The 71,007-nt window shown below is 45.4% G+C and overlaps 1 protein-coding gene, 2 non-coding genes and 1 pseudogene across 3 annotated transcripts; 2 read left to right on the forward strand and 2 right to left on the reverse strand.

Moving 5' to 3' along the window:
* Window positions 1-1,227: 1,227 nt before the first annotated feature.
* On the reverse strand, window positions 1,228-1,325 carry LOC120367435 (U6 spliceosomal RNA; annotated as a pseudogene).
* Window positions 1,326-10,126: 8,801 nt separating this feature from the next.
* Window positions 10,127-41,721, forward strand: HAPSTR1 (HUWE1 associated protein modifying stress responses). The gene is made up of 4 exons (XM_039478039.2): window positions 10,127-10,794; window positions 11,449-11,529; window positions 24,331-24,606; window positions 38,680-41,721. The coding sequence occupies exons 1-4, from the start codon at window positions 10,569-10,571 to the stop codon at window positions 38,922-38,924; spliced, it is 828 nt and encodes a 275-aa protein (XP_039333973.2). The 5' UTR covers window positions 10,127-10,568; the 3' UTR covers window positions 38,925-41,721.
* LOC120367517 (U4 spliceosomal RNA) lies at window positions 23,314-23,454 on the forward strand. The gene has a single exon (XR_005581887.1). It is a non-coding gene; the product is annotated as a U4 spliceosomal RNA (small nuclear RNA).
* Window positions 41,722-62,814: 21,093 nt separating the features above from the next.
* LOC120367495 (U1 spliceosomal RNA) lies at window positions 62,815-62,978 on the reverse strand. Its single transcript, XR_005581872.1, has one exon. It is a non-coding gene; the product is annotated as a U1 spliceosomal RNA (small nuclear RNA).
* Window positions 62,979-71,007: the final 8,029 nt, after the last annotated feature.

Below are 71,007 nucleotides of genomic sequence, written 5' to 3' on the forward strand. Positions count from 1 at the left end.
TTCTGCAGCCACTTCTAGATCACTTTGGAGCCCATTCTTTTGACTTTGGAAGAGATCCCTAGAGGAAGGCATTCTGCTTAGCCTCAGGTTCACGTCATATTCATGGCTTGCTGAGAGATCCAACTGCCAACTAGGAATATGAGACTTCTCCGTGACAATGGCTGGATTTGTTCCTCTCCAAGTGGCCTTCTCCCAAAGTCATCCCCTTCCTGCTTTCCTTGCCTTCTGGGGATGGACTGCCTAAGCTTTTTTTTTTTTTTTTTTTTTTTGAGACGGAGTTTCGCTCTTGTTACCCAGGCTTGAGTGCAATGGCGTGATCTCGGCTCACCACAACCTCTGCCTCCTGGGTTCAGGCAATTCTCCTGCCTCAGCCTCCTGAGTAGCTGGGATTACAGGCACGCGCCACCATGCCCAGCTAATTTTTTTTGTATTTTTAGTAGAGATGGGGTTTCACCATGTTGACCAGGATGGTCTCGATCTCTTGACCTCGTGATCCACCCGCCTCGGCCTCCCAAAGTGCTGGGATTACAGGCTTGAGCCACCGTGCCCGGCCTTGCCTGAGCTTTAATTCTGCTCCTCCTTTCCACAAGCTGTGGGTTTTCTGTTTTTGTTTTTTGAGACAGAGTTTCACCCTTGTCACCCATGCTGGAGTGCAGTGGCCTGATTTCAGTTCACTGCAACCTCCGCCTCCCAGGTTCAAGTGATTCTCCTGCCTCAGCCTCCCGAGTAGCTGGAATTACAGGTACAAGTCCCATCACACCTGGCTAATTTTTGTATTTTTAGTAGAGACAGGTTTTCACCATGTTGGCCAGGCTGGTCTCGAACTCCTGACCTCTGGTGATCCACCTGCCTTGGCCTCCCAAAGTGCTGGGATTACAGGTGTAAGCCACCATGCCAGGCCTGGCTGTGGGGTTTTGCTTGAGTATTTACCCCCTCTAAGCCTCAGTCTCTTCATCTGTAATGGTGACAATTGACAGTAACTGTGGTACTAGTCAGGTGTGAAGAAAAACGAGATAATGTGGCTAGATCATGGTTTCTCACGCTCAGCACTGCCGACATGTTGGACCAGATCATTCTTTGTTGTCAGGGGCTGTTCTGTACACTGTTGGATGTTTAGCATGTTTAGCAGCCTCCCTCCCTGGCTTCCATCCACTAGATGTGGTAGCGACCCCCAATCCCCAAGTTATGGCAACCAAAATGTCTTCAGAGATTTTTTGTTTTTTAATTAAAAAAGAATATTTGCGTGGTCGTTCTTGCGCAGGGGCCATGCTAAACTTCTCTGTATCATTCCAATTTTTTAGTATATGTGCTGCTGAAGCGAGCACTTTTTTTTTTTTTTTTTTTTTTTGAGACAGATTTTGCAGTCTTGGCTCACTGGAGTGCAATGGTGCCATCTTGGCTCACCGAAACCTCCACCTCTCAGGTTCAAGCAATTCTCCTGCCTCAGCCTCTAGAGTAGCTGGAATTACAGGCATGCACCATCACACCCAGCTAATTTTGTATTTTTAGTAGAGACAGGGTTTCTCCATGTTGGTCAGGCTGCTCTTGAACTCACGTCTGACCACCTCGGACTCTCAAAGTGCTGGGATTACAGGCGTGAGCCACTGTGCCCAGACTTCCGGATATTTTTGTTTTTGGTAGAGACCAATTTCACCACATTTGCCACGCTGGTCTTGAACTCCTGGCCTCAAATGGTCTGTCTGCCTCAGTCTCCCAGAGTGCTGGAATTACAGGTATGAGGCACTGCACCCAGCTCATACATTTTTTAAAAGGTACGTGAAATAGTTAATTTCATGTTATGTGCATTTTACCTCAATTTTAAAACTATGTGATGATAAGCAGCAGAAGACAAAATAGATAAATTATACTGCATGAAAATTAAAAACTTTTTTTTTTAATAGAGATGGGGTGTCACCATGTTGGCCAGGCTGGTCTCGAACTCCTGACCTCAGATGATCCACCCATCTCGGCCTCCCAAAGTGCTGGGATTACAGGCATGAGCCACCGAACCCAGCCCAAAAACCTTTTGTGCTTCAACAGACAGCATCAATACATTGAAAAGACAATTTGCAGAATAGGGGAACATATTTGCAAATTATATATCTGATAAAAGTCTATTATGTAGAATAGTAACTCAATAAAAAGACCACCCAATTAAAAATGAGTACAAGACATGAATAGAAATTCCTTTTTTCTTTTTTTTTTCCCCATTTATTTATTTATTTATTTATTTATTTTAAGATGAGGTTTCACCATGATGGCCAGGCTGGTCTTGAACTCCTAACCTCAGGTGATCCACCCACCTTGGCCTCCCAAAGTGCTAGGATTACAGGCATGAGCCACCACGCCCGGCCTTTATTTATTATTTTTTTAAGACAGGCTTTCACCATGTCGGTCAGGCTGGTCTTGAACTCCTGACCTCAGGTGATCCACCCACCTTGACCTCCAAAGTGCTTGGATTACAGGAATGAGCCACCACGTCTGCGGCCTTTTTTTCTGAGACAGAGTCTTGCTCTGTGTCCCAGGTTAGAATGCAGTGGCAGAATCTCCACTCACTGCACCCTCCACATCCCAGGTTCAAGTGATTCTCCTGCCTCAACCTCCTGAGTAGCTGGGTTTACAGGCACATGCTATACCCCCTGGCTATTTTTTGTAGTTTTAGTAGAGATGGAGTTTCAACATGTTGGCCAGGCTGGTCTCAACCTCCTGACCTCAAGTGATCCTCTCACCTTGGCCTCCCAAATTGCTGGGATTACAGGTCTGAGCCACCACACCTGGCCTGAATAGACAGTTTTTCAAAGAAGATAAATAAATTGCCAATAATTATATGAAGAAATGCTCAGCATGATTAGTCAACAGGGAATTGCAAATTAAAACCACAGTGAGATACTACATCACACGCACTGGGATAGCTATAATAAAAAGGACAGGCGCTGGCTGTGGTGGTGTGTGTCTGTGGTCCCACTTACTCAGGAGGCTGAGGCAGGAGGATGGCCTGTGCCTAAAGATGGGGGTGCCAGGTCAGAAACAAAGCGGGTCAAAAAGCCCATGCTGATCAATAGTGGGATTGCTCCTGTGAATAGCCACTGCACTCCAGCCTTCGAAATACAGCAAGACCTTGTCTCAAAAAAAGAAAAAAAAAGAAGCCAGGCATGGTGGCTCATGCCTGTAATGCCAGCACTTTGTGAGGCAGAGGAAGGCAGATCTCAAGGTCCTGAGTTCACACCAGCCTGTCCAACATGGTGAAACCCTGTCTCTACTAAATAAATACAAAAATTAGCCTAGCATGGTGCTGTGATCCTATAATCTCATCTACTTGGGAGGCTGAGGCAGGATAATTGCTTGGATCTGGGAGGTGGAGGTTGCGGTGAGCCGAGATAATACCACAGCACTCCAGCCTGGGCCACAGAGCTAGACTCAAGGATGTGGAGAAATTGGAACCCCTGTGCACTGCTAGTGGAAATGTAAAATAGTACAGCTATTTTGCATAACAGTTTGGCAGTTTTTCAATGAGTTAAATATAGAGTTACGCTATGACCCAGCAATTTTGCTTCTAGGTGTATAGACAGGAGAGATGGAAACATATATTCACACAAAACTTGTGTGTGAATAGCATAACCACATTATTCATAATAGTTAAAAATTGGAAATAATCTAAGCGTTCATCCACTGATGATTGGATAAACACATTGTGGTGTGTGTATGTGTATGTATATATGTAATGAAAAATGAGATATTTTAATACTCTTTGGCCATAAAAAGAAATAAAGTACTGATATATGCTATGACAAAGACGAACCTTGGAAAAACTATGTCAGGTGAAAGAAGCCAGACACAAAAGTCCAAATATTTTATAATCTAATTCATACTAAATGTCCAATATAGGCAAATCCAAAGAGAGAGAAAGTAATTAGTGCTTGCCAAGGGCTTAAGGGAGGGTAATGGGGAGTGACTGCTAACAAGGAGAGGCTTCTTATAAGGGTGATGAGAGTGTTCTGTAATTAGATATTGGGATGGCTGCATAACTCTGTGAATATACTGAAAACCACTGAATCATATACTTTAATGGGTGAACTGTAGGCTACCTGAATTACAAATCAATAAATGTATGTGAAGAGAATCTGTTTCAAAGTAGGCAGATACGAGTTCCCTTCATTCTTATAATCTTTATTTTTATTTATTTATTTGAGATGGGGTCTTGCTATGTTGTCCAGGTTGGCTTTGAACTCCTGGGCTCAAATTATTCTCCTGCGTCAGGCTCTCAAGTAGCTGGGAGTAGAGGTGAGCACCACCACACTCAGCTAATTTTTTATTTTTGTGTAGTATCTAGGTCTCCCTATGTTTCCCAGGCTTGTCTCAAACTTCTGAATGTAAGTGATCATCCTGCCTCAACCTCCCAAAGTGCTAGAATTACAGGCCTGAGTAACTATGCCTGGCCTATTTTTAATTTTTTTTTTTTTTTTTTTTTTTTTAAGACGGAGTTTCGCTCTTGTTGCCCAGGCTGGAGTGCAATGGTGCAATCTGGTCTCATAGCAACCTCCGCCTCCTGGGTTCAAGCAATTCTTCTGCCTCAGCCTCCCAAGTAGCTGGGATGACAGGTACCCGCCACCATGCCCTGCTAATTTTGTATTTTTAGTAGAGACTGGGTTTCTTCGTGTTTGTCAGGCTAATATCATTAAGGGCAGAGAGATCATTTGATTCAGAATGTCATAAGGTTTTATTTTTAAATTTTTTTATTTTATTTATTTATTTATTTATTTATTTATTTTTTTATTTTATTTTTATTTTTTATTTTTTTTTGAGACAGAGTTTCACTCTTGTTACCCAGGCTGGAGTGCAATGGCGCGATCTCGGCTCACCGCAACCTCCACCTCCTGAGTTCAGGCAATTCTCCTGCCTCAGCCTCCTGAGTAGCTGGGATTACAGGCACGCGCCACCATGCCCAGCTAATTTTTTGTATTTTTAGTAGAGACGGGGTTTCACCATGTTGACCAGGATGGTCTCGATCTCTCGACCTCATGATCCACCCGCCTCGGCCTCCCAAAGTGCTGGGATTACAGGCTTGAGCCACCGCGCCCCGCCCAAATTTTTTTAATTTTTATTTATTTTTGTTTTTTTAAGAGATGGAGTTTCACCTTGTTGGTCAGGCTGGTCTTGAACTCCTGACCTCAGGTGATTCACCCACCTCAGCCTCCCAAAGTGCTGGGATTACAGGCTTCAGCCACCACGCCTGGCCTTAATTTTTAATTTTTAATGAGATGGAGTCTCATTCTGTTGCCCAGGCTAGAGTGCAGTGGCATGATTTTGGGTCACTGCAACCTCTGCTCCTGGGTTCAATCAGTTCTGCCTCAGCCTCCTGAGTAGCTGGAATTACAGGTGTGCACCACCATGCCAGGCTAATGTTTGTATTTTCAGTAGAAACGGGGTTTTACCATGTTGGCCAGACTGGTCTTGAACTCCTGACCTCAGGTGATCCGCCTGCCGCAGCCTACCAAAGTGCTGGGGTTACAGGCGTGAGCCACAGCATCCGGGTTATGAGGTTTGATCTTTTTTTTTTTTTAAGTTCTCCCCACCATAAGCATCTCTTAGAGATTTGATCTTTAAACTGAGGAGTAGGTGGCATTGGAGAGTATCTCCACATTCACAAGATCTTTCATTTGCTGACTGCTGGTCATATGTATCGTGCATTGTCATTTGACATTCTTCCATTCCAAGTGGCACTGATTACAAGGTACACATGAATAAGAACATAATAAGATATCAAATAATAGCTTAAGGGCTCTAAGACTATCAATTCAGAATTCAGAAACTCTTCGAGGTTGGTTGGGCATGGTGGTTCACACCTGTAATCCCAGCACTTCGGGAGGCTGAGGCAGGAGGATTGCTTAAGTCCAGGACTTGTAAATCAGCCTGGGCAACCCTGCAAAAACCTGTCTTTACAAAAAAGTACAACAATTATAGCCGGGCCCGGTGGCTCACGCCTGTAACCTCAGCACTTTGGGAGGCCCGGGTGGATGATGAGGTCAGGAGATCCAAACCATGGTGAAACCCTGTCTCAATAAATAAATAAATAGGAAAAAAAAAATACAAGAATTAACCAGGCATGGTAGCATATGCCCGTAGTCCCAGTTACCTGGGAGGCTGAGGTGGGAGAATTGCTTGACCCAGGAATTGGAGATCAACCTGGGGAACATTGAAAAACTGTCTCTACAGAAAATACAAAAATTATCTGGGTATGGTGGTGCACACCTCTGGTCCCAGCTACTCCGGAGGCTGAGGCCGAATGGCTTGAACACAGGAGGTGGAGGTTGCAGTGAGCTGAGATCTTGCCATGGCACTCCAGCCTGCCCGACAGAGTGATACTTTGTCTCAAAACAACAGTAAAAAAGAAACTCTTAGAGGTTAAAATAAAGCTCAGGGTCATGGAAATGAACAAGATAGATGATACTTTTCAATATTCATTCCTTTTTCTTTAGATGGTCTTTGCTAACAAATATTTATTATAGATCCAGCATTTATGCAATTCAGTATCATTCCTTTTTGTATCTATGGCTGAAATATTATGTTCTCACAAGAAAAGGTCAGAAGCTTCTGGAACAGTGTCTGTATTACATGAAGGAGAACGAGAGCAGCCTTAATTTTTTAAAAACTTGAAACCCAGGCTGGACTGTCCAAAGCGGTGTGTGGCTTTTGAAACAGGGCCTGGAGGCAGCAAAATGATCCAGTTGTGTTCTTTCCTTTGTCATACCTGCATGTACAGGCCTGGACTTCTGACGTGCTACCGCAGAATGCAGAAATGTAGAAGGTGACATATCAACAGCCATTAGTCTTACACTTCAGCAGATAGTTTTATTGACTGATTGATCAAGATGGGGTCTCACTCTGTCACTCAGGCTGGAGTGCAGTGGCACGATCTCAGCTCACTGCAACCTATGCCTTCTGGGCTCAAGTGATCCTCCCACCTCAGCCTACTGAGTAGCTAGAACTACAGGTGCATACCACCATGTCTGGCTAAGTTTTGTATTTTTTTGTAGATACAGGGTTTCACCACGTTGCCCAGGCTAGTCTTGAACTCTTGAGTTCAAACAATCCCCCTGCCTTGGTCTCCTAAATTATTGAGATTATAGGTGTCAGCCACTACGCCCAGCCTCATAAAATATTTAATTCATATACTTTGTGACTCTAAAATACTATTTCTGAGGATATATGTTTGCATACACATATATATACATGCAAGCCTGTTCACTGCAGTATGTATGTACAAGATGTTCATTACGGCATTGTTTATAATAGCCAAAGATTGATCACAACTTAAATTTGTATTAATAGGGGCCCTGTTAAATACTTTATAGTGAATCCATACAGTGAAATTCTTTGCAATATTAAAAATAATAAGCCTTTAGGTCCCCATGGGGAGACATCCAAATTATGTTAAGGGAAAAAGTTTGTAGGACTGTATACATAAAATCACCTTTTTTTTTACATACATGTATATAGGTACACACATACATATACATATGACGTACACAAAACTCCATTTTGAAAGGTTACAAGTTATTTCTTGGGAATAGGATTGGGAGGATGTAGAATGAGGGACTAGAATGACTTTTGTTTGCTCTTCACTTTATATTCTTCCCTACAATTGGAACTATGTTTTTTAGCCACCGCGCCCGGCCTGCCTAATATAGCATTTTAGATAGTGACTGATGCTATGAAAAAAAATATTACCAGACAATAGGAAAGACTGTCGTGGGTGCTACTTTAGGCTTGTCCTAGTAGGCTTCCTAAATGGGAGCTGAAGAAAGGAGGAGGCAAAGCTTCCAGAGAGAGCAGATTGGGGCAGGAAAGAGCCTGGTGTCCCAGAGAAATAAGGCAAGCCTGTGTGTGTGTGTGTGTGTGTGTGAAGAGCCTGTTTTCCCAGAGAAATAAGGCAAGCGTGTGTGTGTGTGTGTGTGTGTAAGCCAAGTAGGGTTGTGGGTGTGTGTCTGTGTGAGAGAGAGATGGGTTGGGGGCGTGTGTGTGTGTGTGTGTAAAGAGCCTGCTGTCCCAGAGAAATAAGGCAAGCGTGTGTGTGTGTGTGTGTAAGCCAAGTAGGGTTGTGGGTGTGTGTCTGTGTGAGAGAGATGGGTTGGGGGCGTGTGTGTGTGTGTGTGTGTAAAGAGCCTGCTGTCCCAGAGAAATAAGACAAGCCTGTGTGTGTGTGTGTGTGTGTAAGCCAAGTAGGGTTTTGTGTGTGTGTGTGTGAGATGGGTTGGGTGTGTGTGTGTGTGTAAAGAGCCTGCTGTCCCAGAGAAATAAGGCAAGCCTGTGTGTGTGGGTGTGTAAGCCAAGGAGGGGTGTGTGTGTGTGTGTGTGTGTGTGTGTGTGAGAGAGAGAGAGAGAGAGAGAGAGAGATGGGTTGGGGGCGTGTGTGTGTGTGTGTGTGTGTGTGTAAAGAGCCTGCTGTCCCAGAGAAATAAGACAAGCCTGTGTGTGTGTGTGTGTGTAAGCCAAGTAGGGTTTTGTGTGTGTGTGTGTGAGATGGGTTGGGTGTGTGTGTGTGTGTAAAGAGCCTGCTGTCCCAGAGAAATAAGGCAAGCCTGTGTGTGTGGGTGTGTAAGCCAAGGAGGGGTGTGTGTGTGTGTGTGTGTGTGTGTGTGTGTGTGAGAGAGAGAGAGAGAGATGGGTTGGGGGCAGGGCATGAGCCAAGTAGGGGTGTGTGTGTCACGGGTTGCGGGGCAGGGCATGAGCCAAGTAGGGTTTTGTGCGCGAGGCGCCAGAGCCAGACCCTACAGGGGTTCGCAGGCCACGGTGACGGGGGCCGATTTTCCTGTGAAGCCGCGTTGCTCTGCACAGGCGCACTCGCAGGCCGAGGACGCCGCCGCCCCTAGCCGGCCCCTCCGCGGGTCCAGGCCGGCTGGTGCCAGCCGTGGGCCTGTAGGTCGGGATGGTGGGTTTTGCCCCTGTGCGGTCACTACCTGCCTGAGTGGCTGCCTTCTCCCGGGCGCCGGATCCCGGGGAAGCTCCGGCAGGGGAGGGGGGTGCGCAGCCGCAGGGGCGCCCGGAGATCGCGGCCTGCGGCGGAGTCGCCGCCACGCGGGTCCCGGCAGGGGGAGGCAGGGGCCGGCGCGTGACGCCGGGCGCGCACGCAGCCCAGGACTCTGCCTTTCCGGACAGGTGCGGGGCCGCCGCGCGCGCGAAGGCGAAGATGCGTGCGAGCGCTCTGCAGCCTCGCCCGTCGGGTTATCCTCGGCTCTGCGGGCTGCAAGGTGGTCGTCGAGGTCGTGTCCGCCCAGAAAGCGCGATGTCCTGGGGGGCGTCAGGGCGCAGGGACCGCGGAGCCGACTTCCCAATTCGTAAGCTTTTCTTTGGCTTTGACACTCGATTTGCCCGTCTAAGAAATGGGACTCTGGGCCGGCCGCGATGGCTCAAGCCTCTAAATCCCAGCGCATTGGGAGGCCGAGGTGGGAGGACCGCTTGAGGCCAGAAGTCCAGACCAGCCTGGGCAACGCAGCGAGATCCCCGTCTCAAAAAAAAGAGGAGGGGGTCTCAAATGAAAGAATAGAAAAGCTCTTTACAAACTTGGACTCGAGTTGGGCGTTTCATTCACTTTCTCTACTTCCCTCCTCCCTCTGGGAGCCCCAGGTGCTGGAGTAAGCGCGCAGCCACCCACCACACCTCCCCGAGTCCACGGCACAGATGCCGCAATTGATTTTGCAATCCCCCGGGGCCTGGAAACGCCGGAAAAGCTCCCGTGGGGTGCGGTCGCTGGGTCTCGTCACGTGACCCTCACTCTCCCCGGAGCGGGGGGGGCAGACAGCAAGTGCGCATGCGCATGCTTTCTATTCCACAACCCGCCCTCCCCCGCCCCCAATTTGGCTCGCATGCCACCACTGCTAGCTCTTCCCCCTCTCTCTTCATCCTTCCTGACATTTACGCCCTCCTCCCAGCCCATTGGTTACTTCAGGCAGACAGTACGAGAAACCAACCAATCACGACGCTGTTTTCAGAAGCCGGCACGCGGAACCAGTCGCATCCGACCAATAGGGGCCCTTGGAACAGCCGCGCCCCAACCAGGCTGGGGAGCTCTGGCCCAGTGGGCGGCGCTTCTCAAGTCAGCATGTGGGCGGGGGAGGGCTGGGACCAGCAGCCGCAGAGGCGTCGTTGGCGGCGGCGGCGACGACGACGTTGCTCAGTCTTTGGGGTGGGCTCGGCGGCGCAGGCTGGGCTGCGCGCAGGGCTCGGCGGGCAGCCGCGGCGGCAGTGGGGCGGCCGCTGCGCCATGGGGGGGCGTTAGAGCGGCTCCGGAGGGCGAGGCGAGGGGCGGCAGCGGTCATCTGGTCCGGGGCGACCTTCGGTCGGGCCCGGGGGTGGGAAGGCCTGGGGCGGGGGTCGTCCCTGGTTGCGCGGGGCAGCGGGGCGGGGCTCGCCGGCCGTCGGGGTGCAGGAGGCCTGGGTCGCTGCGAGGAGAAGGCGCCGTCGGCCGCCGGGCCCTGTCGCTGGGCCGTTCGACGACGACGCTCCCGCGGGGGCCCCGCCTGAGGAGGACGCGGCGGCGGCGGCGGCGAGGCCGCGGGAGGCCGCGGAGGATGGAGGAGCGGAAGGAGGAGGGCGAGGCGGAGATCCAGGAGCACGGGCCCGAGCACTGGTTCTCCAAGTGGGAGCGGCAGTGCCTGGCCGAGGCCGAGCAGGACGAGCAGCTGCCCCCCGAGCTGCAGGAGGAGGCGGCGGCCGCCGCGCAGCCCGAGCACAAGCAGCAGAAGCTGTGGCACCTCTTCCAGAACTCGGCCACCGCCGTCGCTCAGCTCTACAAAGGTGAGGCCGCCGCCGCCATCTTGGCGCCGCCTGGCCGCCCCCGCCCGGGCCCGGCCTTGTGGGCTCGGCGGCGGCCTCGGGGGGCGGCGACGGCGGCGGCCTCGGGGGTTCCGGCCGGGGGCGCCGCGGCCCGCTCTCCCCCTCCCCGGAAGCTGGCGCCGCGGGACGGAGGCCCGGGGGCGGGGGGCGGGCGGCGGCCGGGGCGGGCCGGGGCCGGCGTGGCGGGGAGTCCCGCTTCGGCGCCGTCCGGGGACCCGGCTCTCCGGGTCCGGCCGTCCGGCGCCCCCCTCGGCCCGTGGCGGGGAGGGAAGGGGCCCCGGTCACAAAATGGCGAAGGGAGGTGGCGGGGCGGCCTCCTTGTGCCCCGAGCCGGCCTCGGGGCGGGGACTCCGCGGGGGCGCCCCCCTGCGCCGCCGGCCGCCCGGGTCTGCGCCGCCGAGGCCCGCGGCTTCCCGTTCCCTCCGCCTCGACCCCCTCCCCCTGCTCCCCGTTTTTCCACTGGGTCTGGGATCCCGAAACCCTTGAACAAAATGGCGAAACCTAATATGGCCGTTTCGGAGTGATTGACGCCCAAATAACGTTCTTCTTCTGTTTTTTTCTCTATGTGTGTGTTTTTTTCTTTTCTTTGTTTTGTTTTTTGGGTTTGCTTTTCAGACCGAGTGTGTCAGCAGCCAGGACTTTCTCTGTGGGTCCCCTTCCAAAACGCAGCCACCGCCGTCACCAACCTCTACAAAGGTAAGGAGAACCTTGCTGCATTGCCGCTTCGGGCAGGGCCGCCTGCGCCAGGGCGTCTGCCCCGCGTTCCGAGTGTGCCTTCTGCGCCCCAGCCCAGCTGCCCATCTGGAGTACCTGCAACTTGAGAATCCCGGCGGTGCTCTAGTTAGATCCGGAGGCGATTCTGACACCTCCCTCCGCCCCCCTCCCCACAGATGGCGACGCCTGGGGACACTTTCGGTTGTCTTCTCCGAGAGGGGGCTGCTGTTGGCACCCAGCGTATAGTGGCTGCTGAAGGCCCTGCACTGCCCAAGCCCCCCTGCCGCCTCTCAGCGAAGAATTATCCTGCCCCTAAAGTCAGTAGTGCCCAGGTTGAGAGGCCTTGAGCTTGAAGCCTTGCTTCCCTCTGGAAAAGACTGAGGGAAGAAGAGAGTTGACGTCTTTTGGACCACAGTGGGAGATGGGGCGAACTTTATAGAGAAGATTCTGGAGTTAGGCCTTTGAGAGTGTGGCAGTCTGATAGCGTTGAAGTGCTTGAAAGCTTGCTGATTGGACGTGCATGAGTGCTTGTCTCGCAATTCCATCAAGTGTTGTCTGTCAAAACGATCCTGTATCTGCTTATAAGTTGCCAGCAGGAGCTCTGATGAGTTTTTAGTCCATAGGTTTGTGTCTTATGAGGGTGCCTTTCTGGAGTTAATTCCCCCCTTTATGATGACATGAAGATGTGTTAGTAAACGTTCTTGTCCTTTCTGCTCTCTTGGTAACGGTGGGTTTACATTTTGTGCCTTACTGATTAAAGATTGGGAAATTTGGGGTTGATTTTTTTTTTTTTTTGGCAAGGTTTTTTTGTTTGTTTGTTTGTTTTCTTAAAGACGGGGTTTCACCATGTTGGTCAGGCTGGTCTTGAACTCCCGACCTCAGGTGATCCCCAAGTAATGGCAAGGTTTTTAAAGAAAAAGGATTTGACTGTTAATCTTAAGAAAAATGTAATTAAATTAAAATACTTTCAGACTTTTTAAGAGCTGCTCAGAACAGTAATGGAATTTTGTGCATTTTAAAAATACCAATGTAGGTTGGAACAGGCTACTTTTTAAGAGCTGCTCAGAACAGTAATGGACTTCTGTGCATTTAAAACTATCAATACAGGTTGGAACAGGCTATGAAGTTGCTTCTTAACTCTCAAGTTACTGTTTTTGCATAAGAATGTGCAAATGGCCACAGCATTCTGTAAGAAAAATAGCTTTTACGGTGAGATTTTTTTGAGGAGACTACAGTTTTTTGGGACAGTAATTTGAGAACTGGTAACAAAGTGGTGAAAAGGAACGCTAACTTTAGGGAATGAGGAACTATTAAAGTACTAGTCCAGCCGTACTGAAAAAAGGGCAACATGGTTAAATAGTGCCCCAGTGGTTAAGTTTGATTTTTCTATAGCTGTTTCTTAAATTGTGACTGAGTAAACTATTTCCGCATCCGTCAGTGCTTGACGGTATTGAACATTCTCTTTGGAATGGCTCTTAGTTTTGTCTGAAAAGGGAATTTTGAAGTAATTAAAAATACAAGGTTTCTTGGAGTGTAGTTTACATACAGTAGAATCACTTTTAGGATGTATACTTTGATTTTTTTTAAAACTAACAAGTAGAATAAATCTATCACCTCCACTCCAGCCCTGAAAGTCACTGATTGGATTATTGTTTTTTTTTCTCCATTATTTCCTAAATAGAACCATCTAGCCCTTGTTGCCTTTTGTGTCTGGCTTCTTCCAGTTACTATGATAAAATTTACCCATGGAGTTCGCATTGCAGATGTGCGTAGTTAGTGCCTTTTGATTGGTGAATATTACTGTGATGTGGGGATACCATTGTTTATTGTTTTGCTCTTGTTAGTATTGCTTTTTGCTTGAAGGGGAAGGCAACACATTTTTAGTGTTTTTATATTCCAGGCTTTTAGCCTCAGCCACGTACGAATGTGAGCGTCCTCTGGCTTTGGTGCTGTTGTGTGCTTGTAGAATGTGTCCCTTTAGGACGAAGCTAGCTGGGGTTTCACCACATTGGTCAGGATAGTCTCATCTCTTGACCTAGTGATCCACCTGCCCCAGCCTCCCAAAGTGCTGGGATTACAGGCCTGAACCACCGCACCCGGCCCACTAGCAGTTTCTTCAGTGCTAACTTTTCTTGTAAGAAGGTGGGTTCAGCAGTTGAACCCTGAAATAATCCTTAATTTGATTACTTTATTTAAAAATGGTTACAGTTTCTAGTTTTCCTGCTCGGAAAATTTGAGGAACATTAATTTTATTTTAAATGTCACATGATTCTTGGATTATTGTAAATGCTAGATTGTTAGTCTGAGTTTTATTTTGTACCTTGTTTCTGTACTATGAAAACACATCCCTTCTTGCCTAAAAGAAATGGAAAGTTGTGTCTTGTGGAATTCAATAGTGTAGTATCATTTTATTTGATTCAAGGAGTGTGTGGATAATACTCTGGATAGCCTCACACTTTTACTCCTTTTCAGGGTGTGGTCTTTAGAGAACAGACAATACAGCTGTAGGAATAATTGGTTACCTTAAATAGAACCAATAAAATTAGCAAGGTAGTGTCACAAGTGCAGTCAGCAGTAAGTAGTACTAAATTTAAATGAGAATAGTTCTGATTAAATATTTCAATATAAATTTAAGGGGGGAAATTTGGCAGATACTTCTAAGTGGGTAGCAGGCAGCATTCCTGCTTTTTGTCTAATTAAACACTTAATCTTGCAAGGTAAAAGTGGCTTATTTTGCAGCTTGGGGAGTTTGGCACTCCTACTAGCTTCTTTTTTTTTTTTTTTTTGAGACGGAGTTTCTCTCTTGTTACCCAGGCTGGAGTGCAATGGCGCGATCTCGGCTCACCGCAACCTCCGCCTCCTGGGTTCAGGCAATTCTCCTGCCTCAGCCTCCTGAGTAGCTGGGGTTACAGGCATGCGCCAACATGCCCAGCTAATTTTTGTCTTTTTAGTAGAGACGGGGTTTCACCATGTTGACCAGGATGGTCTCAAATCTCTTGACCTCGTGATCCACCCGCCTCGGCCTCCCAAAGTGCTGGGATTACAGGCTTGAGCCACCGCGCCCGGCCCTACTAGCTTCTTAGTAACTACCAAGAAGTTCATTAGGTGTTTATCTCAATCCTGACCTTCATTAGGAAGGTCAGTATTGACAAGGTCGGGACTGAGATTAAAACCCAGCAGAGGGTCCCTTTTTGTTGTCAGTGGGCATTTGAAAAGTTGAGCATTCAGTTAATTGGTTTGGTTGGAATGTGGCTAGAAGGATTTGGAAGACAATGTAAATGTAAGTTGAATTTGTCCTTTCAGCAAGGATAGAATTCAATAAAATGGAGTGCATGATTCCTTGTACTATAGGTAATAGGGGTAAGACTTTTCTTCCCCTTTCGGAAAAAGGAAGGAAGCCAAAATCCTGATTGCTGCTTTTTGATTTGATAAATGCAAAGAGGATGGTGTTTCTTCAATATTCAGTAGTATCCTTAGATCAGAGTATTTTTTGATACTCACAACTACAGAAGGGAGTAAAAAAAAATTCTTCTAATTTAGCTAGGGTTGATGTTTACCTCGGAAGTCTTGGCCAAGCCTGCCTGTGTTTGCTCCCTACATCGGAGATCCCACTTTCCAGGAGCCTGTGTGAGCCCATGCTTGATTGTGCCCATAGAGCCACTTCTCTAATTGTTCTTCAGCTTTTTCTTCTTTGATGCTTGTTTTCTTTGCCTCTGCATTTTGAAACTGTATGTGAGCATTAGTTGCATGCAGTCCTGGATATATTGCTAAACGTTGATTCTGGTTATCTTCTTGAACGGCATTTCCCTGAGCATGGTCTGTACTCTAGCAGTGCTTGCAGAGGGCTAGTGTCATTGTGAGTTGAAGTCTACTGCCACATTGCCAGAGTTCAGATCTTGGCTCTGTTACTTTTTTTTTTTTTTCTCTTTTTTTTTTTTGAGACGGAGTTTCGCTGTTGTTACCCAGACTGAAGTGCAATGGCACGATCTCAGCTCACCACAACCTCCGCCTCCTAGGTTCAAGCAATTCTCCTGCCTCAGCCTCCCGAGTAGCTGGGACTACAGGCGCGCGCCACCATGCCCAGCTAATTTTTATATTTTTAGTAGAGACGGGGTTTCAGCTTGTTGACCAGGATGGTCTCCATCTCTTGACCTCGTGATCCACCCGCCTCAGCCTCTGTGAGCCGCCTCAGCCTCCGTGAGCCACCGCACCTGGCCACTTCTTTTTTTTATGGTCCTGGAGACCTACAGTAAGCCAGGTGTTTATTTCACCATCGTGTTCCTTGTTTGAATTAACTGTAAATAGAGATAACTACCACAGACTATAGCACAGGCTGTTAGCTTTGTGCCTGGCATAGTGAGTGCCGTGGCATTCATTGTGTTGGTGGTCAAGTTTAAACTATTTTTTGGATTTTTGGCACCATGGGCAGTGCATAAAATGAAGTAAAGTAATAATAGTTTATTTTTCTTTTCTGTCTTCATTTTTTTTTTTTTCTTGTGTTGGAATAAACTCTTGTGTGTACTTTCCTTCATCTTCTTTCCCTAAATGGAGTATGGAAAAAATAGTCTGATGCCCTTTAAGTTCTCCTTTTTGTGATACATCTTGATGCCAAGCCCTCTTTATATGTCTTACTTCAGTAAGCTAAAGGAGAACTGAGCATAAGTGTAAATGTGAGGACCAAATGTCAGGTGACTTATTAACAAATGGCTGGAAATCATATTCTACCTGGAGACTGATGGAGCTGGCTTGTGACTCACTTTGCTGTAAAAAATTATTACTGAATTTGAGACTTTGTTCAAAATACCTTAGTATGGATTACAGTGAGAGACCCTAAGTATTAAATTCTATTTAACTTTTCCCATCTGTAATCCCAGCACTTTGGCAGGCTAAGGAAGGAGGATTGCTTGGGGCAGTATAGTGAGATCCTATGTCTTAAATTTTTTTTTTAATTTAAAAAAAAAATTTTAGCTTTGTCAGGAGTAGCGTCAGTTATTCATGATATTGTTTGTAGATTATAGATTTTTTTATAGAAAACTGCTTTTTTTGTGTGTCGCTCTGATTTTTTTCCTTTTTTTTTTTGAGATAGGGTCTCATTCTGTCACCCAGGTAGGAGTGCAGTGCTGCAGTCTCTGCTCACTGCAACCTCTACTTTCCAGGCTCAAGTGATCCTTTCACCTCAGCCACCCAAGTAGCTGGCATGCCACCACGCCCAGCTAATCTTCTGTATTTTTGGTAGAGATGAGGTTTTGTTATGTTGCTGGGGCTGGTCTCAAACTCCTGAGCTCAGGCGATCTACCTGCCTCAGCCTCTCAAAGTGCTGGGATTACAGGTGAGAGCCACTGCACCCGACCTGTGCATAATTTTTCTGTGAAAGGATAAGTTGGTTGCAAGTATCAGAAAACAGAAGTCAGGCTGGCTTTAGCTGTATAGACATGCATTGGCCCCCTCTGACTTAAAAGGCCACAGTAGGATTGATTTCATCGCGTGGCCCAGGCTCTCCCCTGCTCTGCTCTCCCCTCTGTGTAGTCACTCTTGTCTTCAGACTGGCTTCATTAGGTTGGCGAATGGCTTGTGGCTCACATCCTAGGGCCACTCTAAAAATGACTTCTGTCATCTCTTGGCCATAATGGGATCACTTGCTTACTCACAACCAGTCATACGGGTATATGGGGTTATGCAGATGAATTGACGGCTAAACCTTTATTTCCACCCCTTGAGCAAATGTGCAGGGAGCTTCTCTCAGAACATGATAGGCTCTTCAAACAGAAACTTGGAGTGCTTTTAGGAAGGGAAGGACAAGGATTGGATGCCAGGCAGGCAACAAACTGTGGAGATTAAGAATCTCCCCCTGGTGCCTGTCCTTAGTTTTGTGTGGTAGGTGAAGATTAAGCAAACATATAAGCAGCTAGAATATACTTATTTTTGGATACTACTTCCTTGATGAATACCATTGGAAACAGTTTTATTTTGGCTGTGACTTAGATTGTTACATTCCTAAAGAAACGTTAAGTTTTCGCCAGGCGTGGTGACTCAAGCCTGTAATCCCAGCACTTTGGGAGGCCGAGGCGGGTGGATCACGAGGTCGAGAGATCGAGACCATCCTGGTCAACATGGTGAAACCCCGTCTCTACTAAAAATACAAAAAATTAGCTGGGCATGGTGGCACATGCCTGTAATCCCAGCTACTCAGGAGGCTGAGGCAAGAGAATTGCTTGAACTCAGGAGGCGGAGGTTGCGGTGAGCCGAGATCGTGCCATTGCACTCCAGCCTGGGTAACAAGAGCGAAACTCCGACTCAAAAAAAAAAAAAGAAACGTTAAGTTTTCTTTACTGGTTGGAGTGCTGCGGCTCACACCTGTAGTCCCAGCAGTTGGGAGGCTGAGGCAAGAGGATCTCTTGAGGCTAGGAGTGTGAGATTGGCCTGGGAAACAGTGAGACCTGCCTCTACCCTTCCTACAAAAAATAGTAAAATATTTTTCTCTATGGTGGACTGACTAGTGCGAATTTATTTTTTCTTTCTTTATTTTTGAGATGGAGTCTCTGTCACCCCGGCTGGGGTACAGTGGCATGTTCTCTGCTCGCTGTAACCTATACCTCCTGGGTTCAAGTGATTCTCTTGCTTCAGCCTCCTGAGTAGCTGGGATTACAGGCGCCCACTGCTGTGCCCAGCTAATTTTTTGTATTTTTAGTAGAGATGGTGTTTCACCATGTTGGCCAGACTAGGCTCGAACTCTGACCTCATGATTCTCCTGCCTTTGCCTCCCAGAGTGTTGGGATTACAGGTGTGAGCCACCACATCTGGCCTAACTAGTACAAATTTAATTCTTAAGTTTAAATGTTGTGTAGGCAATAGTATTTCTTTAGAAGTGTTGCTTTGATGTAGCATTGTGTTGTTATGGTTTGTAGATTGTCTATGATTGAGTGATAGCTTCTCATTTGAGGAAGAGATAGGTCATAGAAGGAACTCAGTTACTGAACTTTGGACATAAGGCCGTTTTAACTTCAGTCTTTGTTATAAACTTGGGATGCCTGCTCTAATTCACATGAAGTTTTGTGTGTATCAGAAAGCTATAAGTAGTGTAATCTGATTAATTTTGTGCAGTCGTGTAAGAAAGTTCTGCATTTGGTCTTCAGAATCAATATAATGCTTTGCCCTCTGCCCCAACCCCAGCCCATTGTGGTAGGATAATTTGTCTTCTAAAATCTCTTGGATTCAATTTTACATGTTTATATAAAAGCATTTTTTAAAAAAATATGAAATACAGGAAATCTATGACTCGTATATGAATCAGTTTTTCTTTTTCTTTCTTTTTTTTTTTTTTGAGATGGGGTCTTGCTCTGTTACCCAGGCTGGAATGCTGTGGCACCATCTTGGCTCACTGCAACCTCTGCCTCCCAGACTCAAGCAATTCTCTTGCCTCAGTCTCCTGAGTAGTTGGGATTACAGGTGCCTGCCACCATGCCTGGCTAATTTTTGTATTTTGAGTAGAGACAGGGTTTCACCGTGTTGGTCAGGCTGATCTCAAACTCCTGGCCTCAAGTGATCTGCCCACCTTGACCTCCCAAAGTGCTCAGATTATGTGTAAGCCACCCCACCCACCCCAGTTCCTTTTTTGAATAAGGAAATGAATGTGTTGTGGTTAAAGGTTAGATTGACATTTCGATGCCCTTGGGGTTTGCCTAACCTTCAAGTGTGTGGCTCTTTTCCACAGTGACTTTGGTTTCGATGAAATAGTGTTGGACACAAGACTGGCCATGACCTCTGCGCTCTGCTTTTCTTGGATAGGTGCCTGAAACCCCATGTTTCCAGAATTTGGGTGTGCTCAGAGCAGTGTTTGGCTAAGAGCCTTCAAGGGGCTGTGTTTGTGTGAGTGATTGTGTGATTATCCACTGGACACTAGATTATCCTGGGATTATGTTGAAATGTAGTCAATGCCTAAGATTCTCTAGTAAGCACACAGCTCTCCTGATTAAGTCTAGGTATGAGGAAGGTTTATTTTCAGTCAGGTAACTATTTAGAAAGGACTCTTATTTTAAATACTTCAGCATCTAAATGAGACTTCGTATTTTGGGAAATAACTGAGGTTGGGTTAATTTGAGTGGTAACGCAATTGGACTTGGTTTTCAAAATACACTGTTAACAGTTTAAAACTACATTATTCCCTGGTGATGCAAAGACATACCTGAAACCTTCAATGTTGTGTCTGCTTTTCTCCAGTACCTTCTAGTCTATAAGGTAGTGTTTGTAAAACGCATGGCTTTTATTGTACTCATAGTTCTGATGTTGAGACTTGGTCATCTCATAATTTTTTAGGTGAAATAATTGGTCAATTGCGTAATTTTTTTTTTTTTTGAGACGGAGTTTTGGCTCTTGTTACCCAGGCTGGAGTGCAATGTCGCGGTCTCAGCTCACCGCAACCTCTGCCTCCTGGGTTCAGGCAATTCTCCTGCTTCAGCCTCCTGAGTAGCTGGGATTACAGGCATGCGCCACCATGCCCAGCTAATTTTTTGTATTTTTAGTTGAGACGGTGTTTCACCATGTTGACCAGGATGGTCTCGATCTCTTGACCTCGTGATCTACCCACCTCGGCCTCCCAAAGTGCTGGGATTACAGGCTTGAGCCACCGCACCCGGCCTGATAGCATAGTTTTTTAAAGAGATTCACAACTGGTTATATAACTGTCTTACATCTAAGCCAGGCCACTAGTGATTATTGAGTTTTCCAATGTTGTTCAAATTTGTGATGAAAGCACTAGTCCCTTGCAGATCTGACTGTTGGACTTCTTGTGTCTTGAAATCAAAACAAACCGAAACTTGGCCAGGCTCTTTCTTCACAGGATAGTTTTTTTTTAAGCCACCTCACGTGGCCTCTTCCCTTTGGCGCTTGAGGTTTGTATCAAGTTTAGCGTCTCTCTTTTGCTGTTTGGTTTGCCAGGTATATATACGTTTACATGTCCGCTTCATCTTTCTTTTTTTTTTTTTGAGACGGAGTTTCGCTCTTGTTACCCAGGCTGGAGTGCGATGGCACGATCTCGGCTCACCGCAACCTCCGCCTCCTGGGTTCAGGCAATTCTCCTGCCTCAGCCTCCTGAGTAGCTGGGATTATAGGCACGCGCCACCATGCCCAGCTAATTTTTTGTATTTTTAGTAGAGACGGGGTTTCACCATGTTGACCAGGTTGGTCTCGATCTCTCGACCTTGTGATCCACCCGCCTCGGCCTCCCAAAGTGCTGGGATTACAGGCTTGAGCCACCGCGCCCGGCCGTCATCTTTCTTTTTTTTTGAGACAAAGTCTCGCTCCTTTGCCTTGGCTGGAATGAAGTGGCACAGTTTTGGGTCACTGCAACCTTCTCCACCCTTCCACCTCCACCCCTGGTTCAACTGATTTTCCTGCCTCAGCCTTCCAAGTAGCTGAGATTACAGGCACCCCACCACCATGCTAGCTAATTTTTTTTTTTAGATGGAGTTTTGCTCTTGTTGCCCAGGCTGGAGTACAACGGCGCAATCTCAGCTCATTGCAGTTTCCGCCTCCTGAGTAACTGGGATTACAGGCATGTGCCACCACGCCTGGGTATTTTTAGTAGAAACGGTGTTTCACCATGTTAGCCAGGCTGGTCTCAAAACTCCTGACCTCAGGTGATCTGCCCACCTCAGCCTCCCAAAGTGCTGGGATTATAGGCGTGAGCCACCATACCCAGCCTAATGTTTGTATTTTTAGTAGAGATGGAGATTGGCCTGGCGTGGTGGCTCACGCCTGTAATCCCAGCACTTCAGGAGGCCCAGCCAGGCGGATCACTAGGTCAAGATCGAGACCATCCTGGCCAACATGGTGAAACCCTATCTCTACTAAAAATACACACACACACACAAAAAAAAAAATTAGTTGGGTGTGGTGGTGCGCGCCTGTAGTCCCAGCTACTTGGGAGGCTGAGGCAGGAGAATTGATTTAACCTGGGCGACGGAGGTTGCAGTGAGCCGAGGTCACGCCACTGTACTCCAGCCTGGTGATGGAGTGAGACTGTCTCAAAAAAAAGAGAGAGAGGGAGAGAAAGAGAGAGATGGAGATTAACCATGTTGGCCAGGCTGGTCGACATGGTTAATTCCTGAGTTAAAGTGATCCACCCACTTTGGCCTCCCAAAGTGCTAGGATTACAGTCCCGAGCTACCATGCCTGGCCATCTTTCTTTGTGCTCTCCAAGCATTCTTTTTTGGTTTTGTTTTTTTTGTTTGTTTTGTTTTTGTTTTTTTGTTTTTGAGACGGAGTTTTGCTCTTGTTACCCAGGCTGGAGTGCAATGGCGCGATCTCGGCTCACTGCCACCTCCGCCTCCTGGGTTCAGGCAATTCTCCCGCGTCAGCCTCCTGAGTAGCTGAGATTACAGGCACACGCCACCATGCCCAGCTAATTTTTTGTATTTTTAGTAGAGACGGGGTTTCACCATGTTGACCAGGATGGTCTCGATCTCTTGACCTCGTGATCCACCCGCCTTGGCCTCCCAAAGTGCTGGGATTACAGGCTTGAGCCACTGCGCCCGGCTCCAAGCATTCTTTAGACTTGTTTCTTGTATCCCTCTTACTATGCTTCAGACTTCTTTCCTCTGTTTCTTCAGGTCTGGGCTTACCTCCATTTGGCTTTTGAAAAATAAAATATCTTCATTCTCTTTAGAAACAGAAACTTTGTTTAAAACTTGATTAAAAGGAATTCTTCTAGGTAGAATAGGTTCAAAAACCTGGTTGCTTCTAGGTTCATACATTTTACATTTATCCTTTCTGTGGTCTGATAAGATAGGTTTAGTTGCTCAATGTGTTGATTTCTCTTAATGCCTCCAGCTTTTTCAGAATCATTTAAGTTTTAGGTACAGCATCACAAGGTCATCTTTGGGTGGTCCACCCTTTTAGGGTTGGCTCATCTAAATCTTTTCCCAAAGAGATGGGAAAGTGCTGATTCTTTAGAATGCTATTTACATTCAGAATGTAGTTCACGCTTTCTTTGTTTATGAAGAAGTGAAAAATAAAGATTATTGATTTACATTATACCAGTAGTGAGACACTGGAGAAGTTATTTCACTCGAGTTGCTTTTTATATTTGTAAAATTATAATAATCCACCTTCTCAAAGTTGTGATGGGGGTGTAAATGTGAAGTTATGAATGCACTTTATAGCATATCAGGTTTCCAAATTAATGTTGAAATCTAGTCCTGGTCCTTTTTAATTTTAGAAAATAAGACAGGATTTCACCACGTTGATCAGGCTGGTTTTGAACTCCCGACCTCAGGTTATCTGCCTGCCTTGGCCTCCAAAGTGCTTGGATTACAGGCGTGAGCTACCACGCCCAGCCTCCTGCTCCTTTTTAAGTATTTTTTTTTTCTTCATAGCATCCCAGGTCCTGCTTTCATTAATTTTTAAGATCTTCTATGGACAGTTTTTCTGTTTATCTTTAGCAATAAATACTGTCGTCTGCTACTGTCCTCTGAGTAGGCCTGGTTATAAAGTTCTGGTTATTCTGCTGCCCTCTTGCCATTTTTCTTCATAATGCAAATTCAGCTTGGGATCCTCTGTGATGTCTGGATGATTATCATCTTGCTGGAACACAGCTTTACATTTTTTGACTAACGCTCTCATCCTTTCAGAGTCTGTTGTAGACATAGCAGACAAGAAATTAAAATAAAGCCACGAAAAGTAATAGAGAAATGTACACAGTATTATTGCTTTTATGAAAGGTTCAGGGATAAAGTAACAATGGATTAATTCCATTAAAGACATAATGGTAGCTTTGCACAGTGGTAGTATCGTAGCCAAAGAGGTTTATCCAAGGCGCAATTATTGCTAATTGAAAACTTTGCCCAATACCCTTCCATGACGACTTTAAATACAGTCAGCATTGGCAATTTTTGACAGTCTCTACGGAGACTGAATTAAAAAAAAGAAAAAAAAGATGCCGGGCATGGTGGCTCATGCCTGTAATCCTAGCACTTTGGGAAACCAAGGTGGGTGGATCACCTGAGGTCAGGAGTTCAAGACCAGCCTGGCCATCATGGTGAAACCCCATCTTAGTTTATATATATATATATATGTGTGTGTGTGTATATATATACACACACACACACATACACATAAATTTTAAAAGACATTCTGGTGATTTTTGTGCGAGCATAGCAGCACAATTAAAAATAAATTGCAGTGACTTAAATTTTTAATTTTTTTTCTAGCTAGATCAAACCACTAAAGGGTACGGGTAATTTTTACCAAAACTCAGGTGGAGTGTATATAGGCAATCTAGTCTGGGAGATCTGTTGGGAATGGTTGAGTTACAGGAAGCTGTTGGGAACTGGAAGCAGAATGAGAATATACCTAGGGAAATGGATGAAGCTTTTTGTTTCCACCATGCTGTTTGGTTTTAGTGTTGAAATTAATCGGGATTAATTTTTCATTCTAAAACGTTTGCTGCTGCCTTCAGCATGTTCCTGATTGTTGGTGCTGAACTGTCAGTAGGAGGGCATCTTCCCAATGACATGGTAAATGCAGATGTTAAAAGAAATTTTTTTAAGAACAAGACAAGCTCTAGGAGTGTAAGAAACACTGAATTTAGACCATTAAGATTAAATGTCATATGTAACATTTTCATTATGACTGAAATCATTTCAGTTTAGTAGATACTGATGGGGTCAGAGGCCACATCATGGTATTCACTTTGGTTGACTTGTAAAATAGTGTTCTTTAGAGGGGAATACATTATGGCTCTAGTGATCATGATACATGTTTTCTCTTTCTCTTTTTTTCTAACAGAAAGCGTGGATACCCATCAACGAAGTTTTGATATTGGAATTCAGATTGGCTATCAGCGACGCAATAAGGATGTGTTGGCTTGGGTTAAAAAACGCAGAAGAACTATTCGTAGAGAAGATTTGATCAGCTTCCTGTGTGGCAAAGTTCCTCCACCACGAAACTCTAGAGCTCCCCCAAGACTGACTGTAGTGTCCCCTAACCGAGCTACTTCAACGGAAACTAGCTCATCTGTAGAGACTGATTTGCAACCCTTCCGGGAAGCCATAGCTCTGCATGGTAAAGCCGTTTAAACATATTTCTTTGGAAAATGGTTAAGAGGGTGCCTGTGGACCCATTTGTCACGCTTAGGTTTAGGTCCAGATATAGTGACTATTTTTGCCTTTTACAGTAACAGCTTGCTCTAGAAATGTTTAATAGAATGTAAGCTAAGAACTTACATGGGTGAACTTAACTCTGTCAGCTAACCCATCCTAGAAAATGTTTTCAGAAAGTTAGTTTGAGCGTATTGGTGTTAAAATGACAGATTTTCTGCAGCATTAGAGTATATCACTTTACACTTACATGTTGTACATGTTTTTTTCCTCTTCTGAAGTCAAAGAGGAAGTTCTTGTGTCTTAAGAATTCTGCTACATTTCTAGGCCAGGCGTGATGGCTCACGCCTGTAATCCCAGCCCTTAGGGAGGCCGAGGCAGGTGGATCACAAGGTCAAGAGATCGAGACCATCCTGGCCAATGTGGTAAAAAGCCGTCTCTACTAAAAATATAAAAATTAGCTGGGCATGGTGGCATATGCCTGTAATCCCAGCTAATCGGGAGGCTGAGGCAGGAGAATTGCTTGAACCAGGGAGTCAGAGGTTGCAGTGAGCTGAGATTGTGCCACTGCATTCCAGCCTGGTTACAGAGCAAGACTCCATCTCAAAAAAAAAAAAAAAAAAAAAAAAAAATTCTATTACATTTGTGATTGCTTGCTCCATGACAGGCAAGTAAGGTGGGAAATTGTTGGGTTAGTTCTCATGGGACCTGACACCTCCCTTGACACCTTTCTTACCTAGTATGCTATAGATTGTGGGAGAGGACAGATGTGAGACTGTTGTCCCGCAGGTCCCTTGCACTTTAATAGGTGGGACCAGCAGAGGTGCAGCCAGTGGACAGGTAGTTGATCACCATCTCCCCAGTCCAGACCTGTGGTAAAAAGGCACTCTTGGCTAAGGGATTTTAGTATTGCTGAAGAAACCTGAGGAGTGTAGACAGTGATAAGTCTGTTGTTGCCTGTTGCTCTCTAATACAGACTTCCAAATAGAACTGGGAGAGTTAACCTGTGTGACAGCATTTAATACTGCTATAGAAAAAAAGCAACAGAATAAGACTTGCTTGAAACCAAGATGAAAACGTATCATGCAGACCATTAGGCAAGTAGAAGTAATTAGTTAGGTGTCATGAGTCTTGTTGAAAGTTAACATTTTTGGGCCATAGTACAGGTCATCTAAAATGAAGTAACCTGGTAAGGTACTAAGAAATAATGGGATATAAAGAAACTTTATTGAAGTTGAATCATTGAAACTTTATACCTGTAGAGATCTTGTTCTCTGGCAAACTATGATTTTTTTCCCCTAGATAGTGTTTAGGACAATTAAAAACAAAAACATGAATTGCAGGAAAGTTCAGGTTGTATGGATGCAGTACTTAAGACTGCGCATTATTCCTGATACAGTGGAGTAGTTAGGCTGTCAGAACTTTGGAAGCTCAGACAAAAATGTGACCGATCTGTTTCTGCTGAATTAGAGAGTTTCACATGTTTCCCCCTAAAGTTTGGGAAAACAATTAACTAGAGGTGTAAATAGTTTGTTAGATTAATTGTAGTGCATGATAATATTTGATGCAGTTGTCTCTCCTTAAGTAATGTGATTTTCTTCCTTTGTTAAGAGGGTTATGGCTCATTCCATGCTTCTCTTAGGGTATCTTTTTATTGTATTGTGCTATTATACTTTAACAAGCTTAACTTAACGCAGTAGTGTACATAATAGTAACAACGGCAGGCCAGCCCCCTCTGCCCTGAAAAACTCCAACTCCCATTACATTTTCTCATATTTGATCTGTTCAACCTGTTATTTATTGTTTTCCTGAACTTCAGGAGTTTTAAGTAGTGATACAGTTGAAGGGACTATTTATAATTTTCACATGTTTAAGTTGTGATGATTTTCAAACATTTGAATATAAGACTTTGTGTAGTAAAAAAAAATGATCTTTCCCTTCAATAAATTGATAATGTAGAACTAATCCAGTATAGATTGGAGACTGAATGTATTCTTACGCTTAGGATTCACACCTCTAATTCATATGGTTAAAACAGTGCTGTGGTGAAGTAATAGGGCCCTTTGAAAGCATCTACAGAAACATAAATTATATTGAGTTGTGTTCTACTGGTTTGTGAGAACATCAGTGTATTGAGGAGAATGGTAGTTTAATTTGAATATTTAAAGTAATTTGAATGGTTCTAGTAATAGGGCCATTGTTACTAGTAATGTAAATTAGTGACTTTAACTGGGTGTCCTTATTATTTGATTTGTTGAATTGTCTGAAGTGAAAACTGTTATGGTGCTCTTTTAAAAATGTATTTGGAAACACCATAGTTAAAGTAAATACACTGTCAGAATTCAGTCTTGCATATTATGTACTTAGCCAAATTTATGAAGTTAAGTTACATCAAATTGAAATTTTTGGAGGTTTACATTTGGAGCGAATTAAATTCATGTGTTTGGAGAGCAAAAGGACATGGGAAAAGAACTGATGTATTGAGGCAGGCTTGAGTTTATAATCAAAGCAAACTCATACCCCTGTTATATCCTATGTATTTATAAGAGAAGACAGTTTTCTCTCAGTTTTTTTCCCATTCCTTACTCCTACGCCCATTAAACATAGCCCAACCAAATAAATATGCTCTTAACTTGAAGGAAAATGGCAGACTTGAGATACCTGCCGAGTATTTCATGTAGACAGAGTGTGACGATGAATAAAATCCCCATTCATTATATTTCTAAGCCTCAGAGGTCAGTTTAGTGGGAGAGACTAATGTAAAGAGCTGCTTTCTTTTTTTTTTTTTTTTTTTTTTTTTTTGGAGATGGAGTTTTGTTCTTGTCACCCAGGCTGGAGTACAGTGGCGCCATCTCGACTCACTACAACCTCCCACATTCCTGGGTTCAAGCAACTCTTGCCTCAGCCTCCTCAGTAGCTGGGATTATAGGCATATGCCACCACACCCAGCTAATTTTTGTATTTTTAGCAGAAATCGGGTTTCACTGTGTTGTTCAGCCTGATCTCAAACTCCAGATCTCGTGATCTGCCATCTTTCGCCTCCCAAAATGCTGGGATTACAGGCATGAGCCACCATGCCTGGCCTTGGCCAGGCACTGTGGGTAACACCTATAATGCCTGCATTTTGAGAGGCCAATGTGGGTGAATTACTTGAGGTCGAATTTGAGACCAGCCTGGCCAACATGGTGAAACCCTATTTAAAAAAAAAAAAAAAAAAAAAAAAAAAAAAAAAAAGTATATCAATTAATGGTTGTCAAAGAGGTTTTTGGTTTTGTTTGGTTTTGTTTTTTTGGGGTTTTTTTGTTTTGTTTTGAGACTGAGTCTTGCTCTGTTGGCCAGGCTGGAGTGCAGTGGCATGATACCAGCTCACTGCAGCCTCTGCCTCTTGGGTTCAAGCCATTCCCATGCCTCAGCCTCTTGAGTAGCTGGGATTACAGGTGCCCACCACCATGCCCAGCTAATACTTGTATTTTTAGTAGAGACAGCGTTTCACTATGTTAGCCAGGCCGGTCTCAAACTCCTGACCTCAAGTGATCCACCTGTCTCAGCCTCCTGCCTGTCTCAGCCTCCCTAAGTGCTGGGATTACAGTTGTGAGCCACCATGCCCAGCCTCAAATAGTTTTAATTAAAATGACTTCAGTTAGTGGTTATCAAGGTTTAAAGACTTAATTCAGTGCTTTATTTTGACACTTGTCTGCAACATGTTGCTTTTTTTTTCTTGTGTCCTACGGGACCCAGTCATCTGTATGTTAGACTCACAGAGTAGAGATACATATGCATGTGCTAAGTTGATTTCTGTCTTGCTTTGTTATCCTATGTCTTAAAATAACATTATAAATTTCCCAAGAGTTGAATTCATAACTGGTCACTCATTTTTATGTAAACAGCATACTTGAGACCAGAAATCTTCTGAACTGCTTCGTGGATCTCTGTCTGCTATTCTCACTGGTCCTCTGTTGATTGCTTCTCTTCTAGAGCTTTTCCTTACCTTGGCTTCTCTTCTGCCACATTGGCCTGCCTGACCTGTCTTCAGGCCCTGTCACTGCCCTAGATTACGTTCCCCATGTCACTCTTCATATCCAAAGCTGGGCCTCTCGTTTAGACCTGCTCTCTTGACTGCCAGATGGCATGTCCCCCTGTTCTCTGGTATACATATCCAAAGTGTCCCACAGGCATTTGTCTCAGATGACATTTCAGGTTGAACTCATTCTTCTGCCCCAACAGCAGACTCATTGAGCCATTCAGCACATTTTCTATATGGCAGATTGAGTGCTGTCTCTGAAAGTATATAAACAAATATAGAGTGCTTCCTTCTTCTGTTGAGGCAAACAAGGATTTGGTTAATTTCTTTTTTTTTTTTTTTTTTTGAGACGGAGTTTCGCTCTTGTTACCCAGGCTGGAGTGCAATGGCATGATCTCGGCTCACCGCAACCTCCGCCTCCTGGGTTCAGGCAATTCTCCTACCTCAGCCTCCTGAGTAGCTGGGATTACAGGCACGCACCGCCACGCCCAGCTAATTTTGTATTTTTAGTAGAGACGAGGTTTTACCATGTTGACCAGGATGGTCTCAATCTCTTGACCTCGTGATCCACCTGCCTCAGCCTCCCAAAGTGCTGGGATTACAGGCTTGAGCCACCACGCCCGGCGGATAATTTCTATTAATGCCATGAATGTGGTATGTGGAAGATATTCTGAGGGCAGAAAGGGCTATTTCACAGTACAGCCCCGCTGTGTGTGGCTCAGGGCAGGCCCTCTAGAGGAGATGAGCCTGAGCCCTTAGGCTGATATTTCAGCTTTCACTTCCCAGTCCTGAGCTGTTGATGCCAGTCCGTCTTTCATGAGACCATTGGAGTGATCTTTCTGATCTCGTAACTACTTGGTTTAAAGTTTTCCTGGGGCCTACACAGTGAAGTTCAAATTCAGCATGCTATTGCAAGACCCTCATGATCTGGTCTTAACCATGGGTCAGGTATCCTATCCATAGTGTTTATCTCTTGAACACCTCTGTGCTCTTTGAGTCCAGCTCCTACCCCTGCGTGTTCATACCTCACTTCTGTGACACAGCCTTCCTTCGGGTCTCCCAATCTCTGTAGCCTCCCTGAATTGTGCATTTGCTTTGCTGCATGATTTGTTTCTGTGACTGTCCCAGTCCCCTGGGCCACATTATAGCAGGGACCTTGCCTTGGTCCTTTTGGCCTTGATAGAACATAGCGAAGAACATGACATAAATGTATTCTGAGTTTACCACTGGGGTTATCGCAGAGACCTGCTAAGTGAATGAATGCAACACAATGGGAATCCAGTACCTCTAGAAAGACTTGAGAATTGCAATCCCCAGATAGCTATAAGGGTATAATGTAACCTGTTTGCCTAGGGTGCTACATGATATTCTTGAATTAGAACAACTGAGACTTACATGGGACCATAGGGCGATAACTGTTAAACCTACTCTTTGAGTGTTTACTTTATAAAAGCATTACACTGGCTCCCTTCCTCCCCTCCCCGCCAAAGAAAATAAATAAAATAAGCATTACACTAAGGAGGTTCTCATTTAATCCTCACACCTACCCTGGGTTATTAACACTTGGTTGATGAAGAAAGACTCACTTGGCTAAGATAGGGAGCAGGTTAGTAAGTGGTAGAATAGATACTCCAGTCTTGTCTCTATACAGTTTTTGAATTTATAAATTTTTAATTTTCAATATATTTCTTAATTTTTTGTTCTTTGTAGAGTTGAAGTTTCGCCATGTTGCCCAAACTGGTGTCAAACTCATAGTCGCAAGCTATCTCCCATCCTTGTCCTCCCAAAATGTTGGGATTACCGGCATGAGCCATAGTGCCTGGCCTCAAAGTGCATACTCCTAACCACTATGCCCTTATATTTTTAGAATTTCTGTCTGCTGCATCATCCCTGCTGAGACCTAGAGCTTAGGTGTTCAGGTAGGAAAAGTCTCAAGGCTTTTATTCTTGAAAGTCATCAGAAATGATGCAGATTTTATCTCTTTCTGGGGTTTTCCCCATAAGCAAATCAGGATAACTAGGCTTAAAGGTGAATGACCAGCTGTATCCCTGGTTCACTGTTAGGAGGAATACATAGGCTTGCTGTATAGGCTCTTTTCTTTGTGTAACCTTGGGCGACATGCTCAGCCTCTCCAAGCCAGTCTCCTTTGTGAAAGGTGATATACTTACTTATAAGATGATATATTAAATGAGAACCCAGGCAGGTTACCTACCCTACCATGACACTGGAAGTATTACTTGCCTTGAGAAAAGGAGAATTGCTGGTTATTTCCAGGTCCTGTGAGTATCCTCTTTTTCCCTGGGCTGTTTTACTACAAAAATAAACCAAGGATCTCAAGGCCCAGAGGCCATTGCCTTCTGGAATACTTTTTTGCCTCCGTGTTTAGTAAGGGTCACATTTTAAATTACAGGTATCACCATGGAGGGTCAGGTCATTTAAAACTTTTGACTGCTTAAATATTACTTGCTAAGATCTTGAGCTTGTCTCATGTTGACATACTAGTGAAGTTGGTTTACATTGTCTCTCTTCTCACTGGAGGGAGAGATTTGGAGTTGCCCTGCCCAACCCAGTGCTGTTTCTTGAAAGCATTAGATTGAAATCTGGTCTCCCTTCATCCTAGCTGTCCTCATGGGGGTTAGGTGAATAGGGTCCCGAGTAAGAAGATGGCTTGTGTCCTAGGGTGGGGAGCCAGATGCCAAGCCAGACTTCACTCTGAAGCTTTATTCAAAGCCTCACTGTCACTCATAGCATCCTATAGGTGGTCTCTGTAAGTTGCTGACCCTAATTCAGACTGTTTCATAAAAATCAGACTCTTGGTTTTAGTTCCCAAACTAAATTTGACTTTGATGACATTCTTGACTGCAGGGCTTGGAATTAAATCCACGGGGCCAACTTGTCCCTCTTTAAAGCTACACATCATTTCAGACTCAGGCTTCTCACATGCAGGATCTGGTGTCATAATAGGCACCAGTGGGAACCATTGCTGTCGTTGGCTTTTGGCTTTAATCCCAATTGTAAGTTCCTTTTGTGTTTAAAATAGGTTTAAAAGACAAGGGGTCTTAGGCAGTCTAGCCTTTAATACAAGAATTTTCAAAACACAAAGGAAAAAACTTAAGGAGATATATGTATCTATCTCATATGTGATATATATATCTTATATACATATATATGTAGCAGTGCTTTGTGAGTTACAAGACAGTGGCTCCTTAGTTGATTGCTGAGAACTTTTTGGTTTGAAAACTCTGCTTTCTTTGTGGGTTTGGTGTTATGAGTTCTTAATGTAATTCTGCAGCCTTTCCTATTGTCCTCTATTTACTGAATACAGTGAATAGCACTCTATTAGAGGCTAGAAGTAGGGGCAAGTGATTAAAAAAAGGAATAAGCTAATAATCTCCTCAAGGAGTTTCTGAGTTTCTGAGTTTCTGGCCTGATAGAATTATAGTAGTGTGAGGTATCTAAATCCAGGGAATCAGAATGAGGCACAGTGTCATCGCCTTGCAAATTAATAGGCTGCATTTGTGTGTTCTCTTTTTCTTTTTCTTTTTTTTTTTTTTTTTTTTGGCCCAACAGAATTTTTCTGTGGACTCCATGGAACTTCTTACTCTCTTAAATCATTAAGTTGCTTGATAAGATTCTTGGATCTCAAGAAACTGGGTGTGAGGCCCTATAAAAAAAATTATTCAAAATCAGATTTAGGGGTATACGGTTGGATAGGAATATTTTACAAAGAAGAATCTAAGGCACACAACTAATTTCTCACATCCAAATAAAACTTCTACCTTTTCCCAAGAAAAAGGAAAGCTTATTTTAGGCACCCTGAACCAGTAAGATACTCTTTCTCCTCCAAGTGCAGATTTTTGTATCCTTTGTTTGTCAAAACATTCTTTGGCCCTACGAATGCCAGAGTGATACAGAAAGGAAGTTACCACATTTTTTTTTTTTTTTTTTGATAACAAATCACTCCTGATAAAATTTCTTAGACAGTTGATAATCATTTTAAGAAGAAATTTGTGTTTGGTTCTCTGTCTTGCTCTTTTCCTGTCACTTTCCTACCTCTTCCATTGCTATAGCTAAATACTTAGAAGTATGTCTTGACAGCTAGCACAAATGTTTCAGTTAAGTATTTTAAAACTGATGATATGGCCGGGCGCGGTGGCTCATGCCTGTAATCCCAGTACTTCGGGAAGCCAGAGTGGTAGATCACCTGAGATCAGGAATTTGAGATTAGCCTGGCCAACATGGCGAAACCCCGTCTCTACTAAAAATACAAAAATTAGCCGGGTCGTGGCATGCGCCTGTAATCCCAGCTACTCAGGAGGCTGAGGCAGGGGAATCGTTTGAACTCAGGACGCAGAGGTTGCAGTGAGCTGAGATCATGCCATTGCATTCCAGCCTGGGCAACAAGAGTGAAACTTGGTCTCAAAGCAAAACAACACTGATGTTATAGTTTGAAAGAAACTTCTTGCAGTTTTCTGTTACAGAGGATTAATTAGAACCAACCTGTTGGATATACCCATCCACCTTTCAGAATCCTTTCTTCTCTCTGGAAATCCACACTCCTGGCAGTGTGTGGAACACAGTAGATTCTTAAGGAATGCTTGTTGAATGTTGCAGTCTGCATCTTCTTGAAATAACTGTTGAAACTGTTTAACAGTAAAATGTGTCTGAAAAACATTCGGAAATTAAGATGTAAGAGATTAATGCACCAAAGCAATCTCTTAATTGCTTAAAATGAATTATTTTAAAGACTCTTTAATTAAATTTCCTGTGAAGGCTGGAATTTGTAAATTATGCACCTTTGTTCAAGCCAGCCCTGAAAAGAACAATTAAGGCAATTCAGGTAGCATTAAAGTTTTCAGTGAAAAGTTGGCATTTTCTGTGGATTAAGGTTAGATGTTAGCTGCTGATGTTCGAGGAGGTAGGACATAAAGCTTCCAACATCAGTAATGCAACATTGTCTTGAACCTGCAATAAAATTTTGTCAGACATTTTTTTCATCGCAGTGAAAAAGGAGGCCATGTAGCATACTTCAAAGCCAGGTGACTCAGCCTAGTGCTTGTTTTAAGCAGTTTTGATACTCAATTTAATTTTCTCACTGATTTTATGATTTATAAATAATTTCTTGGAAAATTTGAACGTTTTCAAAAATTAAAAAATGAATATCTTGTTATTCCACTATATAGAGATAAACTGCAGTTCAATGTTTGGTGCATTTTCTTCTAGTCTTTTTTCAATGTATAAATATTAAAATTATTTCATAGTTGAGATACTGCATATATGATACTGTATTTTGCTTTTTTCATTTTAACGTCGTGAGCAATTTTCCCATGACATTAAAAACTGTCTTTGAAAAATGTGGAAAACATTTGGGGCTGTCAGCATAACTGAAAATGTTTTCTTGGTGTGACCCATGTATCTTTGTAATTGGTTTGATTTAGTGTGCTTTATTTCAATAAAAATTCAGTATTATAATTTACAGATTGGGGTGGGGAGTGGTATCTACTTCAAATTACCAAAATCTCCCTAATAGAATTCCTTTTTAAATGTTTGAACTCCCCTGGTACATCTTAAACACGACATTGACACTGCAAGTACTTGTATGTCCTGGCACCTCAAAACACAACTTTGTGCAAAAGGAGTGCTGTGCATCTGAATAGTGCAATTCATTTTCAACGCAAGAATGCCAGTTTCTTAGGGCCTCCAGTCAGGATATTACCCACTTTGTTTAAGTTGTGATTTCAAATCCCGTTTTCTTTGTGAGATAACACTGGTGGAACAGATCTGCAAAGGTGGACCAAGGATGCCTTCTCACCTCCAGGGCTGGCTGCCTTGCCTTCCCTCATGGTGCTTTTAAGCAGTTGGGAAGCAGGTAGACAGTGTAGATGATATCCTGGGCTACTGGCTGCTGGACTGCAGCAGTGAGATGACTGGGCTGGCATTTGTTCTTTCTCTGCCTGTGTGTGACCTCTAACTATGTGCCTGGAAACTGAATTACATGTAATTAATGCTGCAAACAGGATTTTCTTGTTGCTTAAGCATGAACTTGGTATGACAATAATAGTTATGTGCTACTTTTAACAATTTACCATGTAACTTGGATTCCTATAACCTGGTCTGTAAATTTCTTTTAGCTCCAGTGGGAGTTTCCTTTTCAAAGTATGATGAAACCATCCTAATCTTTTCCACCCGTGGACTAATTTAAAATGGATACGGAATACAACTGTTGAGTTTATCTTGTGTTAAGCAATTGAGACTTCTCTGTCTAATCATGCTACTTGTTCTTTTTTTGTCAATTGATACTCCCATAGCCCTTTTGAAAAAGTGTTTTTGGAGGAAATTGAGTTGTACGCCCTCAGGACCTACAACCTGGTTTTTTGTTCTTTTTTGTTTTTTGTTTTGTTTGTTTTTTAGTTCTGAAGCATGTTTAGATTTTTCTGTACTTGTATAGGCCTGATTGTTCATGTGGCTTAGCTAAGGTTTCCTAACGCATCTTCTAGTAGCTGTCATTGGTTTGTAAAATAAAATTTGGGCTGTCAAAATGCACATTTTTTGGTTGTTAATCTTAATTATTTTTGACCCTTGTGAAGTCTTTTCGGGGAAGATTAGGTAGGCAAACTTTGAAAATATTTTCACTGCAATGAGAGTCAGCCGTAGATCCTATTGCACATTACAATGATCAAGCTAAACACCCAGGTCATACACCCAGTAGAAAAAGCAGTTTTCCAGAAGCTGCTGGAGTTCAGATTTACCAAATTGATGTTTAATACATCTTTTTCATGGAGAATGGCAATAGAAACAATAAGGAACATTTGCTTGAAATGCCTAGTCCACTTCTGATACAGTGTTTGGAGCCTTCCATGTTTGTCGTTAGATACTAAACATGCTGCCATTGGAGTCCTATGTTAACAAGGGCATTCGGGTGGGGTTTGTTGAATTCTTTTTGTCTTTTGAAATGATAAGGGGTATCTTGATTTTAATGATTGAAGTAGGCCAGTTTATTGGAGAATATGCCTGTATTTTGCCATATGACCTTGGGACCTTTTGCAGTATGAAACAAGTATGAAAGTTTATCTTTGAAGAACATGGGCACCTTGTAATATGTTACAGGCTGAGACACAAGGATAAAAGAAGGCATAGCTCTCCCCTTAACTTTAGTCTTGCTGTAGAACCTCAAAAAAAAGCCAACAATGGGGGTAATTGTTTTTAACTCGATGGCAGTGGTGTAAGCTGAGAGAACCACCTGGGTTTATTTCCTAGTATTGGAGAGGTGAATAAGTATCAACAGCCAAGCCTTGGATTCCAACGAGGGGGTGTAGGACCTTGAAGTATTACTCTTTTTCAGAATTCAGTGAATGTTACGATGTGTCAGGCACTGTGTTAAGGGTCATTATATAGAAATGTGAAGATATTTTCTGTAGGAAGAGATGGTTGATTATACTGTGCTATAGAAAAATAGCTTAAGATGGTGTTTTGTCTTAAAAAAATAAGTTTGTGCTGGTTGGGGAAGAGGAAATGAAGTTCCTTTTTGCTGGTGTTGAGTTTGAGATGTCCAATGGGCCGTTAGAAATCCGGGAAGGCCCTTGAGCTCATTAGTCCAGTTTTGGGAAACACTGATGTGTATGGGTAAGGTGGGAGTTGAGGGTATCACCCAGGGTGACAACAGCCTTTCAGGGGCAGAAGGGAACCCCACAAAGGCGACGAGGGAGGGAGCTGGCAGGCTGGTGAATAGGAAGGAGCAGAGAGTTTGAATTTCAAGGAAGAGGAAAGAAAATGGAGAGGTAGGAGAACCAGGAAAGGAGCCTCAGAGGGGAGGTGTGCTCGGGAGCAGGTGGGCTCACTCAGGGTGAATGTTGGAAGAGACAGTTGCAGGCCTCACTGTTTCAGAGAGCTGCAAATTGCATGATGTTGGTAGTGTGGATTCCGTCTAAGGGTAAAGAGAGCAGGAAGAGAAGGGAGAGAAACTGTTCAGAGAGATGAGGCCTAAGAGACAGGCTGGTCCTAGAACCGACCTTTTTGCTAAAATACTCTAGACTTGGGGATCAGAATAACAATAGGAATATGGATGACACTTGAATGGGAGTCTCAGCTCTTGTTTACTGCCTGTTGACCTTGGATGAATTACTTAACCTTTAAACTTGGATTTTCACCTGCAGAGTGGAGATGTTATAGATGTCATAGGAGTAATGGACATACAGTACCTGATGTAGGAAGTACTCCCACGTTAATGCTTTTATTTTTTAGTAGATGCTATGCTTTGAAAGGTTTAGAGGCACAGTTTGATTTCCTCTGACCACCAGTTGGAAGGGAGGATTCATCTTCTTCAGGGTGAGCAGCCAGGGAATTGGTTGGATTCGCGCAGAAAGGAATAGGAGGCACCTAGAGTGCGGAGTTGACAGCACCTCAGAAGGGAGATGCCCGGAGGACATGGCCAGCACATGGGACGATAGTGGTGGCCATGCATTTGAGAACGTTCACAGCATATATTTGGTGGAGGGAGAAAAATGTCAAGGGGAATTTAATAGATTTCATGTGATAGGAGGCAGAGAATCTTTTTTCAACTTAAAGGTTCAAAATTTGAACTACGTATTTACAGAATTCATGATTAGAAAGAATGGGCCCCTGTCAAATGAAACCTCTAAGCTTACTTGGAGATATAAGTTCTAGTCTTCGAAAATTAATCGATTATACTAAACTGTGTTATAAATTTAGTCAAGCAATAACGAATCTCTACGTGAGGCAAGAATAGTGGAAGGGGAAATTCCTAAGGCCTAAGATCACTGCCAATGACGGTAGGTTTTTAAAAATGCAACACTATGGTTTATGTTTCCTGGCCTGACTCATATCTTTCACAGGTTTATCCTGAACATTTAGGGGTGGAATGTAAGTTTGGCTCTTCAGCTGTCTAAGAGTTTAAGGAAAGGAATGAGTGAGTGTCCTTGAGTGCTAGGTATATTCTGGATACAGTAACTTTTTAAAAAAAACTGAGACAGAGTTTTGCTCTTGTCACCCAGGCTGGAGTGTAGTGGCATGGTCTCGGCTCATTGCAACCTCCTCTTCCTGGCTTCAAGCAGTTCTGCCTCAGCTTCCCGGGTAATTGGGATTACAGGCACCTGCCACCACACCCAGCTAATTTTTGTATTTTTTTTTTAGTAAATACGGGGTTTTACCATGTTGGCCAGGCTGTTCACAAACTCCTAACCTCAAGTGATCTGCCTGCCTTGGCCTCCCAAAGTACTGGGATTACAGGTGTGAGCCACTGTGCCCAGCCCTGGACTCAGTAACTCTTAATGTTGAAAACAAAGCAGCATGATTCTTTACATCTCCCTCTCCTCCCCACTTCTCTAAAGGATTAGAGAGGATCATGATTGAGGCTGTCCTGCAGGATATCTACATTCTAGACTGGAGGGGATCACATAGCCCAGTTTGTCCAGGGCAGACTGACTTCGTACCTGATTTCCCAGTAGACATTTTAACAGTGACTCTTTTTGGGCTCAGTAGTCATACTGTTTTGGATGATAAAGTACATGGTTGCCTTATCTAAAGGAGATGTTGGAATAAGCCCACCTAAGCCTGGAAGTGATTTCTTGCTCTCTTGAATACATCACAGACATACACACTCATCAGAGGGGTCTGTTGGAATGGTAACTGTGGGTAACCAAAAATGTCTTGTTTAAAGCAAACGCCTCCTGTCCTTTCTGTAAATTGTGTGTAGCACCTACCTAATAGATGGGAGATTTCATGAGCTATTTGTACGCCTAGCACCATGGCTGACACTTAGTAACTTGTAGTAGTTAGTATTTACCAATACTGCAGATATTGGTAGTATTACCAATAAAACATATCTCAAGGCCAGATGGTGTGTTTTTCCAGAATAAAACTTAATTGCTTGCTAGTAACCCTTTATAAAAGAAAATAGGCAGATGTGCTTTTACATTGTGACAACATGGAAAGTAAGTGGGTTGCGTTCGAAAGGGTTAAATAATTGAGCAACTCTAAAACCTTTTTTCTTCTTCCTAGGTCTTAGTGGTGCAATGGCTAGTATAAGCGTGCGTTCGAGTACCCCAGGCTCTCCTACACATGTAAGCAGTGGATCGAATGCTAGTCGAAGGAGAAATGGACTCCATGATGTCGATTTGAACACTTTCATATCAGAAGAAATGGCACTCCACTTGGACAATGGTGGAACTAGAAAGCGTACCTCAGCCCAGTGTGGCGATGTCATTACAGACTCACCAACCCATAAACGCAACAGAATGATCTAAACTGCAAACATTTTCACACCCACCATGCTGCTTGAAAGCCACTTGATCCTCAACATATACTATAATTGCAAAGGAAACATGAGGCCATCTTCCCTTGTTCACTGTTTAAGACAAGTGAATTCTATAGTGGTTGCCATAAAAGGAAGTTGTAGGTATTTACAGTAGATGCCTCTTGTAACTATGGCTTTCTTAAAACTATAATCCTAGCAGAGGACATCAGATATTGTGTAGTTGTTAGCAAGATCATCATAGGCAAACATATATCCGTTCCAAGGCTAAAAGTGACCTTAACTGTATTTATTCTCAAAGGGAAAGGAAATATCAGATGTTTATTTGGTTATAGAAGGCTTTTTTTTTTTTTTTTTTTTTTTTTGGTCCATTTCCTGCTGTGTTGAGTATTTTGCTTCAACAGTATTGCCAGGTTCCTAAAATTGTCTAAAAACATGATTTGGCTTCCATTTTTGCAGCTGCACTGTACCATGCACCTGGTTTCTAAATAGTAACAGTGTGCAACTCTAATTATTGGACTGTGCCCTGTTTTTAGTTTTCAAAGCAGTTTCTAATTCCGGTGATTGTGTGATGTAAAGAGGTGCTATGATGGTCATGCAATTAATACTTAATATTGAATCAATGCACAGAGCTTTATTGGATTCACTTTGTGTGTGTTAGTGCTCTAAAGTAGCAATATTATTATTAAACTGCCCCAGATTAACCCTGTAGGCCTGAAGTACTCAGTTTTAAGACAAAACACTACTTCCTATGTGGGGTACTTGACTTACGGTAAATGTAAACATGTAGACTGCATTTGAGGTGACCTAAAGTCGAGACGTTATGAACTTTGAGAATGGGCTTCCCTTTTGGTTCATTATTAGTGAGAGGGAGAGGGAGATGGATAGTGGGGTAGGTTTTCTAGTCTTTCATTTTACATTTTTCATGGAGGCCCTGCTTAGTGCAGTTTCCATTGGAGTGGGCAGAAGATGATAAAGCTCTCTTTTATCTACTAATAATGTGATTGCAACTTGAAATAGCAAAACCCAACTCTCCCTGTCCCTCCAATCCCTCTCCTAAAAAGTTCAGTTTGGAATCTCATTCTGGAAAAGATGGAATCGCATGGAGATTCTCAAGCTGTTAGGTAGACCTAAATAAAAGTTCTCAATAGATTCCTCTTTTGAGTAAATATAAGACCTCTTGTAGCTACAATGTTTTAGAGCATGTTTCATCTTCATTTTTAATATCCTGAACTGAATGATAGTGTTTTTTTTAGATGAAGAACTGATGTCAGCCTGCCAGGTACTGTAATTTATTCTATCATATTATATTATATATCAAGTAGGACAGTGAAAAATGTTTCCTTGCAAACTTGTAGTCCAGTATCAGTTACTTCCTATTTTTATCCTTAAAAGACCATTGCAAATCAGTGTAAGGGTTTTTCCAGTAATTACTCACAGCACTTTTGTTAAAGTTTGCAATTTCTTCAGCCATTTAATAATATCTTTCTGTGAAGAAACTCTGCTAAGTTAACCATAAATACTCATTCATTGACTGGGTGGGATGTGAATGGAATGTTAGAAATGCGTGAATTGAAGTTCTTTATTGATTGTAGATGTAGCCCTTATTTAAAAAAGTGAATTCCATACTAAAACTAGGAATGAAAGTGAGATATTTCTAAATTTTTGCAAAAGTGGATCATCTTTTGTTTGACTATAATAGCAGGAAGAATTATAGCAACCTGTCATTTTACCTGAAACAGACAAGCCTATGTGTTATGAATACTTTCAAGCTTCCCTTTGGAATATACAAGACATGCATTTGGAGTTACCTTTGTTTTTCTATCGTTGTAAATTTAGATTCTGGAATTGGGGTTTGGTGGTACGATGTGTTGCTCACAAGTGGCCAGAACTCCTATTCCTAAAAGGATATTGAGATCGAGGAACACATATTTAATTCCCCTTTATGCCTTGGTTCTCGTTCCTCTTTCCAAGTTGGATAACAATTTTTTCGTTATTTTGTTTAAGTTGGTGCTCTGAAGCTTAACTCTCAGTACCCTTTACTCTGAATTGTCAAATTTTGATAAAACGTGCCATTTTCTTTGGTAAGAGAAAGCAGGTCTTAATGTCTGCCAGAACACAATTTATATGCCTTAATGGCTTCATTAAACTTTTACAAAACCTTAGCATTTGTTCCTTTTTTCCATTGCATTTACTCTCAAATGCACCTGATGCATTTGCCACCCAGTTGCAACTTTTCCCTACTCTGTCCCATTGCTCCCTTCTGTTCTCCCACACACAGAATAAACAAGCTCACTTGTAGGAGGGTAATGATTTCTCTTAGGAAAACTTAACTTCTGACAGCTAAGTTTTTGAAGTGTTTGCCTGGGCTAGTTTAGATGCTGAAGAAAGAATGGAAGATTGCATACCTGTGTGGTACTTTAAGAACAAGTTGACATTTTCAGTTTCTTTAACAGTTCAGGCTGGATTTAAAGACTAAATACTGTAGTTTGGGGGAACAGAACCTCTCTTCATCTTAAGCCAGATTCTCTGATTCTTTTAGAGATTCATAGTTCATTATTTCTGCTCCTGTTGCCCTTACTTGGCATGGGTGGGTTGAGGTTCATCCTTAGACTGCAGCGTTCTGAGCATGGCTGAAGTATTACAATGTTTAATATTTTATAGAGCAAACCTACTGGAAAGCATTTGGCTGAATCTAAAGACCTGCAGTCAAATTCTTCAATGTGGTTTACCCAACTGGAGTAGTGATACACACCTTAATCATAAAATGAATAAAAACAAAAAAACCATGGGGCTTGTCTGCAGTTTTGTTTTGGTCATCACATCTGAATAACTTTTTGATGCAATCAAATGAGGTTTTGGCTTTTAAAAAAGAATTAGCTTCCTAAGTGTTTTTATCTAAGGGCTACTGGAACTAAAACTTGAATAATTGTGGCTTTGGGCCTGAAGACTGCCATTCAGCAGTGGAAACTGGGCTAAGTTCCTATAGTGAGAGGGACGGCCAACGTCGACCCAGAGGGCTAGTCAACCTCAGAGGCCAGTGCAAGACGCCAAGAGATGATTTTGAAATGGGGCCATTTCAGAAAATTATGAACAGAATGATTAAATTTTTGGCCTGGCTGCTACCTCTAGTGGTGACTACGTTAGCAGATTAATCTCATTGCGTTTTACTTCACATAGTATGTTATAACCTGGTACTTCATTCAGTAGATTCATGACTGAGGTATCTAGTTAATGTTGAGGATGGGCATCGTCAGAGATACATTCTGGAGTTTTGGAATGAAGTGACCAGAGAGGTTCTTCCATAGGAACCCCTTGTTTAAAGTTACAAGTGTTTATAGTACCTGCTACCCCTTCTTGAAAGCTGTCAGCTTTGATGGTTCAGATGACCTTACCCCATATGGCCGGCTTCTAGGCTCCCCGTGGAATATTTGAGATGTGTGATGTTTTAGTGGGGACAGTATTTAAGAGAGGAGCAGGCCTGAGCACCCAGGCTGGCAGTCAGACCAAGTGTTGTACCTGTTGGATTTGATGGGGCGAGATCCAGGGTTTTACTTCCTGCAGACCCTTTGTGAAGTTCAGTAGACAGTAGCCTGTGACGTGGCAAGTCAAGTTTTCAATGGCCCTTCATTTTCTTTGTACTGATTTGGTACTTTAAAAAAGAATTAAAACAGCAGAAATCAAGCCATACAACAGCTTATAGTATATACAGGTCTTCTTTTTTTTTTTTTTTTTTTTTTTTTTTTTTTTTTTTTGATGGAGTTTCGCTCTCGTTGCCCAAGCTGGAATGCAATGAATGGCACGATCTCAGCTCCCTGCAGCCTCCGCCTCCCGGGTTCAAGTGATTCTCCTGCCTCAGCCTCCTGAGTAGCTGGGATTACAGGTGTGTTCCACCACGCCAGCTAATTTTTTGTGTGTTTTAGTAGAGAAATGGGGTTCCACCATGTTGGCCTGGCTGGTCTCAAACTTCTGACCTCAGGTTATCTGCCCACCTTGGCCTCCCAAAGTGCTGCGATTATAGGCGTGAGCTACCATGCCCAGCCTATACAGGTCTTTTATACATTAGAATTAATATGGCGACATCTTTTTGTTGTTGTTAAGATGAGTCTCTGTTGCTCAGGCTGGAGTGCAGTGACACGATCTTGGCTCACTGCAACCTCTGCCTCCCAGGTTCAAGCAATTCTTACGCCTTAGTGTCCTGAGTGGCTGGTATTACAGGTGCCCACCATTAAGCCCGGCTAATTTTTGTATTTTTGTTAGATACAGGGTTTGAAATACGGTGAAGTCTTATGACAGAATAGTATTTTCTTGTACAGGTGAACTTTTTTATTTGTACAGTTTCCAGGGTTTTGTTTTTTGTTTTTTGTTTTCTGTTTTCTTTTGAGACAGGGTCTCTTGCCCAGGCTGGAGTGCTGTGGTGCAATCCCGGCTCACTGCAGCCTCCGCTACCCAGGTTCAAGTGCCTCCTTCCTGGGACTTACATGTGTGGCACTATGTACGGCTAATTTTTTTTTTTTTTTTTTTTTTTTTTTTTAGTAGAGACGGAGTTTCACCTTGTTGGCCAGGCTAGTCTTGAATTCCTGACCCTTAAGTGATTCACCTGTCTTGGCCTCCCCAAGTGCTGGTATTACAGGCATGAGACACTGTGCCTGGTCTTTTTTTATTTTTATTTTTTTTCCTTCTCTAGATGGAGTCTTGCTCTGTCACCCAAACTGTAGGGCAGTGACACGATCTCAGCTCACTGCAACCTCCACCTCCCAGGTTCAAGCAGTTCTCCTGCCCCAGCTTCCCCAGTAGTTGGGACTCCAGGCACACACCACCATGCCTGGCTAATTTTTGTACTTTTTAGTAGAGATGGGGTTTTGCCACGTTGCTCAGGCTAGTCTTGAACACCTTACCTTGTGATCTACCCACCACGGCCTCCCAAAGTGCTAGGATTGCGGTTGTGAGCCACTGCACCCAACCTAATATTTAAGTATCTCTGTGACAAAATTTTGCAGATGAACTAGCTGGGTCAAAGGAATTCCTCTATAAAATACTGATGGGTTCTGCCATCAGAAAGTAAGAGTACCTGTCCCCTTGCATTTTAGCCAGTGTTAAGTTATCTATACTTCCTTTGGCAGAAGTGACCTTTCAGTTTTAATATGCTTTTTGCCCACTCATGAAGGACAACTTTTTGCTTGATATTATGTGGGTTTGAATGCCGACTCTACTTACCAGGTATGGGAACCTAGGTAACTGCCTCTCTGGGCTCAGTTTCATCATCTGTGAAATAAATAGAAAAAATGTGTACGTTAGTGACTTGTATTTCTTGGAAGTTGGATACATTCACATCTGCATTTATAATTCTCCCATCAGCAGAGCCCTGGAGAATTCCAAAATATGGCTGATAGTTTATCTAACATGCCATTGAAAAATTAGCCACCCCCCCCCCCCCCGCTTCTTTTTGAGACAGGGTTTTACTCTTGCCTAGGCTGAGGTGCAGTGGCGTGATCATAGCTCGCTGCAGCCTCGTTAGGTAACCACTAACAAAGTAGTTAGAAAAGTCATGTTATCCTGTCCCTGAGACTGAAATTTTTCAACAAAAAAGAAAAAAAAAATATCTGGAGGAGAAATTAAAACTTTCAATGAGGGCCGAGCATGGTGGCTCATGCCTGTAATCCCAGCACTTTGGGAGGCCGAGGCGGGCGGATCACCTGAGGTGGGGAGTTAACCTGACCAACATGGAGAAACCCAGTCTCTACTAAAAATACAGAATTAGCTGAGCGTGGTGACATATGCCTGTAATCCCAGCGACTCAGGTGGCTGAGGCAGGAGAATCGAACCCAGGAGGCGAAGGTTGCGCTGAGCCGAGACCGCGCCGCTGCACTCCAGCCTGGGCAACCATCGAAACTCCATCAAAAAAAAAAAAAAAAATTCCAATGAATTGAGGAGTGACTGAAACTGGACTGGCCAGGAGCTGATGATCTGAGCATTGCTGAAGCTGGGTTCATGATTCTAGTCACTCTGCTTTTGTATATCTTCTGAAAATTTCTTTGATGAAAAAAAGTCTCCGCCCAGCACAGTGGTTCATAGGAGACAGGAGACCAGTGAGAAGGATATTGCAGCTGCAGGGGCAAGTGAGGTCTAACCTCACTTGTGACTGTGTGGAGAGGCTAGAAGAGAAGGATGGATTCAAGTATGCTTGGCTGTATTCTATATTATTTCAGCATCTCATTTCAAATCCCCATCCATGTTCTCTCTTCTCCCTTCACTTCAAGTGCTTTTCCTGTCCCGCTTTGCGCTTTAGTCTAGGTGCCATGGGAACTTTTTTTATTTTTTTGAGACAGAGTGTGGCTGTATCACCCAGGCTGGAGTGCAGTGGCACGATCTGGGCTCACTGCAGCCTCCACTTCCTGGGTTCAAGCAATTCTCCTGCCTCAGCCTCCCAAGTAGCTGGAATTACAGGCGTGTGCCACGACACCCAGCTATTTTTTGTATTTTTAGTAGAGACAGAGTTTCATTATGTTGGCCAGGCTAGTCTCAAACTCCTGACCTCAAATGTTCCAGCCACCTAGACCTCCCAAAGTGCTGGCATTACAGGTGTGAGCCACCATGCCCAGCCAGGCATGGGAACTTGTAAGAGTTTTCAATAGGCCGTGGCCTGATCTTAAAAGTCCCCTCTAGGAGGCCAAGATGGGAGGATCCCTTGAGGCCAGGAGTTCAAGACCAACCTGGGTAACATAGGGAGACCCTCTCTTAAAAAAAAATTAGCCAAGTGTGGTGCATGTTTGTAGTCCCAGTTACTCAGGAGTCTGAGGAAAACAGATCCCTTGAGTCCAGGAGTCTGAGGCTGCAGTGAGCTATGATCATGCCACTGCACTCCAGCCTGGGCAACAGAGTGAGACCCTCTCTTTAAAAATAACTAGTTAATTAATTAAAATACAAGTCTCGGCCAGGCGTGGTGGCTCACACCTGTAATCCCAGCACTTTCGGAGGCCGAGGCGGGCAGATCACGAGGGCAGGAGTTCGAGACAAGGCAGACTAATATGTTGAAACCCCTTCTCTACTAAAAATTTAAAAATTAGCTGGATATGGTGGCTCATGCCTGTAATCCCAGCTACTCAGGAGGCTGAGGGAGGAGAATCGCTTGAACCCAGGAGGTGGAGGTTGCATTGAGCCAAGATCGCAACACTGTACTCCAGCCTGGGCAACAGCGACACTTCGTCTCAGAAAAAAAAAAAAAGGATTGGCCCGGCACAGTGGTTCACACCTGTAGTCCCAGTGCTTCGGGAGGCCAAGGAGGGTGGATCACTTGAGGTCAGGAGTTCGAGACCAGCATGCCAACAGGGTGAAACCCCATATCTACTAAAAATACAAAAAATAGCTGGGGCTGGTGGCGAGCACCTATAATCCCAGCTACTGAAGAGGCTGAGGCAGGAGAATTGCTTGAACTCAGGAGGCAGAGGTTGCAGTGAGCAGAGATGTCACCATTGCACTTCAGCCTGGGCAACAAGAGCCAAACTCCATCTCAAAAATAACAAAAGTCTTCTCTAGCCTAGCTAATGCACAAAACACAGTTTGGAGTGGGCTACCTGTAAAAAGAAGACCAGCTAGGAAGCACTGCGGCATTCCAAGTACTTTATAACCTTTTTTTTTTTTTTTTTTTTTTTTTTTGAGACAGAGACTCACTCTCACTTCAGGCTGGAGTGCAATGGCGCAGTCTCTGCTCACTGCAACCTCTGTTGCCTGGGTTCAAGAGATTCTTCTGCCTCAGCCTCTCAAGTAGTTGGGACAACAGGAGTGTGTCACCACACCCAGCTAATTTTTGTATTTTTGTAGAGATGAGGCGTCACCATGTTGGCCATGCTGGTCTCGAACTCCTGACCTCAAGTGATCCACCCAACTTGGCCTCCTGAAGTGTTGGGATTAAAGGCATAAGCCACTGTGCTTGGCAGCATTCTTCTCAAAGCAAGTCTGTAAATGGGGATTGTTCTCTTTATTTTGGAAACAAATAATCTGAGACCAGGGAGTTTGACAGCGGTACCCAGGGTCACACAGCAATTCCCTGCAGTGTTGCCAGATAAAATAAAATATGGCATGGAACATACTTACACTAAAAAAATTGTTTATCTGAAATTCATATTTAACTTGATGACCTGTAGTTTTGTTTTTTGGGTTTTTTTGAGATGGAGTATCGCTCTGTCACCCAGGCTGGAGTGCAATGGTGCGATCTTAGCTTACTGCAACCTCTGCCTCCCACATTCAAGTGGTTCTCCTGCCTCAGCCTCCCCAGTAGCTGGGATTACAGGTACCCACCACCGTGCCTGACTAATTTTTGTATTTTAGTAGAGACGGGGCTTCACCATGTTGGCCAATCTGGTAAACTGACCTCAGGTGATCCACCCACTTCAGCCTCCCAAAGTGCTGGCATTACAGGTGTGAGCCACCACGCCTGGCCAGAATTTTTTTTTTTTTCTTTCTTTTTTTTTGAGACGGAGTCTTGCTCTGTCGCCAGGCTGGAGTGCAGTGGCGCAATCTCGGCTCACTGCAACCTCCACCTCCTGGGTTCAAGCGATTCTTCTGCCTCAGCCTCCTGAGTAGCTGGGACGACAGGCACGTGCCACCACGCCCGGCTATTTGTTGTATTTTTAGTAGTGACGGGTTTCACCATGTTGGCCAGGATGGTCTCCATCTCTTGACCTTGTGATCCACCCACCTCGGCCTTCCAAAGTGCTGGTATTACAGGCGTGAACGACCACACCCAACTTTTTTTTTTTTTTTTTTTTTTTTAAGACAGGACCTTGATGTGTTGCCCAGGCTGGAGTGCAGTGGCACAATCATAGCTTACTGCAGCCTCGAACCCTTGGGCTCAAGCAATTCTGCCTCTGCCACAGGCACACACCAACACGCCCAGTCAGTTTTCTCTTTTTTGTAGAGATGGGGTCTTGGCTATGTTGCCCATGCTGGTCTCTAACTCCTGGCCTCAAGTGGTCCTCCCACCTGGGACTCCCAAAATTTTGGGATTGCAGTCATGAGCCACCATGCCCAGCCCACAATAAATATTGATTTAATAAATAAATGGGCCCAGGGAGGAGTTTCTAATGGGACTAGAATTGACCTGTAAAAATCATCGAAAACTAAAACACAAAAGAATCCCACAAAAACAAAAATCATATTGGAGGGAAATAATGTAAGGAATGACTCCAGAATGTGACAGTGAGTAAATCAAAGCATTCATTATTGAAAATACTATATTTTTAGACAAATATGTTTGATTTCTCAGGAAAAGCAAAAAGGGTTTGTGGCAAGCCATAACAAATACTGTCATTAAAGCAAAATTAGTACAGGTCTTAAATTCCAGAGGTTACAAAGCAGCCTGGCTGAGGTCATTCATGCTTAATTATTGTGCCTAATAATTACCTTGACTAATTAGAGCAAAGGTTTTGGAGTATGTTTCTATTCCCAGACACTGAGTCACCAGTGACCCAGAATAAATCATTTTGCTCTATTTGTGTCTTGTATCATCCACATGAAAGCACCCTCAGCCAACCCCTTGGGGAAATTGCAGACTTCATTAATTAATATTTGGACAACAGTATAATTTGCATATGCCAGAGCTATAGAAACATGGCATCAGGATGTTTTGTAAGTTGGGTTTATTTATTTAATTATTCAACTACACTTCAGGTGCTGTTAACATTATTAAGCTCTACTCTGAGCCAGGCCATGAGCTGGGAACTAGAAGTGCAGCTGTGAATAAGGGAAATCAGCTCCTGCCCTCGTGGAGCTTCCAGTCTAGCAAAGGAGACAGATGCTAAGTAAGTAAACCAGATACAATCATTACAAATCATGAGTGGCAAGAGGAAAGCAAATAGAAATCTGTGATAGAGGCTAGGGGAAGTGGCCCGTTTTTCTTTATTTTTATTTCTTTTTTTTTTTTTTAGACGGAGTCTTGTCACCCAGGCTGGAGTGCAGTGGCATGATCTGCACTCACTGCAACCTCGGACCTCAGCCTCCCAGGTTCAAGCCATTCTCCTGCCTTAGACTGCAGCTAGGATTACAGGTGTGCACCACTATGCCGGGCTAATTGTTGTATTTTTAGTAGAGATGGGGTTTCACCATGTTGGTCAGGCTGGTCTGGAATCCCTGACCTCCCAAAGTACTGGGATTATGGGCATAAGCCACTGAGCCTGAACTGGAGGGATCTTCTTTTGATGACATGGTCTTAAGAGGCTTCTTAGGAGAGGATCCCCACCCTAAGACCTGGAGGATGGGAAGGAACAAGCCAGTTTCACAGAGGGGAAGGGCATGTTAGGCAGAAGGAGCAGCGAGGACAAAAGCTGAGGTGAGGAAGAGGTTTTCATTTGGGGGAACTATAGGAGTCAGTGTAGCTACAGCATAGTAGCTGATCACATGAGGAAGGAGGAGTGAGGTCAGACCCAGATTACTCAGGGACTCGAAGGAGTTTAAGAGTTAGCTAGCCGGGGCCGGGCGCGGTGGCTCAAGCCTGTAATCCCAGCACTTTGGGAGGCCGAGGCGGGTGGATCACGAGGTTGAGAGATCGAGACCATCCTGGTCAACATGGTGAAACCCCGTCTCTACTAAAAAAAATACAAGGAAAATTAGCTGGGCATGGTGGCGTGTGCCTGTAGTCCCGGCTACTCAGGAGGCTGAGGCAGGAGAATTGCCTGAACCCAGGAGGCGGAGGTTGCGGTGAGCCGAGATCGCGCCATTGCACTCCAACCTGGGCAACAAGAGCGAAACTCCGTCTCAAAAAAAAAAAAAAAAAAAAAAAAAACAGAGTTAGCTAGCCGGGCGCGGTGGCTCAAGCCTGTAATCCCAGCACTTTGGGAGGCTGAGGCGGGTGGATCATGAGGTCGAGAGATCGAGACCATCCTGGTCAACATGGTGAAACCCCGTCTCTACTAAAAATACAAAAAAATTAGCTGGGCATGGTGGCACGTGCCTGTAATCCCAGCTACTCGGGAGGCTGAGGCAGGAGAATTGCCTGAACCCAGGAGGCGGAGGTTGCGGTGAGCCGAGATCGCGCCATCGCACTCCAGCCTGGGTAACAAGAGCGAAACTCCGTCTCAAAGAAAAAAAGAGATTTAGCTAAACGCTGTTCCTGGTCTCCTCCTTGGCATGTAGCTGGACTACATGTCCCAACATCCCTTGCTGTTGAGGATGGGCATGTGACTGGATTTTGGCCAAAAGAATGCAAGGAGAGGCAAGGACAGCTGCTTTCAGACCTTGCTAGTGACTACCTCCTGGGCCAACCTCTTTGCTTCTGCATTTTACTCATCTTGATGGAGAAAGCAGAGCCAGGAGCTAGCAGGAGCCTGGATCCCTGGATCAGGTATTGGAAGAGAGCCACCTGCCCATCAAGAATACCAATTTTGCCGGGCGCGGTGGCTCAAGCCTGTAATCCCAGCACTTTGGGAGGCCGAGGCGGGTGGATCATGAGGTCAAGAAATCGAGACCATCCTGGTCAACATGGTGAAACCCCGTCTCTACTAAAAAAATACTAAAAAAAATTAGCTGGGCATGGTGGCGTGTGCCTGTAATCCCAGCTACTCAGGAGGCTGAGGCAGGAGAATTGCCTGAACCCAGGAGGCGGAGGTGGCGGTGAGCCGAGATTGCGCCATTGCACTCCAGCCTGGGCAGCAAGAGCGAAACTCCGTCTAAAAAAAAAACAAAAAAAACAAAAAAAACAATTTTGGACTTTACATGAGCAAGAAATAAATTTATATTGTGTTAGGCCACTGAGATTTGCGGGTTTCTTTGTTTTTCTTTTTGTTTTTTTGTAATCCTTTTGAGGGTTTCTTTGTTATAGTGACTAGTGTTCTCTTAAGTAATACAGAACCATTATACAAAGTCCACCTTAAAGAGCTGAGCTGAGGGCCGGGCATGGTGGCTCATTCTTGTAATTCCAGCACTTCCGGAGGCCGAGGTTTGCAGATTACGAGGTCAAGAGCATCCTGGCCAACATAGTGAAACCCCGTTTCAACTAAAAATCCAAAAAAATTAGCTGGGCGTAGTGGCACGTACCTGTAATCCCAGCTACTCAGGACGCTAAGGCAGGAGAATCACTTGAACCAGGCAGTCGGAGTTGCGGTGAGCTGAGATCATGCCACTGCACTCGAGCCTAGTAACAGAGTGAAAGTCTAGCTCAAAAAAAAAGAAAGAACAATAGGGGGGCTTCTTCTCACCCCTCCTACCAGCTTCTAGTTTCACCCCAGGAGAATAGTAAGGAGAGGGAATGTGATTTCCAGCTAAAATTCAGGACACGCAGTTATCTTTGAATTTCAGATAAACAGCCACTTGTTTTTTAGTGTAAGTCCCACACAATATTTTATCTCTTAAAAAAATATTCATACTAAAAACATTGTTTTTCTGAAATTCACATTTCGGTGGGAATCCTGTCGTTTCATTTGCTGGATTTGTCCATCCTAACTGGGTAGTGGGCATGGTGTCTGCAGATGGAGTTGGTGCCCATGGAAAGCATGAAAGGAAGCAAAACTGAATGGGCAAGAGCAGTGCATGGACGTGAGGAGCACAGACTTCCTGGGTTTGAATCCTGCTCTAAAATCGACTCACTGCGTCATCTTGGATAAGTTATTGACCTCAGTGTCTTCATCCTTAAAATGGGGACAATGATAATACCTGTTTCATAGGGCTGTCTCGAGAAGTCAGTTAATTGTGCCAGGGACAGTGGCTCACGCCTGTAATCCCAGCACTTGGGGAGGCTGAGGCGGGTGGATCACCTGAGGTCAGGAGTTTGAGACCAGCCTGGCCAATATGGTGAAATCCTGCCTCTACTAAAAATACAAAAATTAGCCAGGTCTGGTGGCGCACACCTGTAGTCTCAGCTACTTGGGAGGGCTACTTGGGAGGCTGAGCCAGGGGAATCGCTTAAATCCGGGAGGTGCTGAGAGCTGAGATTGTGCCACTGCACTACAGCCGACAGAGCAAAACTCCATCTCAACAACAACAAAAAAGTCAGTGAACTGATATTTGTCAAGCTCCCAAGCATCGTGTAAGTGCCTGCAGGAGCTGATGGTGCTACGTTTATCCCCTTGCTCACCTGAGCTCACTTGCAGCTGCAAAAGACGTGGTTTCCAGTTCACTCAGCACTTCCGGTTTTAGGAGCCTGAATCTCTCTGCTTCTCCACCTGAGGGTGCTCTCCAGCTTAACCAAACAGGCTCAGCCCGGAAATGTCAGGGGAGTTCCAGTCCCAAGGGCCACCTCAACCAGTCAGGCTAGGAGTGGTTTGGATAAATGCCCCAGGCTCCTCGCCCTCCACTGGGGCAGCACAACATACACAGTTGCCCTCAATAACCTGCACCTTTTGTTGGTCCTGGCCTTCTCACCCCCTTCACTCCCTCTGCCTCTGAGTGATTCCTGACATCACCTCCCAGGGCTGGAACTAGGACCAGGCAAGTGAATCATCAAGAGGGTAAAATGGGCTGAGTGCAGTGGCTCAGGCCTGTGATCTCAGCGCTTTGGGAGGCCAAGGTGAGAGGACTGCTTGAGGCCAGGAGTTCTAGACCAGCCTGAGCAACATAGCAAGACCCCATCTCTACAAAAAATAAGAAATATAGGCTGGGTGCGGTGGCTCATGCCTGTAATCCCAGTACTTTGGGAGGCCAAGGTGGGCGGATCAGCTGAGGTCAGGAGTTCAAGACCAGCATGGCCAACATGGAGAAACCCTGTCTCTACCAAAAATACAAAAAATTAGCCAGGTGTGACGGCACACTACAGCCTGGGTGACAGGGAGTGAGACCCTGTCTCAAAACAAAACCAAAAAATGTTTAAAATTTTGAAAAGTACTTCGCCGGGCGCGGTGGCTCAAGCCTGTAATCCCAGCACTTTGGGAGGCCGAGGCGGGTGGATCACGAGGTCGAGAGATCGAGACCATCCTGGTCAACATGGTGAAACCCCGTCTCTACTAAAAGTGCAAAAAATTAGCTGGGCATGGTGGCACGTGCCTGTAATCCCAGCTACTCAGGAGGCTGAGGCAGGAGAATTGCCTGAGCCCAGGAGGCGGAGGTTGCGGTGAGCCGAGATCGCGCCATTGCACTCCAGCCTGGGTAACAAGGGTGAAACTCCGTCTCAAAAAAAAAAAAAAAAAAAAAAAAAAAAAAAAAAAAAAATTTGAAAAGTACTTCAACTGATGAATGAATATACATAGATTGTATATCCACACAATGATTATTCAACTATAAGAAGGAACAAAGCATTGATGCATACTACAACTTGAAAGAGCCTTAAAAACATTATGATCAGCCTGGTGCAGGGGCTCATGCCTGTAATCCCAGCCCTTTGGGAGGCCGAGGCAGGAGGATCACTTGAGGTGAAGAGTTCAAGACCAGCCTGGCCAACATGGTGAAACTCCGTTTCTACAAAAAGTAAAATAAAACAAATCAGCCGGGTGTGGTGGTGCATTCCTGTAGTCCCAGCTACTCTGGAGGCTGAGGCAGGAGGATCTCTTGAGCTAGAGAGGTGGAGCTTGTGGTGAACCAAGAGTGCACCACCTCACTCCAACCTGGGTTACAGGAGAGAAACCCGGTCTCAAAACACCAAAACAAAGAACATTATGCACAGTGAAAGTCACATGTTACATGATCCCATTTATGTGAAACATCCAGAATAGAAGGTAAACCAATACACAGAAAAGCAGATTCTTGGTTGTCAGGGACTAGGGAGCGGGAGGAATGAGGAGTGACTGCTTTATCGACCCAGGGTTTCCTTTTCAGTGCTGAAAATGTCTTGGAACTAGATAGAGGTGGCATGGGTGTTGCACAGCATTGTGAATGTACTAAATGCCCCTACATTATTGACTTTAAAATGATTAATGGTTAATGGTTATATGAGTTTCACCTCAATACAAACGATTCATTTATTTACTTATTTATTAATCTTTAGAGTTGGAGTCCCCCTCTGTTGCCCAGGCTGGAGTGCAGTGGTTTCACCATAGCTGTAACCTCAAACTCCTGGGCTCAGGTGATCCTCCTGTCTCAACCTCCTGAGTAGCTGGGACTACACATGCACGTCGCCATGCCCAGCTAATTTTCTTTAATTTTTATAGAGAAGGGTGGGGGTTTCCATATGTTACTTAGGCTGGCCTCAAACTTCTGGTCTCAAGGGATCCTCCCACTTCAACCTCCCAAAAGAGGCCGGGATTGCAGGCATGAGCCACTGTGCCGTTCTGTGTGTGTGTGTGTGTGTGTGTGTCTTCTGTTCAGTCCTGTAAGCCATGTGCCCCTTAATTCCTAAACCACAAAAAGGACAATCTGTATTTATTTATTGAAGTCCTAGCCTATGTCAGACCCAGTGCTAGACACTCTATAGGGACTTTCTTGTCCAATCCCCTCAACTTTTACCTCTGCACCTCACCCGTTTACTTTTTCCTCACATGCTCACCACCAGCTGGCCTTAGGTTATACATACAGATTTGTTCATTGTTGTTTTTCCTCGTTAGAATGTAAACTTCGTGGGGGCAGGAATTTTGTCTATGTCATTTACTATCATCTCCTCAGTTCCTGGCATGGATTACGTGAAGGAATCTTGCCAGGTAGGCCTTAGCACCCCTATTTGACAGATCGGGGGATGCAGGCTCAGCGATTTGCCAACATCCTGTGATTATTAAGTAGCGGAGACTGAATTTAAACTTGGGGTCTCCTGGGGGCACAGCCCACACTGCAGGGAGCTTTCCCTTATCAGCTTCCTCTACATTGCTGGGATGAGTTCGAAAGTCTGAAAATTAAAGGCATATCAGCGATGACTCATCTCTTAGACAAAGAAGAGGCAAATTAGGGCCCAGAGCTGAGTCATCATTTCCACTTCCCACTATGCTGACTCATACAGACCTCTGGCTCTTGCTCTCCCAGAGCCTGTTGCTGGGAGAGCGGCCAGGCGCTCAACACAGTCCCTGGCTCCTTTCTTATCTGACCTTCCAGATTGCCCTATTGGCTGGACAGTCTGACCCACGCACAAGCATGGATGTGGGTCCAGGCCAGGACTCTCCAGAGAGCCCTGCAGATCTGGAGGCAAGACTCCAAGGCTGTTGCAAGATCAGAGCACTGGCAGCAGAAAGGCTCCTGCTTCGCAGGGGGCTCCTGCTAGGTTTTCTTTTCTTTTATTTATTTATTTATTTTTTTGTAAGACAGAGTCTTGCTCTGTTGTGCAGGCTGGAATGCAGTGGTACAGTCTCGGCTCACTACAACCTTCACCTCCCAGGTTCAAGAGACTCTCCTGCCTCAGCCTCCCAAGTAGCTGAGCTTACAGGCACCTGCCACCATGCCCAGCTAATTGTGTGTGTGTGGTTTTTTTTTTTTTTTTTTTGAGACGGAGTTTCGCTCTTGTTACCCAGGCTGGAGTGCAATGGCACGATCTTGGCTCACTGCCACCTCTGCCTCCTGGGTTCAGGCAATTCTCCTGCCTCAGCCTCCTGAGTAGCTGGGATTACAGGCACGCATCACCATGCCCAGCTAATTTTTTTATATTTTTAGTAGAGATGGGGTTTCACCATGTTGACCAGGATGGTCTCGATCTCTTGACCTCGTGATCCACCCGCCTCGGCCTCCCAAAGTGCTGGGATTACAGGCTTGAGCCACCGCGCCCGGCCTAATTTTTTGTGTTTTTAATAGAGACAGGTTTTCACCAGTTCGCCAGGCTGGTCTCAAACTCCCGACTTTGTAATCTACTGTATTGGCCTCCCAAAGTGCTGGCTTTACAAGCATGAGCCACTGCGACCAGCCAGGAGGTTTTCTTGGATGGATGGGCACCTGCAGTAAACTGCATGCATACCTGACTTATTTAAATTTTGAAAGAACTGTGGGCACACTTGATTAAATTTTGAAAGAGCACAAGCCTTGACATCAGAAAGAAGGGGGTTTGAAGCCCAGCTCTGCCCCTTATTAGCTGTGTGATCCTCGGCACACTACTACACCACTCTGTGCCTCAATGTCCATATCTGGAAAATGAGGTCACAATATTGTCTACTTGCTAGGGTTGGCAAGAGAAAGGCACAGGATATTTTGAGTGAGAGCTCTTTGCACAGCCTAAAGAAAGAAGAAACACACTCTAAAGTCCTAAAGGCAACTGAGGACTCAACCCCCATGGTAAAGACAGAATGGAGTGGAGTTGGAGGAAAACAATGTTCTGTATGCGGGGCCAGGCTGGCCAGGGAGTCAAAGGCTGAAGGTGGACAAATGGCTTAACCTCCAGCAGCTTCGCTTTCTCCGACTGCATAATGGTCATGCTAGACTCTGCCCTGTCTCACACAGAAGGAGAATATTCTACAGAAGGAAAAATGTTACTGACATCATGGTTGGGGATTTGGGAGTGGAGGGTATTAAAAATATCATCCAAGTAATACATGAATCTATGATTATTGTGAAAGATTTTAGCAATCTGGATTTTAGCAAAACGTGAAGTCCTCTTTCACTAGCTTCCACTATCTATAGTTTGGAGCACATCCTTACACACGCTCTCTCTCTCTCTCTCTCGCTCTCTCTCTCTCTCTCTCTCACTCCATTTATGTATGTATGTGCACAGGACTAATAGCTAACACTTACGTGGCATTTTGCTACATATCAGGCACTGCTCTAAGCACTTTACATGAATTCATTTATTTAATCTTCACAAAATCCCATAAGGCAAACTCTATTATTAGCTCTATTTTACAGAGGAGAAAACTCAGGCCCAGAGGGCTAAAGTAACTTCCCCAAAGTCACACAGCTTCAGAGAAAAAGAGCAGGGATTCAAATCCAGGGAACCTGGTTCCAGAGTCTATTCATAACCATTACATTCTACTGTCTCTCAAATACTCTCTTTTTTCCAAAAATGGGGTCATACCTTGTGCGTCTTTTGCATTTTACTTTTTGCATTTAATAAATCTTGGAGAATACCTTATGTCTGTCCATATTTCTCTACCTTTAATGGTGGCACAGTCCCATGTGGCATTCTACAGCACAAAGATGCTGTCATTGACATCCACTCTATTGCTAATGGACTGTTAGGGGACATCCACTGTTTTATTTTCACAAATATTCCTTTGTCAATTGTCACTTGTACATACATCCGTGGGCACACATGCATTGATTTCTAAGGATTTCTAGAAGTAAGGATTTCAATCTTTGAGAAATGCTGTCCGATTGACTTTCCAAAAGGATGCTTCAGTTTACTGTTGATCATCTGTGTGTGCGCGATCCCCATGCTCTAGCCAACACTGAATAGCGCTGTCACTTACAGCTACTCTGATGGGGGAGGTGAGAAAAAGAGAGGTCGTTTGGTATTTCACTTGGCACTTGGCATTTCCCAAAGAAGACCTCAAGCATCTTTTTTGTTTTTTCCAGACAGGGTCTCACTATGTTGCCCAGACTGGAGTGCAATGACACAATCACAGCTTACTGTGGCCTCTACTCACTAAGCTCCAGGGATCCTCCTGCCTCAGCCTCCCAAGCAGCTGGGACCACAGATGCATGCCACCATGCTCACTCGGCTAGTTTTAAATCCTTAAATTTTTTTTGTAGAGATGGTGTCTTGCTAATTTGCCCAGATTGATCTCAAACTCCTGACCTCAAGTGATCCACCCGCCTCGGCCTCCCAAAGTGCTGGCATTACAGGCCTCAACCAGCACTCCTGGCCTTCCCTAATGTTTCTGTTTTGTTTTGTTTTGTTTGTTTGTTTTTGAGATGGAGTTTCGCTCTTGTTGCCCAGGCTGGAGTGCAATGACGTAGGCTTGGCTCACTGCAATGTCCGCCTCCCCAGTTTCAAGTGATTCTCCTGCCTCAGCCTCCCGAGTAGCTGGGATTACAGGCATCTGCCACCACGCCTGGCTAATTTTGGTATTTTTAGTAGAGACGGGGTTTCACCATGTTGGCTAGGCTGGTCTCGAACTCCTGACCTCAGGTGATCCACCTGCCTCAGTCTCCCAAAGTGCTGGAATAACAGACATGAGTCACCGCACCCAGTCCTCTAATTTTTTTTTTCTTTTAAGACGGAGTTTCTGTCTTGTTGCCCAGGCTGGAGTGCAATGTCTCAATCTGGGCTCACCACAACCTCCACCTCCTGGGTTCAAGTGATTCTCCTGCCTCAACCTCCCAAATAACTGGGATTACAGACTCGCGCCACCATGCCCAGATAATGTTGTATTTTTAGTAGGGACTGGGTTTCTCCATGTTGATCAGGCTGGTCTCAAACTCCTGACCCTCAGGTGATCCACCCATCTCAGCCTCCCAAAGTGCTGGGATTACAGGCATGAGCCACCACGCCCAGCCCTGGCCCTCTAATGTTTATAATGACTATTTCTGTGTTGTCCTCTGGGAATGGCCTGTCAGAGCCTCTTAGGGTCACGCATAATGTTGCTTTCTCAGTGCACCCCAACTTGACCTTGTGGTGGCTGCTTATGTTCCAGCTGCCCAAATCCTCTCTTGCTTCTTGTGATAACACCTGATTTTCCACTTTTTCACCACTCTGTCGTGTAGCCAAATTCACAGCCTTTGACTAAATGAAGCCAACTCCATCTCCCAGGCCATGGTGATGGGGTTAGGGCTCCTGACTCCATTCAGGCCAACCAGGGCAGCAAGATTCTATTGCTTGACTTCTTTTGGAGCTCTCAGGCAGAGACTCTACCCTCCTTTGTATTGGGTTTGGTGACATGGAGAACCTGAAACTTCCAGGGGACTCCAAAGAGGAGCCAGAAAATGAAAACGGCACAGAGAAGATGAAGCTGAGAAATGCAGGGATTCTTTTTTTTTTTTTTTTGAGACGGAATCTTGCTCTGTCACCCAGGCTGGAGTGCAGTGGTGCCATCTCGGCTCACGGCAGCCTCCGCCTCCCAGGTCCAAGTCATTCTCCTGCCTCTGCCTACCACGTAGCTGGGATTACAGGCACCCACCACCACGCCCAGCTAATTTTGGTATTTTTAGTAGAGACAGGGTTTCACCATGTTGACCAGGCTGGTCTCAAACTCCTGACCTCAAGTGATCCTCCTGCCTTGGTCTCCCAAAGTGCTAGGATTACAGGCACGAGTCACTGTGCCTGGCCAAAATTCAGGGATTCTGAGTCTTGATGGTATCATTATCTGAGCCCCTGGATCCAGCCCTGTCCACAGTCTAACAACATCTGAACTTTCCCATTGTGTATGTGAATACATTTTTTTGTTTGTTTTTAAATGCGTTTTAAACTTTATCTTTATTAAGACAGAGTCTCAGCCAGGCGCTGTGACTCACGCCTGTAATCCTAGCACTTTGGGAGGCCAAGGTGGGTGGATCATCTGAGGTCAGGAGTTCAAGACCAGCCTGGCCATCGTGGTGAAACCCCACCTTAAAAAAAAAAAAAAAAAAAGACAGAGTCTCACTGTCACCAGGCTGGAGTGCAGTGGTGCCATCTCAGCTCACTGCAACCTCTGCCTCCGGGGCTTAAGCGATCCTCCCTCCTTAGCCTCCCAAAGAGCTGGGATTAGAGGTGTGAGCCCCTGTGCCCAGCCAAATGTGTTTTAAACAGCTTAGGTTGAGGTTGTTGGTTTGTTTTTTGTAATTTTTCCGTAATGCAATGAGTCCTATTTGATCCATATGCCCAGAGGAAAGAAAACAGATTCACATTCATCTAAACTTGGCTTTCAAGTCTGAAGACATGGGTTTACGTCTATCCCTGCTGATAAGTTATTTGGAGGGAGGCAAGGTAGGTATAGAAAAGATAGTGCTTAGGCATGGCGGCTGTGCCAATAGTCCCAGCTACTTAGGAGGCTGAGGTCAAAGGCTCCCTTGGGCCCAGGAGTTCAAGACCAGCCGGGGCAACATAACAAGTCCCCATCGCTACATTTTTTTTTTTTTTTTAAATTAGCCAAGCATGGCCGGGCATGGCGACTCATGCCTGTAATCCCAGCACTTTGGGAGGCTGAGGTGGGTGGATCATTTGAGGTCAGGAGTTCCGGACCAGCCTGGCCAACATGGTGAAAACCCATCTCTACTCAAAATACAAAAATTACCCAGGCATGGTGGTGGATGCCTGTAATCCCAGCTACTCAGGAGGCTGAGGCAGGAGAATCAGTTGAACCTGGGAGACAGAGGTTGCGGTGAGCCGAGATGGCACCACTGCACTCCAGCCTGGGTGAAAGAGCGAGACTCTGTCTCAAAAATAATAGTAATAAAATAACAGCCGGGTGTGGTGGTGCACCCCATTAATCCCAGCAATTTGAGAGGCCAAGGCAGGCAAATCACAAGGTCAACAGATCGAGACCATCCTGGCAAACATGGTAAAACCCTATCTCTACTAAAAATAGAAAAATTAGCCAGGCGCGGTGGCTCAAGCCTGTAATCCCAGCACTTTGGGAGGCCGAGGCGGGTGGATCATGAGGTCAAGAGATCGAGACCATCCTGGTCAACATGGTGAAACCCCGTCTCAACTAAAAATACAAAAAATTAGCTGGGCATGGTGGCGCGTGCCTGTAATCCCAGCTACTCAGGAGGCTGAGGCAGGAGAATTGCCGGAGCCCAGGAGGCGGAGGCTGCGGTGAGCCGAGATCACGTCATTGCACTCCAGCCTGGGTAACAAGAGCGAAACTCCATCTCAAAAAAAAAAAAAAAAAAAAATAGAAAAATTAGGTGGGCTTGGTGGCACACACCTGTAGTCCCAGCTACTCAAGAGGCTGAGCCAGAGAATTGCTTGAACCTGGGAGGTTGAAGTTACAGTGAGCTGAGATTGCACAGCTGCACTCTAGCTTGGCAACAGAGCAAGACTCTGTCTCAAAAAAAGAAAAAAAAAAAGAAAGTGCAAGTGTGGTGGTGGCTGCCTGTAGTCCTAGTTACTTGAGAGGCTGAGGCAGGAGTATTGCTTGACGCCAGGAGTTTGAGACTGCAGTGAGCTCTGATGGCACCACTACACTCCAGCCTGAGCGACAGAGTGAGTCCTTATCTCTAATACACACACACACAGACACACACACACACACACACACAAAATAACAAGGCCTGTCTTAGCAGATCCTTGGAGATTTTTTAATATAAGCAAACAGCATGGGAGGCAGAAATGAACAGACGTTCTCATTACTTTTGTTTGACTCAGGTTTTCTCAGTAGTTGGGGGTCGGCAGGGGGGTTGCTGTAAGTGGGCTGGTGGCTCTTTTTTGTGAAATGAACTGCAGCTGTCACTGGGAAAGGCTTTTACACCTTCTGTGAACAATTTCATTTGAATTCTGATTTTTCTTTTCCAAATAAAAATGAGTGCTCTTGAGATTAGTCAGAGGTCCCAGGCAGGGGGAGAGGAGGTGGATAAATGCTGATGATGCTGCTATTTCACCACACAGCAAGAGTAGGATAGTGGGAGAATGTAGTGGAAAGAGTCTCAGATGCTTACATTCAAACCCTGACTTCTACACTCATTAGCTGCACCTGCTTTTACGACTTCACACTTATTAGCTGCTCTAGTTTTTATGACTACCCCAAAACTCAGTCCTATAAAGCCACTATTTATTATGCATACAGTTGCAGTGGGTCAGGAATTCACACACAGAACATCCATGATGACAGCTTGTCTCTGCTCCTTTTTGTCTGGAACCTCAGCTGGAAAGCCAGGGACTGGATCATCTCAAGGCTCCTTCCCTCCCTCCGACCCATGTGAGAAAGAGGATGCTCCTGTAGGCGGGGCCTCAGTGCCCCCCACCTGGATCTCTTTGTGTGCTGGCGTGGGCTCCCTCACAGCATGGCAGCTGGGTTTCAAGGCCAAGCATCTAGGGCCTGGCGCAGTGGCTCACGTCTGTAATCCCACCACTTTGGGAGGCTGAGGCAGGCAGAACACTGGAGGTCAGGAGTTCAAGATAAGCCTGGCCAACTCCGTGATACCCCGTCTCTACTAGAAATGCAAAAATTAACTGGGTGTGTTGGCGAGCACCTGTAATCCCAGCTACCGGAGGGACTGAGGTAGGAGAATTGCTTGAACCCAGGAGACTGAGGTTGCAGTGAGCTGAAATTGTGCTATTGCACTCCAGCCTGGGTGACAGAATGAGACTTCATCTCAAAAAACAAAAAACGAGAGAGAGAGAGAGAGAGAGAGAGACAGAGGTGGAAGTCAAATCATCTTTCATGAATTAGTTTGCGATATCATTTCTCCCATATTCTGTTCACTGTGGCAGTCACAAGGTCCTAACCAACTTCAAATGCAGAATAAACAGAGTCTGCTTCTTGATAATGAGGAACGAGGCTTTGGAAACGCATATGGGACCATAATTTTTTTTTTTTTTTTTTTTTTTGAGACAAGGCCTGGCTCTGTCACTCACGCTGGAGTGCAGTGGCTCTCAGCTCATTGCAAACTCTGCCTCCTGGGCTCAAGTCATCCTCCCACCTCAGCCTCCCAAGTAGCTGGGACTACAGACAAGTGCCACCACACCTAGCTTTTTTCTTTTAAGACAGAGTCTTGCTCTGTTAGGCAGGCTGGAGTACAGCGATCGCTCTCAGCTGACTGCAATCTCTGCCTCCTGAATTCAAGCAATTCTCCTGCCTCAGCCACCCGAGTAGCTGGGACTACAGGTGTGCACTATCATACCCAGCTAATTTTTGTATTTATAATAGAGACAGGTTTTTACCATGTTGGCCAGGATGGTCTCAATCTGTTGACCTCGTGATCCACCTACCTCAGCCTCCCAAAGTGCTGGGATTACAGGTATGAGCCACCACATCCAGTTGTTTGGCTTTTTTTTTTGTATTTGTTGTTGAGACCAGGTTTTGCCATTTTGCTCAAGCTGGTCTCACACTCCTGAGCTAAAGTGATCCTTCCACCTTGGCCTCCCAAACTGATGGAATTACAGGTGTGAGCCACCATGCCCAGCCCTTTCTTTCTTTATACCCGTATTCTATAAGCTTTTTTCCCCCCATTTTTATTTATTTATTTATTTTTTTCAGGGGAAAGTGCAAACGCAGTCCCCCACTCCCACAAATTATGCAGTTGAGTTTCCCACATTTGGGGAAATCACAGGGGTCAGCACATCCGGAGTGCAAGGGATAAGCGTCGCCCTGGGAAAACCACCTTCGTGATCATGGTCTCTCCCCTACCACGTAAGTATTTATTTATTTATTTATTTATTATTGAAATGGGATCTTGCTATGTTGCCCAGGTTGGTCTCAAACTCCTGGGCTAAAGTGCACCTCCTGCTTTGGTCTCTCGAAGTGCTCAGGCATAAGTCACCATGCCCAGGCTTTAAGCTTTTTAATATTTTTAATAATTTAATTTTTTTGTTAAAAACAAAAACACAGGCCAGGCGTGGCTCAAGCCTGTAATCCCAGCACTTTGGGAGGCCATGGGAGGTGGATTGTCTGAGGTCAGGAGTTTGGGACAAGCCGGGCCAACATGGTGAAACCTCATCTCTACTAAAAACTACAAAAATTAGCCAGGCATGGTGCGGGGCACCTGTAATCCTGGCTACTCGGGAGGATGAGACAGGAGAATTGCTTGAACCTGGGAGGAAGAAGCTGCAGTGAGCTGAGATGGCACCATTGCACTCTAGCCTGGGTGACAGAGGGAGATTCCATCTCAAAAAAGAAAAAGAAAACATACTCAATTGTGTTGACTCTTTGAACCAACTGCATCCAGGAATTTAGCTGAGGGCGCACCCAGAGATGAGGCCACAAAGGTTTCTTCCTTCCTGCCTTCCTCCCTCCGTCCCTCTGCAGGTTCCATGCCCCAAACCCTGCCATGGAGTGAGGACTCCTCTCTGCACCTCGCCCGGCCCCCCTGTGGATTTTGAAGTGATGGTCCCCCTAACACAGCTTCGGAACCAGGGGTGGTGTCTGAATGGGGAAGCCTTGAGGGTGAATGCGAGAGGAAGCGGGTGGGTTGATGCACTGCGGCCCTGCCCATCCCGGCCATCGCCACAAGGGGGCAGCACCTGGCTGCTGTGAGTCCGCCTCAATTTCTTCCCCTGCAGGTTTTTTTTGTTTTTGTTTTTGTTTTTGTTTTTGTTTTTGTTTTGTTTTGTTTTGTTTTTTTGAGACGGAGTTTCGCTCTTGTTACCCAGGCTGGAGTGCAATGGCGCGATCTCGGCTCACCGCCACCTCCGCCTCCTGGGTTCAGGCAATTCTCCTGCCTCAGCCTCCTGAGTATCTGGGATTACAGGCACACGCCACCATGCCCAGCTACTTTTTATTTGTATTTTTAGTAGAGACGGGGTTTCACCCTGTTGACCGGGATGGTCTCGATCTCTCGACCTTGTGATCCACCCGCCTCCTCGGCCTCCCAAAGTGCTGGGATTACAGGCTTGAGCCACCATGACCGACCTTTTTTTTTTTTTTTTTTTTAGACAGATGGGATTTCGCCAAGTTGGCCCAGGTTGGTCTTGAACTCCTGACCTCAGGTGATGTGCCCGCCTCGGCCTCCCAAAGTGCTGCCATTACAGACGTGAGCCACCTGCCTGGCCGCCTCTACAGATTCTATGTCCCAAACCCTGCCATGGCATGAGGAGTCCTCGCTCTACCGTGCCTGGCCGCCATGTGGCTTTTGAAGTGATGGTCCCCCTAACACAGCCTGGGATGCCAGGCGTGTTGTCTGAAATGGGGAAACCTTGAGGGCGAACGGATGAGGAAGCTGATGGGAGGATGTGCTCTGGCTGGGCCCATGCTGGCCATTGACAGGGGGCAGCACCGGGCTGCTGTGAGTCCCCTACAGATTCTCCCTCTGCGGGTACTATGCCCCAAATCCTGCCATGGGGTGAGGAGTCCTCTCTCCACCACGCACTGCTCCCCTGTGGGTTTTGAAGTAATGGTCCCCCTAACACAGGTTGGGACCCCAGGCGTGGTGTCTGAACTGGGGAAGCCTTGAGGGTGAATGGGTGAGGAAGCAGATAGGGGGATGTGCTCCGGCTCTGCCAACCCGGCCCTCAGCACAAGAGGGCAGCTCTGGGCTGCAGTGAGTCGGCCTCTATGTCTCCCTGTGCAGCTGTTTTCTTTTTTTTCTTTTCTTTCTTTTTTTTTTTTAATTGCATTTTAGGTTTTGGGGTACTTGTGAAGAACATGCAAGATTGATGCATAGGTACACACATGGCAGCGTGATTTGGTGCCTTCCTCCCCATCACCTGTATCTGGCATTGCTCCCCAACTCCCCACCCCCGGCTGTCCCTCCCCTGTTTCCCCACAACAGACCCCAGTGTGTCATGCTCCCCTCCCTGTGTCCATGTGTTCTCATTGTTCAACACCCGCCTATGAGTGAGAACATGCGGTGTTTGATTTTCTGTTCTTGTGTCAGTTTGCTGAGAATGATGGTTTCCAGGTTCATCCATGTCCCTACAAAGGACACGAACTCATCGTTTTTTATGGCTGCATAGTATTCCACGGTGTATATGTGCCACATTTTCCCTGTCCAGTCTATCATCGATGGGCATTTGGGTTGCTTCCAAGACTTTGCTATTGTAAACAGTGCTGCAATGAACGTTTGTGTACATGTGTCCTTATAGTAGAACGATTTATAATCCTTTGCTATATACCCAGTAATGGGATTGCTGGGTCAGATGGAATTTCTATTTCTAGGTCCTTTTGAAATCGCCACACTGTCTTCCACAATAGTTGAACTAATTTACATTCCCACCAAGAGTGTAATTGTAAAGTGTTCCTATTTCTCCACATCCTCTCCAGCATCTGTTGTCTCCAGATTTTTTAATGATTGCCATTCTAACTGGCATGAGATGGTATCTCAATGTAGTTTTGATTTTCATTTCTCTGATGACCAGTGATGATGAGCATTTTGTCATATGTTTGCTGGCCTCATATATGTCTTCTTTTGTAAAGTGTCTGTTCATATCCTTCACCCACTTTTGAATGGGCTTGTTTGTTTTTTTCTTGTAAATCTGTTTTAGTTCTTTGTAAACTCTGGATATTAGCCCTTTGTCAGATGAGTAGATTGTAAAAAAAAAATTTTCCATTCTGTTGGTTGCCAATTCACTCTAATGACTGCTTCTTTTGCTATGCAGAAGCTGTGGAGTTTATTTAGGTCTCATTTTCTATTTTGACTTTTGTTGCCAATGCTTTTGGTGTTTTGGTCATGAAGTCCTTGCCTGTGCCTATGTCCTGAATGGTTTTGTCTAGATTTTCTTCTAGGGTTTTTATGGTGTTAGGTGTTGTGTTTGAGTCTTTAATCCCTCTGGAGTAAATTGTAGTGTAAGGTGTCAGGAAGGGGTCCAGTTTCTGCTTTCTGCACATGGCTAGCCAGTTTTCCCAACACCATTTACTAAACAGGGAATTCTTTCCCCATTGTTTGTTTTTGTCAGGTTTGTCAAAGATCGGATGGTTGTAGATGTGTGGTGTTGCCTCCGAGACCTCTGTTCTGTTCCATTGGTCTATATCTCTGTTTTGGTACCAGTACCATGCTGTTTTGATTACTGTAGCCTTATAGTATCGTTTGAAGTCTGGTATTATGATGCCTGCCCTTTTTTTTTTTTTTTTTTTTTTTAAAGTAGAGATGGGGTTTCGCCATGTTGGCCAGGCTGGTCTCGAACTCCTGAGCTCAGGTGATCTGCCCACCTCGGCCTCCCAAAGTGCTGCAATTACAGGCGTGAGCCACCGTGCCCGACCCCCTCTGCAAGTTCTATGCCCCAAACCCTGCCATGCAGTGAGGAATCCTCTCTCCACTACGGCGGCCCCACTGTGGATTTTGAAGTGATGGTTCCACCTAACACAGTTTGGGACCCCAGGCGTGGTGTCAGAACTGGGGGAGCCTGGAGGGTGGGAATGGGTGAGGAAGCGGGTGGGAGGATGCCCAAAGGCTCTGCCCATCCCAGCCATAGCCACAAGAGGGCAGCACTGGGGTGCTATGAGTCCACCTCAGTTTCTCCCTCTGAAGGTGCTATGCCCCAAACCCTGCCATAGGGTCAGGAGTCCTCTCTTCACCGTGCCCGGCCCCACTATGGAATTTAAAGTGATGATTCTCCTACCACAGGTTGGGACCCCAGGCGTGGTGTCAGAACTGGGCAAGTCTTGAGGGTGAATGGGTGAGGAAGCTGATGGGGGGATGCACTCTGGCTCTGCCCATCCCGGCCATCGCCACAAGGGGGCAGCACTGTGGTGCTTTGAGTCTGCCTGTTTCTCCCTCTGAAGGTACTATGGCCATATCCTGTCATGGGGTAAGGAGTCCTCTCTCCACTGCACGCTGCCCACCTGTGGAGTTTGCAGTGATGGTCCCCCTAACACAGGTTGGGATCCCAAGCGTGGTGTCTGAACTGGGGAAGCCTTGAGGGTGAATGGGTGAGGAAGCAGATAGGAGGATGTATTCCAGCTCTGCCCATCCCGGCCCTCACCACAAGGGGGCAGCATTTGGCTGCTGTGAGTCTGCCTCTATTTCTCCTTCTGAAGATTTTTTTTTTTAATAGAGACAGGGTTTCACCATGTTGGCCAGGCTGATCTCGAACTCCTGACCTCAGGTGACCTGCCTGCCTCGGCCTCTCAAAGTGTGGGATTGCAGACGTGAGCCACCATGCCCGGCCCCCTCTGCAAGTTCTAAACCCCAGACCTAGCCATGGGGTGAGGACTCCTCTCTCTTTCACTCCCGGCCCCCCGGTGGATTTTGAAGTGATGGTCCCCCTAACACAGGTTTGGACCCCAGGCGTGGTGTCAGAACTGGGGGAGCCTTGAGGGTGAATGGGTGAGGAAGCTGATGGGTGGATGCATTCCGGCTCGGCCCATCCCGGCCATCGCCACAAGGGGGCAGCACTGAGCTGCTGTGATTTCCGCCTCAATTTCTTCCTCTGAAGGTTCTATGCCCCAAACCCTGCCATGGGGAGAGGAGTCCTCTCTCCACCGCACCCGGCCCCACTGTGGATTTTGAAGTGATGGTTCCCCCTAACACAGGTTGGGACCCCAGGCGTGGTGTCAGAACTGGGGGAGCCTTGAGGGTGAATGGGTGAGGAAGCGGGTGGGGGATGCGCTGAGGCTCTGTCCATCCCGGCCATCACCACCAGGGGGCAGCACTGGGCTCCTGTGAGTCTGCCTCAATTTCTCCCGTACAGGTTTTCTTTTTTCCCTTTTTTCTTTTTTTTTTTTTTTTTTTTTTTTTTTTTTTTTTTTTGAGACGGAGTTTCGCTCTTGTTACCCAGGCTGGAGTGCAATGGCGCGATCTCGGCTCACCACAACCTCCGCCTCCTGGGTTCAGGCAATTCTCCTGCCTCAGCCTCCTGAGTAGCTGGGTTTACAGGCACGCGCCACCACGCCCAGCTAATTTTATGTATTTTTAGTAGAGACGGGGTTTCACCATGTTGACCAGGATGGTCTCAATCTGTTGACCTCGTGATCCACCCGCCTCGGCCTCCCAAAGTGCTGGGATTACAGGCATAAGCCACCGCGCCCGGCTTTTTTTTTTTTTTTTTTTTTTTTAAATAGAGACAGGGATTCACCATGTTAGCCAGGCTGGTCTCGAACTCCTGACCTCAGGTGGTCCGCCCTCCTCGGCCTCTCAAAGTGTGGGATTATAGACGTGAGCCACCGTGCGCGGCCCCCTCTGCAGGTTCTATGCCCCAAACCATGCCTTGCGGTGTGGGGTCCTCTCTCTACCACGCCCAGCCCCACTGTGGATTTTGAAGTGATGGTTCCCCCTAACACAGGTTGGGACCGTGGTGTGTGAACTGGGGAAGCCTGGAGGGTGCATGGGTCAGAAAGCGGATTGGGGCATGTGTTCTGGTTCTGCCCATCCCAGACATCTCCAAAAGAGGGCAGCATGGGCTGCTGTGAGTCCGCCTGTTTCTTCCTCTGAAGGTACTATGCCCCAAAACCTGCCGTGGGGTGAGCAGTCCTCCCTCTACCACACCTGGTCATCTGTGGATTTCGAAGTGATGGTCCCCCTAACACAGGGTGACATCCCAGGCGTCGTGTCTGAACTGGGGAAGCCTTGAAGCTGATTGGGTGAGGAAGCTGATGGGAGGATGCCCTCCGGCTGTGCCCATCCCGGCTATGGCCCCAAGTGGGCAGCACCGGACTGCTGTGAGTCCGCCTCAGTTTCTTCCTCTGCAGATTCTATTCCCCAAACTATGCCATGGGGCTCCTCATCACCCACAGGCCCGGCTGGAAGAGTTTGCAGTGCCACCCAGGTCACACAGTATGGCTGCGGGAGTGGTGAATTAGACCCCAGGCCCTCAGCACCCAGCAAGTCGCATGGGTCAGGGCTTCTAGAAGACTGCTTTTTTTGGCTTTTTTTGAGATGGAGTCTCGCTCTTGTTGCCCAGTCTGGAGTGCTATGGCGTGATCTCAGCTCACCCAACTCCTGCCTCCCTGGTTCAAGCAATTCTCCTGCCCCTGCCCTCCGAGTAGCTGGGATTACAGGCATATTCCACCACCCCTGGCTAATTTTTGTATTTTTAGTAGAGACGGGGTTTCTCCATGTTGGTCACGCTGGTCTCAAACTCCCAGCCTCAGGTGACCCACCCACCTTGGCCTCCCAAAGTGCTGGGATCACAGGTGTGAGCCACCGTTTCTGGCCCTCAAAGGTGCTTTCTGTTCCAAGTTTCCAGCAATGCCAAATATTGAAGCCATTCAAATATTAGCAAAAAGAGATGATTTAAGTAAACAATGGTGCATTTATTAAATGCAATGTGATGCAGCCAGAAAAATCCGTAGCAGCAGAGTTGGTTAGCTAGTCTGCAGGCTGAATGTAGCCCCTACCCCCACCTGTTTTTATTCAGTCTGTGAGCTAAGAATAGTTCCTACTTTTTTTAAATGGTTAGAAAAAAATCAAAAGACATGAAAACTATATGAAATTCCAATTTCAGGGACTGTAAATAAAGTTTTATTGGAACACAGCCACACTTACTCATTTACATATTGTCTGTGGCTTTTTTCGTGCTAAAAGAGCAGGGTTGAATAGCTGCTAAAAAGAACATGTGACCTGCAAAGCCAAATATATTTACTTTCTGGATCTTGACTGAAAAAGTTTGCTGACCCCTGTCGTAGACTATCTGATGGCATGCAAATAAAACAATATCTTATGTACAGTGTACTATTGCTCTGGTAATAGGAAAAGCAAATATCCAGTGCCATATTTTACAGGAAAAATGCTGAAATGAGTACATGCTAACATGAATACATACCTCTGCGAGTGGAATCAGAGACTTTTTTTTTTTTTTTTTTGAGACCAGAGTCTCACTCTGTCACCCAGGCTGGAGTGCAGTGGTGTGATTTCGGCTCACTGCAACCTCCATCTCCAGGCTCAAGCAATTCTACTTCAGCCTCCCAGGGAGCTGGGATGACAGGCGTCTGCCACCATGCCCAGCTAATTTTTGCATTTTTAGTAGAGACAGGTTTCACCACATTGGCAAGGCTGGTCTTGGACTCCTGGCCTCAGGTGATCTGCCGGCCTTAGATAATTTTTATCTCTGATTTCTGCATGGTTGAATTTTTGTACAATTTATTTGCCGTACAAGTACAGGTTTTTAATAAGAAAAAAAGAGTCCTGCCCCTCTCCTCTGAACGCTGCAGTTCCTTGGCTGAACTGTGTTCACTTGGTCCTTCTTCGCCCTTCTTTTCCTCCCAGCTTCATCTTGCTCTCCATGCTTTTCCAGTTTTTACTCATTATCTTATTTCTTCCTTCAAAATTCAGCCCAGACCTGTTCACCTCCTCCAAGAAGCCTTCCTTGATTTCTCCAGGCCAGGTTAAGGGATCTCCTCCCCACTCTCATAGTGCCCTGGGTTATCTTGCTTGTTGCTCTTGAAGCAGGAAAGGTGGTGAAACAGACCTCTCCAACACCGAACTGGGAAGGAAGGGGTGATTTATTCAGCCAAGAGCAAGGCGGCATAGTTGTCTAACAGCCAAGTTCCAGCTCACAGAGCAAGTCCCTGCCCTTTTAAAGGTTCAAACTCTAGAAATGACATGTGAAAGGGTCTTGGGCCATGGAGTAAGGTGTGGTATACTGATTTCGGTGGGGATTTGATCTTGTTTAAGTAAAAACAAAGATTCCTCCACACTAAGCCTGCGATCTGCAGGAGGGTGATTAAGGTGTCGCCTTTACTTCTCCTATTGAAATGCAGTGTGGAAGTCAAGGCGGAGGTGGTCTTCGATGCCCAGGTCTCCCTCTTCACTCTCGTTGCACTCCATGGTAATGACTTACTTAAGAGTCTGTCTCC

This window comes from Saimiri boliviensis, chromosome 12 (genome assembly GCF_048565385.1).
Source record: "Saimiri boliviensis isolate mSaiBol1 chromosome 12, mSaiBol1.pri, whole genome shotgun sequence".
In the NCBI taxonomy this organism is placed as follows: Eukaryota; Metazoa; Chordata; class Mammalia; order Primates; family Cebidae; genus Saimiri; species Saimiri boliviensis.

Bases quoted from the DNA above. Each gene is read 5' to 3' on its own strand.
- HAPSTR1 (XM_039478039.2), top strand. From the start codon at position 10,569: ATGGAGGAGCGGAAGGAGGAGGGCGAGGCGGAGATCCAGGAGCACGGG. The intron at 10,795-11,448 runs GTGAGGCCGCCG...TTTGCTTTTCAG, and splicing joins CGTCGCTCAGCTCTACAAAG to ACCGAGTGTGTCAGCAGCCA. The intron at 24,607-38,679 runs GTAAAGCCGTTT...TCTTCTTCCTAG, and splicing joins GGAAGCCATAGCTCTGCATG to GTCTTAGTGGTGCAATGGCT.